The sequence below is a fragment of the Dufourea novaeangliae genome, unplaced genomic scaffold (assembly GCF_001272555.1).
Source record: "Dufourea novaeangliae isolate 0120121106 unplaced genomic scaffold, ASM127255v1 scaffold54, whole genome shotgun sequence".
Lineage (NCBI taxonomy): Eukaryota > Metazoa > Arthropoda > Insecta > Hymenoptera > Halictidae > Dufourea > Dufourea novaeangliae.
Genome location: NW_015373944.1, coordinates 2,037,190 through 2,098,137, shown reverse-complemented (window position 1 = coordinate 2,098,137; position 60,948 = coordinate 2,037,190). Strand labels below are relative to the sequence as shown.

The 60,948-nt window shown below is 37.5% G+C and overlaps 9 protein-coding genes across 12 annotated transcripts; 4 read left to right on the top strand and 5 right to left on the bottom strand.

Annotated features, from left to right (window-relative positions):
- Window positions 1-662: 662 nt before the first annotated feature.
- Window positions 663-2,320, top strand: LOC107185992 (iodotyrosine deiodinase 1). The gene is made up of 4 exons (XM_015573778.1): window positions 663-1,128; window positions 1,337-1,549; window positions 1,607-1,923; window positions 2,006-2,320. Exons 1-4 carry the CDS (start codon window positions 954-956, stop codon window positions 2,189-2,191), a joined length of 891 nt encoding a protein of 296 aa, XP_015429264.1. The 5' UTR covers window positions 663-953; the 3' UTR covers window positions 2,192-2,320.
- A 1,499-nt stretch (window positions 2,321-3,819) lies between these two features.
- LOC107186025 (zinc finger protein DPF3) lies at window positions 3,820-15,748 on the bottom strand. The gene is made up of 8 exons (XM_015573819.1): window positions 15,622-15,748; window positions 15,429-15,538; window positions 14,945-15,181; window positions 14,656-14,861; window positions 14,316-14,385; window positions 10,574-11,062; window positions 4,627-4,739; window positions 3,820-4,063 (listed from the first exon to the last, which is right to left on the bottom strand). The coding sequence occupies exons 1-8, from the start codon at window positions 15,699-15,701 to the stop codon at window positions 3,932-3,934; spliced, it is 1,437 nt and encodes a 478-aa protein (XP_015429305.1). The 5' UTR covers window positions 15,702-15,748; the 3' UTR covers window positions 3,820-3,931.
- Window positions 15,749-16,676: 928 nt separating this feature from the next.
- On the bottom strand, window positions 16,677-19,670 carry LOC107185976 (threonine--tRNA ligase, cytoplasmic). 2 transcript variants are annotated; one of them, XM_015573756.1, is made up of 5 exons: window positions 19,465-19,670; window positions 19,097-19,177; window positions 17,433-18,988; window positions 17,066-17,355; window positions 16,677-16,985 (listed from the first exon to the last, which is right to left on the bottom strand). In XM_015573756.1, the coding sequence occupies exons 1-5, from the start codon at window positions 19,534-19,536 to the stop codon at window positions 16,837-16,839; spliced, it is 2,148 nt and encodes a 715-aa protein (XP_015429242.1). In that variant the 5' UTR covers window positions 19,537-19,670; the 3' UTR covers window positions 16,677-16,836. The 2 variants fall into 2 exon arrangements, with proteins under 2 accessions (XP_015429242.1, XP_015429241.1); XM_015573755.1 differs by having other exon boundaries at window positions 19,596-19,653.
- Window positions 19,671-20,087: 417 nt separating this feature from the next.
- LOC107185933 (zinc finger protein 23-like) lies at window positions 20,088-23,043 on the bottom strand. The gene is given in 7 exon segments (XM_015573710.1): window positions 20,088-20,311; window positions 20,376-20,734; window positions 20,783-21,779; window positions 21,857-21,985; window positions 22,046-22,204; window positions 22,276-22,448; window positions 22,530-23,043. Coding segments are annotated over 7 exon segments (2,520 nt in total). The 5' UTR covers window positions 23,038-23,043; the 3' UTR covers window positions 20,088-20,116.
- Window positions 23,044-24,049: 1,006 nt separating this feature from the next.
- On the top strand, window positions 24,050-26,100 carry LOC107185998. 3 transcript variants are annotated; one of them, XM_015573786.1, is made up of 6 exons: window positions 24,050-24,126; window positions 24,300-24,527; window positions 24,649-24,750; window positions 24,836-25,762; window positions 25,823-25,978; window positions 26,082-26,100. In XM_015573786.1, the coding sequence occupies exons 2-6, from the start codon at window positions 24,333-24,335 to the stop codon at window positions 26,091-26,093; spliced, it is 1,392 nt and encodes a 463-aa protein (XP_015429272.1). In that variant the 5' UTR covers window positions 24,050-24,126; window positions 24,300-24,332; the 3' UTR covers window positions 26,094-26,100. The 3 variants fall into 3 exon arrangements, with proteins under 3 accessions (XP_015429272.1, XP_015429273.1, XP_015429271.1); XM_015573787.1 differs by having other exon boundaries at window positions 24,836-25,262; window positions 25,338-25,762; window positions 25,823-26,096; XM_015573785.1 differs by having other exon boundaries at window positions 25,823-26,096.
- A 138-nt stretch (window positions 26,101-26,238) lies between these two features.
- Window positions 26,239-27,863, bottom strand: LOC107185932 (RNA-binding protein 48). The gene is made up of 5 exons (XM_015573708.1): window positions 27,719-27,863; window positions 27,283-27,473; window positions 26,996-27,184; window positions 26,418-26,900; window positions 26,239-26,350 (listed from the first exon to the last, which is right to left on the bottom strand). Exons 1-5 carry the CDS (start codon window positions 27,821-27,823, stop codon window positions 26,239-26,241), a joined length of 1,080 nt encoding a protein of 359 aa, XP_015429194.1. The 5' UTR covers window positions 27,824-27,863.
- Window positions 27,864-28,740: 877 nt separating this feature from the next.
- LOC107185977 lies at window positions 28,741-36,463 on the top strand. Its single transcript, XM_015573757.1, has 9 exons — window positions 28,741-28,769; window positions 29,377-29,840; window positions 29,921-30,190; window positions 30,501-30,652; window positions 32,915-33,012; window positions 33,139-33,499; window positions 33,578-33,789; window positions 33,956-34,291; window positions 34,363-36,463. The coding sequence occupies exons 2-9, from the start codon at window positions 29,517-29,519 to the stop codon at window positions 35,772-35,774; spliced, it is 3,165 nt and encodes a 1,054-aa protein (XP_015429243.1). The 5' UTR covers window positions 28,741-28,769; window positions 29,377-29,516; the 3' UTR covers window positions 35,775-36,463.
- Window positions 36,464-36,695: 232 nt separating this feature from the next.
- Window positions 36,696-39,095, top strand: LOC107185967 (large subunit GTPase 1 homolog). The gene is made up of 4 exons (XM_015573744.1): window positions 36,696-36,843; window positions 36,932-38,339; window positions 38,414-38,735; window positions 38,875-39,095. The coding sequence occupies exons 1-4, from the start codon at window positions 36,742-36,744 to the stop codon at window positions 39,008-39,010; spliced, it is 1,968 nt and encodes a 655-aa protein (XP_015429230.1). The 5' UTR covers window positions 36,696-36,741; the 3' UTR covers window positions 39,011-39,095.
- Window positions 39,096-39,174: 79 nt separating this feature from the next.
- LOC107185968 (RNA polymerase II subunit A C-terminal domain phosphatase SSU72) lies at window positions 39,175-40,811 on the bottom strand. The gene is made up of 5 exons (XM_015573745.1): window positions 40,749-40,811; window positions 40,453-40,652; window positions 40,231-40,374; window positions 39,768-40,026; window positions 39,175-39,682 (listed from the first exon to the last, which is right to left on the bottom strand). Exons 2-5 carry the CDS (start codon window positions 40,533-40,535, stop codon window positions 39,581-39,583), a joined length of 588 nt encoding a protein of 195 aa, XP_015429231.1. The 5' UTR covers window positions 40,536-40,652; window positions 40,749-40,811; the 3' UTR covers window positions 39,175-39,580.
- Between the last annotated feature and the right edge of the window lie 20,137 nt (window positions 40,812-60,948).

Below are 60,948 nucleotides of genomic sequence, written 5' to 3'. Positions count from 1 at the left end.
TATGTACATATCTCGAGAAGCACTTTCCTTACCTCGTAATCCTGTCTTCGATTCGTAGATACAAGGCGGCAGCACCGATTAGCATTCAAATTGCAAATAATGAATAAAATCTTATTCGAATGAGCCGTCGAATAATGTCACAGATTTGTTATGATATTAATATTGTATATAAATCCTGAAATGTTATTCGTCATTCGAAATAAGATTTACCCGATTCTGCGCAACAACGAGATGATTTTGTTTCGTTGCTATAACGAAAAATCTTAATCATCTTTTATTATTAAATGCGATCCTTTCAGAGGAATACATGTTGAATATCTTCGCCCCAAAATGTTGATCGCAATTTAAGGCGAAGAGTGGATCACGATGTTGTTCGAAATAAATAAAATTCATTAAAAGTAAACAGTGACTTTATTTGTAATAACAAGTTTGTAACAATAGTAAGGTGTTGATAAAAGTCATTGTCTAAGCCAGCGTCAATAGATTTATAGTAATTCTTAATAGCCTGAGTTCTCTGTCGCTGAATAATTAAATCATTACCATACTGCTTAAGATGTACTTAAACGTTCTCGATAGATCGTATTCTCTTCTGTGTGAACGGAATAAGGTCCGTATGATAAGAATTATAATTATGTATTTTCTTCTTATTCGCGCTTAAAAAATTAGAAACTTGCTAGATATAATATTTAAAGACCCAAGTACGTAAGTATTTCGTTGTATCGTAAATGATCGGCAGGAATAAACTAATAAATGTCTTAGCACAAGTGATGAGATTCATTGTATTCTCGTGAGTGATTAGTTTCTTTTGTGTGAATTCCAATGGGGGAGACTCAGACATTTTAGGTCAAATGCTTCCCACCACTTTTACTACGGCTTGGTTTATACTGATAATCATTCGTATCATGTAATTGAAACAATTGAGTAGAAATACGAAACTCAACATTTCTTTTAAAATGTTCTCCGAACTTTTACCATTTTGGACGAAATACTGGTATTATGTATTGATCGGTGTTGTCTCTTGTAGTTTTTTAAAAGTATTCTACGATATCTCGAAGAAGAGTGCCACATTTATAAAAAATGATAAATATAGTACAAAATTAGTGGATAATACTATGGAGCAGATAGAAGGTAACACCCAACGTTATTGCCACCAGTCTTGAATTTGTAAAGCTGGAATTACTGAAAGCTATACGTGATTTAGAATACAAAATCAATTCAATATTATGTCAAATCCATTTCATTTTATCGTATATAGTAGTAGATAATCCCAATAATTATTTATTCAGAAGGTATGTTAACCTAATTAAAGAAATTCTTTTAAAATAATATCTTTTAGACATTGGCGAAGAAACATTAGAAGATAGCGAGGAACCTGCACTACCAAAAGACTTAAAACATATTCCATGTGTATATGCGAAACCCTCAGAAGTAGAGATACTTCATAGAGCTTCTGAGTTTTATAAAACTGTAGCAGCTAGAAGAACTATAAGATTTTTCAGTCCAGACCCTGTACCAAAAGAAGTCATACATGACATAATAAAAGCTGCAGGTACAATATTATGTAATTACATTCACAAAACTCTTTATACATCTGTATCTATTTTAGGCACTGCGCCTAGTGGTGCACACACAGAACCATGGACATTCGTAGTGGTATCAAATCAAAAGATGAAAGAGCAAATACGGTGTATTATTGAAAAAGAGGAAGAAATAAATTACAAACAAAGAATGGGAGTGAAATGGACGACAGATCTGCTTCCGCTTAGAACTGATTGGATTAAAGAGTACTTGACTATTGCTCCTTATTTGATACTTGTGTTTAAACAAGCATACGGACTTCTACCGAATGGAAAAAGAAAAGTTCATTACTACAATGAAATAAGCACATCCATCGCGTGTGGTATTCTCATTACCGCTATACAAGTATTAACATTATAATACTATAACTTCTTATACTGTGTACCTATGCATAATATGGATCTTAATACATGAACTTTAAAACTAGTATGCAGGTTTGGTAACTCTGACTTCTACTCCTTTAAATTGTGGACCTGCCATCCGCAACCTTCTTGGACGTCCTCAGAATGAAAAGCTTGTTGTACTACTGCCAGTCGGATATCCAACAAAGGATGCTACTGTGCCTGCCCTCCAACGTAAACCTCTATCTGATATTTTAGTAGAAATTGAGTGACACACATGTAATAACAAAGTTTGTTTAATACTCCATTGGAATATTAGCTGATTTGTGGAACAATATAAAATGAGTACACATAATCGTAAATTTATGCTAATTCTATTCTTTTTATAAAAAAAAAAACATATTTTCTTGAGTATTGTTTGTTACTTATGAATATCTTACATTACACTTTCGCAAATATATATTATTCATTACAATTATAGAATATAGTTCTCCTTGGTCATGACATGACTTCCAATCTTACAAAGTTATTCTAAAATATTCGAAAGGGAAGCTAATCCCTGAAATATAGCACCCAAAGAAGTTCTATCATTATTTTATTATGTATTATCTTTCTGCACTTAGAAAATTTTAATGGCACACAATAAGACTGTCTAAAGTTAATGATTTAGTTCATGTAAACTAATGTTTATTCAAATTTGCATACAGTGTGTTAAAAAATAAGCAGTATAAAATGTAAATTCACCACGTTTAATCAAATTGAACTCAAAATGTTTATAGACCAACTCTCGTGACATCTAACACACAATTCCATGTCATTAAGTGACCTTAAAATTACTAAATTAAAAAAAAACGTGAAAACAATTACATCAATGAATACCAAATATCACCACAGTATCTTAAATTAAGTACATTCGATATATAAAATATAAAAATACTGAACTAACAATAAAGGGAATATAGAATATAAATTTCTGCAGTACTGCAAGTTTTGTATGTCATAGCTATACTGCTACTAATGGCTGTGTCATTAAATGTAAAAGCTTTAGTATCATGATACGTACAGATAAATAGACAGTGTCCTATTTATCACTATTTATGAAACAGATACTATTAATATCATGTCTTCCTAGAATATCAATTTTTTCATATTTTTGCTTCTTTCATAAAACTTGATTTGGGCTAAGTCAATAGCGAGGAGCTAAGAGTTTATGAAAATTTGAGATCTCGAAATTCGTTTGAATGTAAGCAATCTTGAAACAGTAAAAAGCAACCGAACTTCGAATGTCAATGGCTAAAAGAAAAATTTGGCCTAGAACTAGGAGAGTATATCATTATATTTTCAATTCTCAAACTAACTCTAGAATTTCTACGATAGTAATATCTCTATAGATATTACGTGTCTGTCTAAAAACGAATAAAAAATATATTTTTTTCACATTTCAATGAAAATTGCGATCATACAACCGTAATCCATTGCCGGAGTCTTGGTATTAAGGGTACTACTAACAGTTTCCATGAACTTTTTAACAATGACCTTAAAGAGACTGTTCACCTGTCTTGCTTTTCATTTCCATCGAGATATTAAGACAGGACCATTAACGGTACACTTTTATACAACTATGGGTAAACGCTAGTTCGTTAAAATTATAATACGCAATTATTTATACTTTTAGTTTTCTGAGATCACCAGTGCCTGAGATAATCTAACGCAGCATATACTAGGAATACTTCGTAACGTTTCGTGTCTTATTAACTTCAACTTAAAATAACGAAAAGAAAATATAAAAAGGAAAGGATTATTAAAATCGTTTAATGCTGCCACAACTTTGTAACGAACGTTCCTTGCCAACGAGAAATATTCCATCGACAAATCGGAAGTATCACCCGCGTCTCTACGTTAATACTATAAAAGGAAAGTGAGCTTTCTGAATACTCTCCTAATTCGGGAACGGCCGGCTGCACCACAGCAAATACGTAAAAATCCGTGACTTATCTACGAGACAGAGACTTTTAATCACGGCGATGAAATTCTGCTATGCACAGACGGCAAGACCAGGAGCCCTCGGGAGGAGATGCAAGAGGTGGAGACAGACAATACATGTGGTATCCACGATCACAGTCGTCACAGAACAGCAGCTGATCCTAGTTTAGTTCGCGAAACAATTAATTAGCTTCCAACAACGTGGCCTAAAGCGTGTAGATTGTCGCGATCGGTTCTTAATGTACTTTATTGCTTTATCTTTTCTCGGACAAGAGTTTAATATCTTGGTTCCCGCTTAGTAAAATATATGAGAAACTCGCGGTAATATTGTAATCAATGGTAGGAGCTTAAACCGGAAAACCTCTATACTTAACAATAGCTCGCCGATAAGCGTAATTTCAGTACCAATTGAGGTAAAGTGTCTCACGTACAACTTGCTTCAACTAATTTGGCCCCCTTAATAATAAATAAATAAAAAAAATAATAATTATTCTGGGTGTGCTTCTGAATCGTGGCGGGGGGGACTCTTCAGCGACCCTGCGGAACCATATAACTTCGTTCCAAATGTAATAATGATATTAACAAATAAATAATACGGAAGTTAATAAAAAAAATGAAAGGATAAAAAATACTTAAGTAAATCCAAATTGTTGGAGCAACGGTACGTGAGACGTTTTGTTCTTCTGTAATTGGGTGATCCCGAAAAATAATGGTAAATACTCACATCATTGTCAGAGGTGCCACAAATGGAACAGCATTTGCATTCGATACACTGCCACCTGTACTTGCGAACAGAAACGATCATGTTCGCTGTGAATTGCAAACAAGTCGGATGCCCTATAACAAGAACGTACGCAGGTCATGGAACAAGCATATGGGGACGGAGCAGGATAGTATCTTTGGACGAGTAGAAAGGTGCTAGGACATTTATCTTGTGCCGAAGAACAGTGAACTCCAAGCTATCTCGTTTCTATTATTTTTTTTCGTCAAATTTACTATTTTTTTTTTTCGCTCGTATCAAAGTGACTCGCTTTCTGAATTAAAACGGTCATTCGTTTGGTCTTTTACTTGTTTTTTTCTTTTCAAACGCGTGCGATCAGGATTGATATTATGCATATTATGACTTTCACCCTTCCTCAGCACTAAAAACGTCCGGAATAATGATAACGTTTTGTTATGTTTCCGCACAGAATGCTTTATTTCATGATATCTGCGATTCTTTTGATGTCACCTCTTGAACATATTGTTATTTTATTTGGAATAGTAAGGTGGTAAAGTAATAGCGGTGCGTACCTTGGAATAGTTCACGTTCTTTCTTGCGCAGCACAATATAAACGTCGCGGACCAGCACACTCTCTCTCTCTCTCTATTTTAATCACACACGTGTTCATCTTTCACACATCCCGTTCACCCTCTTCATCAATCTCTCTCTTTCATCCCCTCATTTCTCCTACACATACACACAACTCATAACGTATCACATTTGATATATATATATATATAATATATATATAATATATATATTTATATATAACTAGCGTTACTTAAATACTAGATTTGTAAGCCTCATGGGTATTGCTTAATTAAAAATTGCCTAATAACAAGTCTTCGATTTTATATAACAAGGAGGAACTATTTGCATGCTTTCGTATTTTTTTCTCCTTTCTTTTCTTCTTTCTCTCGCGCTGCCCTCTTTCTTTCTCTCTCTCTCGCTTTTTGATTTTCTATACCATGTGAGTTTTCCTTACGGGTAATTATACGAGTATCGAGATATTACTCTGTCGCTACCGGGTGTGTTAAATTATAAAGAGTTATGCGGTAATAACACGAAACATTATTTCTTTCTCTTGTCGTAAAAAGAGAGGGGGGAGAGGGAGAGAGAGAGAGAGAGAGAACATAAAAAAGCAAATCGAAACGACGACTGAGGGGTACAGAATTAAAATGTAACACTAAAGGACCATATAGAAAACTGTCGGAACTGAAATAAAAATCGTCTATATCATCGCGTCACTTGTTACACGTTGGTGGGGGGGGGGGGGGAGGGGGTCGTAAAGGCAATACAACGAGGGGGAAAATTATCGAGTACGTACGAGTTACAACATCTCGTATCCATAAATCTATGATAATACGTTAACGGTTAGCAATAGAAGGAAAAAAAAAAGATGATCGGAGCAAACCGAGAAGCGAACGCGAACGTACCCCACGGAGTGAAAACAATACGATCGTTCCCTGCTACAATGCCACCAAACTCGTAAGGTATCGTTTACAAGCATTAAAAACGCTCGAATGCGCGGTTAACTCTCGTTTCCATTCTATTCGAACGATATCTTGTACGAGTATCAAAGCTTGTACAAAACTAAGCTATTGTCGATTCATCGACTAAAACGGAAGATACAAGATTATTACATCCGTCTTCCTCGACTCGGAGTCGATATCGTGGCAAACTCGAATGAAACACAATCGAAAAGAACGTCCTTCTACCGTACTCCTACAGGCTGGTCCAAAAGTCACTAGACCATTTAAAAATAGAATAACTCTTTTATGTATTAAAAATTCACATTTATGCTTTTATAAACAATAAATATACTTCTTGGAAATTATTTGTAATTAGTTTTGTAGATTTCAAATGGCCGTCATTTTGTTCTTGACAGTGACGGTGTCTTCCTAAAAAGTTATTATATTTTAAAATGGTCTAGTGAGTTTTTGGCCACCCTGTACATTGTGTGCGCGTTCCTCGCTGATCGGTTTTATATTTCTCACGTAGAGAAAATTCTCCCGTTCTCCTCTCTCTCCCTCTCTCACTTTCCCTCCCTGATCTTTCCACGTCTTGTTCCATTAAATATGCAATAAATATTATGCCGTCGTTATTCGATCAGACGATCACCAAGTAGCAAAAATTACGAACACGCTATAAATGCGACACGACGAAAACGATTAATGCCCAGAACGAAACGGAAGGTTTTAAGAGCAGCAGGTTCGGTGGAATGTGCGTAAACAGAATAACTGGATGGAAACGAACACGCGGCGAATTAATGCTTTCATCGGAATTTCAAATGAACCCCACGATCATTCGTCGAGGAACGTCGGAACACCGTACGCCGGAGAGTCGAGTCGTTTGCCGGGATGCGTTGGATTGCTGCTCGAGTTTATTGTAATAAAAAACATAATTTTCCCCGTGTTGTGAAGCCGAAAATTGGAAAATCCTTAATTACAGCGATGGCCCGTCTTAAGTTATCGTTCGTAAATCATAGTACGGAAATGTTTCGATCAATAATGGAACCGGTTTCGTTGAAATTCTCATTCACCGCGATGATGTTTCCGGTGATGTAAATGCATGGTAAGCAACGATACCATCGACACATTTTGAAAACACACACACACGGTAACATGTTAAGGACTGAGTATATCAAAGGTTTCGAAAAACGAAATTTCATTTTCCAGAATTTAGTAAAAATTTAACGTTATCTCTAAAATCAGTTGTGAAAAAAGTTAAATACTTTTTTGTTAAATGCAAGTAGGTAATACTCCTAGCAGCAACCCAATATTTTACGTTAATTTTCTTTTTTTTTAGAAGCTGCAGGATTTGTGCGAAAGATCGTATCTCACGTAAAGGGATGCCTCGATCGAGAACTCGTTCATCCACCCCGGTGTTCCGTTGTTACAGAAGACGCAGTTTACGAAAAAATATTTGTGCCTCGATCGCGAGCGTAATATGTCCCTTAAATGCAACACGTAACGGAGAAGAGAACGATGGAAGTGTGAATTACGACGAACCTGTACCGTACTGCAAAAACCGAGTCTCACTTTGCAACGAGTATCCGAACGGTAATACTTTTAGCTAGCGTTATATGTGCTGCGCTCTTAGGTGTATTGCAGATCAGTAAATAGAACGCAAGCAAGAAAGAAAATATTTACATGATTCTAGAAACGTAGAAATATAAAAAAAAAAAAAAACAAAACATGGTTCTTTCCCGCCCTACTATATATAAATATGTTGCTCTCGTTAAAACGATTCACGACTGTGCTGAATAATATAATTATAAAGTCTATATCGTATCGTTTTTGTTTAAGCTCTCTTAAAACTTCTCGATTATAGAACGATTACTTCGCGGCAAGCATCTTTCTCTTTTTCGTTTCTTTTCTTCCTTTTCTCTCCTTTCCACATTGTCTTTTTTTTTTTTGTTTTGATTTGATTTTGCAACACAACAACGTAAGAACGCGATTACACTGTAGTCAAACAGAGAATACAAACACATCTTCTTCAATATGTGCTCTAGTGATACTGTGCAACAGGAATTTCATTTTTTTTTTTTTGCGTTTAGAAAATTTACCCGGAATCTCGTGCACGTTTCTTTCCGTTCCTTCAGAATATTCATCTAACTTCGTAAATAGATAGATTGTTTATGTCGACGACGTTCGTTTCGTGTCTTGTTTCGAATGTCCGTAACGAGATTCGTGTTTCCGTGTTGAATTTGTTCTCTTTTCTTTCTTTTTTTTTTTGTACATTACTCTCTTTTTGCCCCGTAAAAATTTGTCCCCTTAAAAACTAATCACGGAATTACAATAAATCACAGTTGAGCCGTGCAGCAGCAAAGGAATTATCGAAAATTCCTATCGCTCAGATGCGACAAGTTGCACCATTGACAAACTGATGTTTTTGCTTTTTCGTGCCTTGACTAGTGTATGTAAAGCTCGTAACCATATCATTTTCTCGTCTCTCGCCTGAACCGTGCAGATCCCCTAATTATTGCACACATGAATTACCCATAACGATGGTTTCGAACGTATGTCACACAGCAACTAGGCTTATCGTCGCTATTCAACCCAAAAATAGTATTTCTTTCCTCGTTCTCGTTTTACTTATCTCCCCCTTTCCTCTTTTCGTTCCATCACGATACGTCGCGGTCGGTATGAAAAATATCTCGATGCGTTACGACGACGCCGAATCGATAACAATTCAGAAACGGAACGATCGTAGCCTCGGGCGTTCGGAACACGTGTATACACCGTTAAACGTGCCCCAACGACGAACAGTTCAACGACAACAAATCGTTAATAATAAATCACCCGTAATCTCGAGGGAACAACGAACGGGTGGGTGCCGATTGTTTCGATTCCTTACCGTATGAACACGAGCCGCGGATCGTAAAGGAGACACAGGAGTGACAAACAAAAAGCTTCTACTCTACCGACCATGTATACGAGGAGGACGGTAAATTGCAAAGATTTCCCGTATTTTCTCCTGTTTCCTGGGGGAGAGGGACTGAAGTAAGTATATACGCCAACTCGAGTGAGACAATTGTTCCAAAAGAAAATCATAGAATCTGGAAAACACAATCATTAATATTTTGCTTGTTGATCATGTTGCTGACGATTCGTTTATTTCAACAAAAGAACTCCACGTGGAGGAGTTAAAAAATTAACAGATAAGAAGAGAGGGGTCAAGCGAGCAAGAAAATGCAATTAACTGGATATGGAAGAGCAATGGATAAATATGTTCTGATTAAACGGATCAAAACTTGAGACTCATTCCTGGGAAGGCAACATCTTCGTCGGTTTCAATCGGGAAAGTATAGCAATACCTCTTTACTAGACCGCCTTCTGGAATTTCTCCAAACTGGTACTATGCATGCATTAGCAAAATGGAGAGAGGGTCTAGTGTCTTGATAAATCCTGTGCATATAATACATGGAAAATCTACAATGATTAAACTGAATAAACGATAAGATACGTTTTATACATGGAAGCAATTACAATTTTAGAAAGACAATCACCTAACACGGAAATGGTGGAATAGCAGGGGATATTGAAAACGGCGATACGGCCCTCTACGTATGTTAACCAATTCATCGGGAAAACAATCCACTAACTATCCTCTAACACTAATTGAACGAATCTCCGAAAATAAGGACATTAGCACAGGATCCGTCAAAGAATGCAATTCTGTGGGAGAAAGTTCTAGCAAATACACGTCAGTAGGTACACGTTTCCTTATAAAGTTATTGTTAAATAATTTTATGTACGATACATTTTACCTGGAAGGTTAAGATATCCAGAAACGTATATCCGTTACACATAGAAATTTCCGAAAAACAACACAATAAGGAAGCCCACTCATCTACTTGAACTTTATTCCAGAGTCCCATTCTCGACAACAAGCACGACCAACAACTGGTTGCTCACTCGTCCAAGAGCACGAGCCTTGTGATGGGTTAATCTGTAAATATCTCCTATGGATCAAACTCACTATTAAACTACGTCAGTCGAACGTGCCTGCGCCTTCGGATCTCGAGCTAATGTACCCTCCTATTCGGAGGCATATTATGGAATACAACGCGCAAAGGATGGAAGAAGTGAATCGTGGTACTTACATCAGTCCCAATACAGCGACAAACAAAAGTAAACGAGCACAGAGAGCAGTGATTTCCAAATTGTGGGAAACCATGTCCATCGAATTCGTACAGAGGTTGTCCCCGTATACATGGCCGGCGATACACATACAGACCACACCGGAAGTAAGGAAGCAATCCCTCCGACTCGGAGAATTCGAGTCGACGAACGAGACACGCGGATTACCCGATTATATATCGGCGGATATACACACACCACCCTGCATTAATTGTGATTCGTTCTTCGTGTATACTTGCGCTTGATCTTTTCCTCTGGCTTACCTGAGCGACCGCAATCACTGCACGAGACCAACTCCTCGGAGCCGCCGGTCTTTTTATTTTCCCTAGCGTCGCCCAGACAGAAGTCGCAGTACGGGGAGGGTTGCGCGGACTTGCCAGCTTTTTTTTCGTTAGTCCCGGGGGTAGGTGGGCCCTCCGTTCTCACCGAGGAGGGCGAGGGCACAGCGGTCCCAGGGGACGATACAGCCGGCAGGTGTTCCTCCTTCGTCGATGGTATCGTTGGCGATGAGGGCGCGGTCGTCGTCTGAGCAGCAGGTATTGGTGGTTGTTGTTGCTGTGGTTGCGGCTGCTGCTGTTGCTGCTGGGACGGCTGTTGCGGTTGTGCCTGCTGCGCCGCCGGTTGCTGGGACGGCTGGGAGGACTGCGGCTGCGGCTGCGTGGACGCTCCCGCAGCAGACGCGGTAGGTGCTGCGGGAGAGGGGCTCGAAGTACTCGATGAGCTTGCATTCTGACGACCCCGACGTGTACCACCTGATCACAAACCGACCACATACCCAGTTGCGCTTTGCGTCACAAGCTATTGACCATGCACACTGGCTTAGAGACAATGAATTTTAGAGTTCAATACTGTGACGATGCCCAGCAATAATCGATTCGGTTATATCTCGAGGCAGGAAACGGAGACCGCCAACCTCGACATTCTTCGACAGTTTCTATAGCGTTTAAGAATGTTACGATTGCATAGAGATTATACTTATTGGATCGTTTAACCTTCACAAACTTGGTTCCCCGCGAAACGGACACACCTATCATGAATCTCAGCGGGGTAGGTAATACCATCCCGGTAGCCAATTGATTCTGTAACTACAGAAAATGAAACAGGTTAAAGAATTTCTAGGTGATGTCGAAGAATTTATCGAGGAGGTGATCACTTACCCGTATTCGCAAGATTCTAGGCCTAACCGGAATCGATTATTCGAAACGTCACAGTTTTTTGTTTTTTTTTTTTACAAAAAAGAAAGAAACTGGCACAACAATCAGGAAAGAAAAGTCAAATAATATGTATATATATAAATGTATATGTATATAACTATATGTAGAATCGTAACAAGGTGCACAAATTACGTCAATCGATGCATTCCATCACCAAGAGCAATTCCAACGATACAACGTCGATGTATCCGTTCCAAGATCAGACAGGACAGCGGCGCAAACGCGAGAACACTACTTTTGCGGCACTACGAAGAACAATTTTCGGCATATGGGTATCTTTAGTGAAGCTGCAGGCGCTCATCGAGAGAAACAAACGAAGCCAAAATCGCTCTAGGATGTTCAAAGCGTAAAAAAAAGAACGAGCAAACGGAAAAAAAAAGATGCTGCCAACGCCTTTAGAGTACACATTTTTTAAAAATAATCAGATCAAACTCGTCATGCTGCAAAAAGGATATTGAATAACCATTATCAAAAAATACACACACATACCAAACACTCGGAAGAGGCTGCGCCCAAGAACTCTAGCGTTCGAAATTGCTCGAACGGGATCACGCCTCTTGTGAACATACGATAAAACACTCTCAAGACGCGATTGCAGAAGCATGCTATTGCAAAACATTCGAAATAATTGCCGCGTTTCTCCTTTCGTCGAAATCAGTCTTATATAAGTATGTATCGAAAAAAAATAAAGATTGAAATTTAGAGCACAAGATATCTTCTGGGTATAGGTAGTACACACACACTAATATAACAGAACCGTATCATACTGGCTTAATAATGCTTTCTCCGTATGATACTCGCAGTATAAAAGTTGTGCAATAGAATCTAATAGATAGAAAAGGAACACGGACAAAGTGAACACAAAATATCACGCTACGTTTATTTGCAATGCATGCATTTGCAACACATTTAAAGAAAATATACTTAGTTCCATCAAGTTTTGGAGAAAAATGGTCTGGATGAACACAGTTGCATGAATGGAAGTGTCGGAACAATGATGAGGATACCAGGTGAAAATAGGGCGGAATAACTGGAAAATCGACGGTTGCGACGGGCATAAAGGAACGTGAGAAAACTGAGCTGAGTTTGGCTCCAACCTGGCTGGTTCGAAGCAGCGGTGTCTGCAACGCTCCTAGGTTCAACTTCGGCAGGACTGGGACTTAGTTCCTTAGCAGGATCACCGGAGGAAGTAGAGTGGGAATGACCGTAATGGTAGACCAGACCAGGTCTGGTTTTATACCGTGCGCTGCATACTGCAAAAGTGCAAATACTGTTTTCCCACAAACCATCCAATGCAACGTCCATGATGAGAGAAATCTTGGTTGACGAGTTCGTTGGACGATTGGGAGGGTGTAGCCCGTCTAACCGCCATGTCAAAACTAAATGTCCCGTGAAATCTCGTATAATGTTTCGTCGAAAGCGCAAACAAGTCTGCTTTCATACACGCCAAATGCTAAACGTCTACTGGATCTACTTTGAAGAACATGGCGGTTAAAGGATTCCAGGAGAGAAGCTTATGGGTCGAGGACAGCATTTGCACACCTTCCGTACCAGTACATATCCCTATCCACCTACGAATCTATATGTGGACAAGCAGTGAAGGAGTTCCAGCCCAAGAAGCAAAACTAATACGATGCAAGGCTTGATGCTTGTATACTCCTACAGAATGAGCTCGCTACAGTGTGAGCCAGTACATTCTTGCTCTGTTATTGGCAGGTAGTATATGTCCGAAGATATTTGGCCGATCTTGCAAGCCTGATCGTGAACCGATTGTGATATGTAAGTATTACGTTTAGAATCAAGGCCTACTAGTCGTGACCAAATACCTTTAGATTTTCTGCTAATCTAACAGGAGTGGTTTCAAGAAGTAAACAGATTGCAGGCACATTCGAGTTAATTTTTTTTTACAGACTTCTTGTCGGAAAATGTACGATCAAATTAGTAATGACTATTATACTCCTTCAAGGTTTGAGCAAACGCGAATCTATCTATTTCTGTGAGTAGAATTTTACGTATTGTAGCAAGTGAAGTACTGCGCGACTAAACACAGGGAACAGTTCTCTCGGATGTAATACAATAAGCGAATAACGGTACACGAGAATTTAATCTATGTAAGAATGTAATTATCGTCGTGTAAAACGATACAGTATACAATTTTATAAGACCTAATTAACGTTTACACGCACTGCATACTCTTTTTGCGCGCAACTTTTGGAGTACTGAAATACGCGTGATTAATCTTATCCTTTCATTCAGAACCATGTCATGTCTATTCATACCTCAATAAATAGGAAAAAAGAAATGGAGCACAAGGTTTGACACAAACACAAATTATATGACAAGGATTGGAGTATCCTATAATGTACTGCAATTCATTAACTTGAAGGAAAACAGCAGTCAATACAGATACTGATCAATTTTACTGAGCAGAGAGTATTAAGTCAATATGAAATTACTATTACGTCTAGAGGACACCTTTCCCCGTTATAAAGTTCATTACGAGTTCAGTCACCATCCCCAGTGTAAAATTATGCGGTAACCAAGACTAGTCTTCAATAATTTATTTCGTGCTTTCATATTATTTTATATTATATAGTAACCGTTACGTATCTCGTGAAATAATACGTAGGCATCATAAAAATATAGTTATTTAATGAAATTAACAAATCTTCTAACGCAATGCACTTGTTCACTTATTCGAAATAACAACTGATAGAACTAATAATAATATTCATAGTGAAACTAGTAACAGGAAGTGGTCATTTGTAGTTGTATCTATGATTAAACTTACGGTCACAAACGAATGGCTTATCAGTGTCAACAGCGTCATAGTTGCTTTTTTTGCGCCCACGTCCCCCACCCTATTTAATAAATGTTTATAACAAACTTTAGTCAAAGAACTAAACTGAAAAATATGCAAATTAATCCTCGGAAGGTGGTCGTGTCTACGACTACGCAACCAGCAATACCTGGGTCCACCTATGCTACACTAACTGAGGAAGAAGGCAAAGCTTTTGAAAACTGGGATCAACATAGACCCAGGCACCGCCGTCCGAGACTTAAATCAAATGTTTCGTATTATTTCTGTTCTTGTATAATTTTCAAATATTCTTATAAAATACATTAGTTACCTTTGTACGTTTGGTCCCTGGACTATCTGTGGAAGGTGGGTGATTTCGTGCAGGATGATGACCACCTCCACGAGGTTTTCTTCGTTTCCTTTTACTGCTGTAACTTTCTTCATAATCATAGTCACTTTCAGGATCAGGTTCCTCGTATGTGTCCATATCTAACATGTCCTGTTCATCATAGTACCAAGCATCTTTACTGTGTTCCTCTGTAACAAGTTATTATTACATTAAATATAATGTATACAACTTTATTTGTTAACATACATATATAAACAATAAATCTACCTACCTTTAAGAGCAACAGATTCTTTGCTATCATCATTTACATGTGTTATAGTTTCTACACCTTCTACACCATCTTCTGGATCTCCCCGTGGACCTCTCTTTGGATGCAAATAATGCATTAAATACTGGCGCCGTTTTTTCCTCCATCTTTTGCTAGGATATGTATATATTTGACCGTGTAACAAGCCTGGCAATCTTTCTCTTGCCGACATAAACAGTGCTGAATGATTTTGTGCTACACCTGTAATTTCACGCTAATATTAACTATCGATTTTTAGACAATTGATTGTTTACAGAAGCGTTCACAACAATAAATTTCAGTCGACAGCTCAACAGTGTGTTAACACATGAACCACAAACTTGCCTGGTACGAATAGCAAAAAGTTACTGTTGATGTGCAAACCAAAAAGATATGCTAATTACAGTATTATACAACATAACGATCACACCCTACGAAGGTGCTGTACAAGAATCCTAATAAAGGATACCTGTCTGTGAATCGAGGAAAGGCATACGTAGCCGTCGTTCCCTGCATAATCGGCTATTATAAGTGGAAGCATTTTCAATGGATTCCCTGTACGCGGTGTCATTGAGGTAGCTGCAAAAAATCGATAGTAGCTATGTCAATGCTCTAAGCCTAATGAGTAAAAATTTACAAAATATCGTGACTCCAACACGTACCTCTCAATTTTACACAAATTACTTTCGTTTATAACTTGAATAATACCATGGGAAGCTGGTGAAATTGTAATGGCTGTCATTTTATAACAACCAAACAGTACACGTCCAACTCCTGCTTACCGCTCACTCGTCTTCCCGGAAAAGATCAGAAAACCGACGCATGCGTACCTTATCGGACAAAGCATGCCCGGCAACGAATATGTATTCTCTATTAGTATGTATTTCAGTAAGGAAAAGAATATTTGATCCTATTTAATTATAAATTAAATGGCGTACTTTACGAACTGATTAAATATATTATAACGTTACGATATGTAAAATAAGAAATGTTAAAACAGACAATTATACAACCGTTACTGGCGTTGCCGTTTGCGCAAGCGCGCGAAATTGAATTTAACACTAATTAAATTTGTTAAAACTTGTTTATTCGTCTATGAAAACTGACTGTTATGTAAATTAGTAATGCAGTCGTGTAAGAGTAAATTATTTTGCCAATTTGGAACGAATCGAAGGCTATTTCATCAGAACATCCTGTTTTATTGTAACGGTTGCTAGACAAAATTCAGAAGGCAAACATTTCTGTTCGCGCAATTGTAGTAGGTATAATTTGTAACAACAGTTTATTCTGAAAGGATATTAAACGCAGATACAGGCAACATGCATATTACCAGTATCTGCAATAAATTATGGAGCACAGCCGTTCAGATGAACATTTCAAGTTACAATATACATTCAATGTTTCTATTACAAAGAGATGGACGTAATTCATGGAAGTAGCAATTACAGATAAGCCTTTTGAAAAAAATGTTTAGGAAAAAAATGTAAAATACACTATGTCTACTATGCAGCATTTTTATATTCCATTATTGTATAATGAAATACAACACATCTGTATATATAAATGCATAATTTTATAAACTGCAATGTAAAAATGATTTCTGAGCTCGTATCTCTATTTTTTATTGTATAGCAAATTCCTCAAAAAGGGATTAAATGCAAAATGTTACATAAAAGAGCTACCCTACTTTTTTTTTATGATTTCATTAGACACAGGATTTCCGTAGCGTGACATTATTATTTTAATGGTTCGTGTGCATTATTTTAATATATTGGCAAAATGTTATTTTATATTTGATCGGTTTTGTGCTATAACTAGAAACGTCGGAATTATTGCCTACAAAATAAATAAATATTTCCTTTGTTTGGAGAATTTGTCTAAAACTTTTCCTCACAATTTTTATCCTTTCTTTCTTTGAATAATTTGAATTTTTGAATTAAATCGGTTACGGCGACTTCTCCATGTACCACATTGTCCCTGGTTCTAACATTAACCGTGCCAGCTTTCACTTCTTTTTCCCCGACAACTAAAAACACATTTTCGTATAAGCTACATATTCTGTTGTTTTGTTACATAATATATCAAATTTATTATGCTTTTCATTACCAAGGATGAAGTTGAACTGTGCAAGTTGGGCGTTTCGTACTTTTTTATTCAAAGTATCACTTGCATCTGTATCAACTTCCACCATGAATCCAGCATCCCAAAGTTTATCTTTTACTTGGAAGGCATACTCATCAAATTGAGAAGCTACTGGAATGACCATTGCTTGTCGCGGAGATAACCAGAATGGCCATTTTCCAGCATAGGATTCAGTTAAAATTGCAATCATTCTTTCTACAGAGCCTAAAATAGCTCTGTGTATGATTACAGGTCTTGTTTTCTCTCCAGTTTCGCTGAAATTTCACGATGTTTAATCATTAGTTTAAACTTGATTTCGAAATAATACAATATTTAATCTCTCTTCACTTACTTAACATAAGACAAATTAAATCTAATTGGTAACTGGAAGTCCAACTGAATGGTTGCACATTGGTGTGGTCTCTTCAATGCATCCATAATTGTGATATCAATTTTTGGACCATAAAATGCCCCATCTTCGGGATTAAGTGTCCATGGTTCTCCAAATGCATCTAAACTTTCTGCCAACGCTTTTTCGGCCTGATCCCACATAGCTAAGTCACCTAAATATTTTTCAGGTCTCGTAGACAAACATAAATTGAATGTGAAGCCAAAAACGGAATATACGTGGCGTAAGAAATCCAATGCACCGATCATTTCATCTTTAATTTGATCTGCTGAACAAAATATATGCGCATCATCCTGTTGGAAACGCCTGACTCGGGTCAATCCAGTTAATGCGCCAGATAATTCATTTCTATGTAACACGCCAAAATCAGCCATTCTTAACGGCAATTCACGCCAAGATCTGTTACGAACGTCGAAGATCAAGCAATGACCAGGACAATTCATTGGTTTAAGTGCAAAAGTTTCTTTTTCAACATCAAAGGAAAACATGTGCTCAGCATAATGCATCCAGTGCCCAGACGTTTGCCATAATTTACTGTTATAAATATTAGGTGTAACAACTTCTTGAAAACCCCTCTTTCTGTATTCAGAACGAATGAACTCAACCAAAGTGTTATAAATATGTGCCCCGCGTGGTTGAAAGAAACATGATCCTGGAGAAAGTTCATGAAAGAAATATAGTTCCTGTTCTCTTCCTACTTTTCTATGATCTCGTTTAGCAGCTTCTTCTTGAAACTTCTCCCATTCTTTCAGCTGTTTTGTATCTGGAAAACTGATACCGTAAACTCTCTGTAGAGATTCTGCATTAGCATTTCCTTCCCAATAAGTGGAAGAATTTTTCGTGACTTTAATAGCTTTCACTTTTCCAGTGTGTCTAATATGCGGTCCTCTACATAAATCAATCAATGGCCCACACCTGTATACTGTAGTGGTAGGCGTATTTATTTTTTCATTGATAATACGAACTTTAAATTCATTGTATTTAAACATCTCCAAAAGATCTTCCTTTGTCATTTCTAATCTCTCAAACGACTGTTTCTCTTTAACTATAGTTTTGTAAAGACTCTCCAAGAATGGAAAGTCTAGATTTGATATTCCTTTATCCCTTAAATACATATCATAATAGAATCCATTCTCAATAGGTGGACCATAGCATAAACAACCACCATATATTCTTTCCATAGCTTCACCCAAAATATGTGCACTAGAATGCCAAAACACTTGTTGACCATCTGGATGGTCAAATTTAAGAAGTTCAAGTTTGCAATCAGACTCCAAGGGTCTATCCAAATCCCACAGTTCATTATTAACTTTTGCAATAACAGTATTATCAGCTAGACCCTGACTAATGTTCCTTGCAATTTCATATGGTGTTGTGCGCCAAGATTGACCAATAACTTCTTTTCCATCAGGAAGAGTTATTTTAATATCAGTAACTGGCTTTGTAGCTAACTGTGCTTCATAATCTGCTTTCAGTTTATCCCATAATGCAATACGGTCCTAAAAATATGTGTTATCGTTCAGAAAAAAAAAGAATAAATAATAAACATGAAATTTGTTTTTTCCTAACTAATTCACATATTATTTAATACAAACAGCATGATATACCTGTATGTAATTAGGCCAAGGATTTAATTCCGAAACTGTTTTTTCATCAATAATAGTATTCTTCTTTTTTTTCGGTTTCGCCTAAATTTGAAAGAAAAAAAAACCGCATATTAAAAATTTCCACGACATTCCTGTTCTTATACAATGCTAAGTTAACACATTAAACGATGTGATAACATTAATCAGAAACAAAATGTTCAGATTACATCAGATTATTGATTCTGCCAGTATAGAGCGGTTATTTTTATAGCATAAGTTAAATCATATGATTTTATAACATTTTTTCAACAGACAGATAAACAAAAAACTTTGTCATAAGATATTGTGAAAAAGTGTACGAGTGACAATACACTAAATATATAACCAACCCAAGAAGCATGTGGCCGCTTAGAAACATTATACAAGTTTCTAGAACTGCAAATACGAAAATTCGCCATCATATTTAGAATGTAAAAATAAAAATGATAAAAGTTGTATCAAATTAAAACCGTTTTCGTGCCTTTTCTTCCTTCAAATTCAAGTTTTGTACGTTATTCACCACGTCGTCACACATGCTGTCGACCATATTGAAGCCTAGGACTTACTGCCAAGTGCCATCATACTGCTATGCTGTAATACTTATCTATAGTACCACTCTTGCCCGTTCATCGATGCACTATAGTAATTTGTAATGGAAAACAGGGAAATTTAACATAGTTTTATCATTTATTGCTTCTTTTTATTAAAAAATAATAATTCGCTAAAAAAAATATTCAGGAAAAATTATTTATCATATAAATTACATTATAATGTTTAGCATATACTACAGGGTGTAGAGCTAATAACGAACTAATTAATTTCTGCTGTAGATGAAGTCATTAATTTTTAAAACAGAATTAATGAAAATCATTACTGTATAAAAAAATAGAACTTTTAATCCATTTAGTTTTACACTCTGTACAATGTAAACTCATAATGCTTTCATTTATAAATATTCTTCACTTGTCTTCTAAAACCTCGAGGGAACAATATGTCATTTTCTTAAAAATGTATACGTTCGTGGCGTATTATATGACTTCGGTGATGAAATCTTTTTCCACAGGCACGACAGACATACGGCCTTTCATTTGTATGAATTCTATTATGTATTTTTAAGTCATACTTTTTAAAAAACGATTTACCACAATGAGAACACACATGATTCCTCTGTTTTAGGTGATCACGTTTTACATGTTCCTATAGGAACAAAAATTTGTTTAGGAACAAATTTAAAAATATCCTCAAGAGTTAGTATACTTACATTTACTTGTGAGGAAGTATTGTAAATTTTCTGACACATATCGCATGCAAACTTCTGTGGACCATCTGGTCTATGGTTACTAGCAATGTGTTTATTTAATGTTGACTTCCAAGCAAAGGACATGTTACATTCTTTACAGTGAAACTTCTGCTGATCTGCAAAATGTGTGCCTATGTGTTGTTTGTAGTTGTAACTGGTTGAAAATGATTTCTCACATACTGTGCATTGAAATTTTAATAAATATGCTTTCGAATTCTTTGAATCTTCTTGTGGACCCTCTTTTTTATCATTATTGATAGTATTCTCAACTTGCACCTGTCTTTCATCTTCATTAACAATTTGATTATTATTTGTATTAACTTCACAGTGTGTATCTTCATTTAGAGGAGTTAAAAGAATCTGTTCACTGTCATTAATTGCGTCATTCTTTTTATTTTCTTGCATAGAATCAATTTGATTGAAACTTTGAAATTGTAAAAGTTGGTCACCCTCTTTACATTCCAAAAGTTCTGAATTTTGATTTTCAATTTCTGCATTTTCCACAAACTCAAGAAATCTCTCCGAGCTATCATCGTAATTTAATCTTCCAAAGACTTCAAAATTTGTTTCAACGTATTTATCGAAATCAGTCTGTGAATCCAACAAAATCTGATTTGGAACAAAATGTTTTTCTTCGCCTTGTAACTCATATTGTGTATAATTCAGGTGATTTTCTATATCATCTCTTATATTCTGTTCGCGTTGAATGTCTTCATTAACGTTTTTATCATTTAAACATGTATTTGTTGTATTCTCAGAAATGTTTGTACTTTCATCTTTATTCTCAGAAGTTTTTACGAGCTGTATGTTTGGTAATTTTTCTACTAAATTGTTAATTAGAAATTCATAAAATTGTTCCCCTGTTTCCATCTGTACTAAACGTAACATTGGTTCTTCCTGATTTGTAGTATTATTTACATCGTCCGAATCTTCTTCAACTTTTTCATTTTGTACTGAATTTATTTCTTGATTATTTTGAATATTCAAATCAAGCTTACCATGCTCGTTAATAGGTGACTCCGATAAATCTATTTTTTGGAACATATCGGTAACGTTTACAGAAAAATTCGTCAGAGTGTTATAATTCGACACTACCTCTGACTTCTGTACATCTGATTCAAATGTTTGTGCACATGACAAATACTCATGACTATTCAAGTATTTGGTGCTCAGTCTGTTTTTCAAAACAGATTCATTCATTTGGCACACATACAATATATTTTGAGTTGCTTCATTAGCAGGTACTTGTTTCTCAGAAACATTCAACTGATCAATTAATGGGATTTTTTCATTTGTGTCACATAAATGCTCTTGTGAAATATGATTCTTAGTATTTTCAATATTCTCTAGATTGATTTTCTTCAACTGTACACAAAAGCAAACTAAATGTAAAAATTCAATTCATTTTAAAATCATGGAATTATAATTACTAGATTACTTACCTGTTCCGATGTGATATAAATGATTGTTTCCAATGGTAATGTCCGTTTTATATTTTCCTCATTTTCAAGGAAATCAAGATTATTATCAGGATTTTTATGCTCCTCGAGTTCTGAGTTTTTCTAAAAATTCTAAATGATAAAAACGATCATGGACAAAATTTCTACAAATATTATTCTTATAATCTTTACCATCTCATTATTCTTGCATTCCAAAATGTTTGCATTCTTTGAATGAGACTTCTCATGGTCTCTCAAATGCAAAATAAGACTATAACTTTCACCACATGTTTTACAATAGTGCTGTCTCTTAACAGCTTTATACTGAACAGGTGCATTACCTTCAACAGACTATTGTACATTGCCAATGAAATACACATTGGTATTTACAAATATTATACAATACAATGTTCTTTAATCACCTCATTCTTGTTTACTACATGGTCCTGGTTCTCGCTATTGATACTGACACAATTATCTTGTGCTTTATACGCAGTATTTTTCTTTAGCCTTTCATGAATACGTTTGTGCCTTGCAAGGGAACTGATTTGAGTAAAATGTTTACCACAAATACAGCAAGGATATGGTTTCACCCCTATAAATTTAATGTCAAACAATTTCTTTACTATACATTACACTTTATCTATGTAATTTTATATGTAAATAACATAATTACCAGCATGCATTCTACTATGCCTAATCAAATTGGATATGTGATTGAACTTTCTCCCACAAATTTCACAGATACAAATATTTGTGCCTAAATGAATGTTTAAATGTGTTCGTAGATCTGCTTTCCTAAAGAAACCTTTGCCACAGATTTCACAGAGCTGTGATTTTTCACCTAAATGTATACTTCTATAATGGTAATCATATTGAGAGGCTCTATCAAATGCTATATTACATTTTTGGCACTTGAAAGGTCTTGCCACATTTTCCTGTGAATTATCATGGTACTTTTCTTTGCTAAGATATTCTGGTTCTACTTGCAGTTCATTGTTTATATCCTTCTTTAAAAGCTGTATATGCTTTAACAAACCATCTTCAACATGATTATGTAAATGATCATAAAATTCTTTCTTATTTATAATTACAAGGTCACAGGTTGGACAAACAAGATTCATAGATTGCATTTGAGTTGTATCATTTCTGTGGTTTTCTTGTAAATTTGTACAGATTGACATATTTGTATGTTTAAGCACACTTTTTTCTATAAGCAATTTTATTGACCTTGTGTACAATTAATACGAATAATGCAAATGCCTATGCAATATAACAAACTTTATCAATGTCATCTTATTTAGGATTTATTGACATTTCCTTTATATTTTCCATTTCAATCCGCAATATTAATTGAGCTTTATAAAGTAGAAATTATTTAAGTTGTTTTACGTCGTAGTAGACATGTCACATTAACTATCGTTAGTTTGACATAGTTTAAGTTCATTATAATTATTATAGTTAAGTTGATAGAAAATGTAATGTCCTGCTGATTTATGTTGTTACATATTTTAAGTTCATTTAGAAACAATGTGATACCGGACACGCATCATATTTTTACATGTCGAACTGCATATCGTACATACAACCAAAACAATACATAAAGCTGCGGAAAGTTCAATAGTGGGCCTTATTCTTACTTAAATAGTTTGTGTGGAACTATTTATGTACCTTGCATTTTTTTAATATGTTGAACTAACTTTGTTGATAGTTACTGAATTAATATTATGCATTAACAATCGTCTGATATGGAGTTTTTAAGTAATATTCCATTCTTTTCCATGTAATAGAAAAATTAGTCGAAACAACCCATGGCGACATCTAAGGAAAAAACTTAAGCTATTAGTCAATTAGTACTGCTTTCTTGATTTTAGATGGCTCTAATTGTTTAGTCCTGCTAGTAGTAATTTACTAGAAGCTTGAGAATTTTTGTTATCTATAACTCTATGCTTTTTCTATTATATATAAAAGAATTAAATATTAATTGAAAACTTTACATCCGATAATTGCGAATGCATCATATTACTCCAGTAGTTGTCAACAAATAATCTGATATCATTACAATAATACAAAGTTTACATACTATTGTAGTAGGGAATTCGCATTCTTTGGTTTTACGTTGGGAACATTTAATCATTCGGTCGGTTTAATTTTCAAAGTTCATTTTCAAAGTCAATTCTGGGCAAGTCACAGTTCAAACACAGTGTTAAGTGTGAAGCGGTGTTAATTGCTTTCTCGTTTTACTTGTGAAATTTCACGAGTTTTTGATTAAGGTAAATTTAATTCTAAAGCTCCGTACGATGTCAAATTAATACACAATCTGAAATAACCGTCTAGAACAATTTTTATTGTTGAAAAACATCCGTGTCCGTTATGTGTTTACGTCCAAATACACAATGCCCTTCATACTAATTAATTTACTAGTGTACTATAATTGATTTTATAGTGTACTGAAAGATCCAAGGAAGGAACACCAATAATGGGAAATTACGTTAATAAATTTTTTCTTCATGATACTGAGACTGTAAACGAAGAAACAAAAATACAATCACCTTCTACAGATGAGGAAACTATAGAAGAAACTACACACACACCTGTAATTCAAAAGAGATTACCTATTGATCCCAGATCAGTAACTAGTGGCATAGATAGAACACCAATTGAAGGAACTTATGTAAGATAATATTGCAAATAAATTTTTATGGTTTTGTATATTGCACTGGTAAATGCATAAAATCATATCGATAGGTCAATTCCACACCTGTTGGGATAAACAGAAATATGTTTATTTACAGGCAAAAAGATATTTAGAAACAGACCTGGATAAAATAATACCACCTTTGACACCAAGGAAATGTGTGCCAAAAGTAGAAAATGAAAACTTATATTTGCATGTGGTAAATTTTCTAAATCTATTTTGTAAGAAAGAGTTAATACCTCTCTAATCAAGAAGTATTTGTAAATTTAAGTAATTTATTTTAGGATAGTAGAAATGCAGAAACGAACAGGCAGTTAACACCAACAATAGATAAAGTAATCTATAAAAGGGTGTTTACACCAATAGAAAAAGAACGCTATAATGTTTTGGGACTTGATCCTAGGTCACCAGCTGCAGATTTTGATAGAACACCAATATTAATACCAAAATCCATTGCTCTACTAAAAGCAAGGGTCCAAGAAAGTTTGCACAGACGTGGTAGTTATAACACAGACGTGCTTACTCCGAAATTTTCATACTGTGAAACTTCATCTGAGTTCAGTATCCCTGAAATACAAGCTTTGCCAGATTTAGCTATGTGCAAAATAAGATCATTAAATTTGGTCACTGATGAGTTTGATAATAAATTAAATAAATCTGACTCATCTTGTTCCAGTGATTCATCTATGACTGATACAAATTCAGAAATTGGTGAGGATATTACTTTTATTGTATCTTTTCAGTTCAATTCTAGTAGAATTGGCACTAATATAAATGATACAATAGGAGAAAAGCAATTGGAGAGTGAGGATGCAGGTACAACTTCAGATCACGATACCTACAACAATGTACACATTACAAAAGATGTACAGCATAATGGGAACCATGGTAGTGATAGTGATGCAATAAAAATATGGAAATTTTCATTAATACAGGATAAGCCTAAATCAGAATTAGCTGAATCACATGATGTGCAAGATATTGAAGATAAAATGTCACAATTGCCAAAGGAAGAAGTAATTATAGCATTTGATGATGATAGTACTGCGAAAGATACATTATCACTGAAATTGGCTAAATGTGATATCAATAAGAAGAAGACAGATGTAACTGCAAAAAGAAGGAAAGTCTTCAAATCAGAAACCAAAACTGTATTGGATGAAAAGAAAATGTTCAATTCTGATAATAAATATAGGAATGAACCTACAAAGGTACATAAATATATTACTAATTGTATTTTTGAAAAATCATACAATTATTCTTGCTTTCAGATTCGAACACCTCTTGGAAATTGTTCAAATAATGCACAGATGCAAAAAAACTTAGCAACAAACTCTCCACAACAGATATTCAAAAGTAAGGGTATAAAGACTAAAATGTTACAAGAAAATACACCACCGCACAAAAAACATATAGCAAGATCTAAGGTAAATGGCGTACAGTGGGATCCAGACTCAACTGTTATTATTTAATTATTTTTAGAATTATTCGTTCATGATAGAGTTTATATGTAATTCATGTTTTTTATAGGAATTTTTTTAAGTACGGCAGATCTTCAAATTAATGTAAAAATAAATGATTATGTCTGTAAATGTAAATGTAAGTCCACTGGAATTAATGTATTTATTTTAACATAAGAATCGACTGTTTTCATTACAAAATACTTTTTTTTTTTAATTATTTCACTTTATTGCAATGATTTCTCCAAATTATTTACGTGCATTGCTGCACGTATCTGAGATTTGGCTTCTTGAATGGAAACTTGAAGGTCTTTGCTTGGTTGTATTAATTGTGACACACTAAAAAAAATATGTAATCGTAATAGCTGAATGAGATCATGAAAGTTATACATTAGATATATCATACCTTGGATCCTTTATTACAATTCTCTTCTTATCATTATCACTTTTCGAAATTAATTTAATAGTTATATTACTATCAACTTTTTTAGGATTACTAAAAACTTTTCTCTCAGAAGTATCCCACTTTACTATGGTGCTTGTGTTTACTATTTGGGGTCTTACTATTTTGAATTTTACATTATTATCAACAGATTGTCCTTTATAATTTCTTTTTTTGCCTCTTGCAGTATCAAACTTTGGTATTGTTTCTTTGAGGATAGCTTCACTTGGATGATACGGAGCTTGAGGTATGGCAGGTGCATTTGATTTACTATTTTGAGAACTGTATGAGGTTGAAGGTAAACTAGGTTCAGACACTGGCCTCGGGTCTATGTTTTGTGGAATACCATTATAAATAGAAGTCAATGTTTCTCCAGGGTATTGTTTAATTAAACGTTCCTTTGTCAGAGGTAAAGCTGGTGTTCTCTTTCTTCTGTGATACTGTTCTCTGAAATTTGTTATTGAAGACAATTTAAAATACAATTTAATATTTGACAGATATGTATTTATAGGTTTTTATAAAGAACTAGTTTCACAACATACTTGAGTACAAATTTGTCTGTACTCGGATTCAAAGCATCTTGCTGATTTTTCTTTATGCGTATAGTGACTTCTTTACTACGTTGAGTGAGTTTAGCTTCAGTTTCTGCTACAGATTCCAGTTCAGGTACATAAAATATATGTAGCGAGCCCCCATAAAAATTTTTACCATCAATAAAACGCTTTGCTATTCTGTATGACAACATTATTTAAAGATATAGGATACAATAACATGTTTTTTAATAAACATTAAATTAGATGCCAATATTAAAATGCAAGAAATTATAGACCTTGCACTTTGTATACGACCATATTGTATGTAATATGCATCTGTAAATTCTTCTGTAGGATAATCAGGTACTACATGAATTTTTCTTACATCTCCATAAGGTTTAACTAGCTTCTTTATCTCTTCACCTAATTGGAGCTTTGGTACTCCACATATCATCAAATGCTTCGATTCATCATTTATTGTATAAACCTGTTACACAGAGCTAGTGTGTCAAGGAAATATTGTAAAATGCAAAAATAAACTGTTTAGATCATATTATAAACTGCCATTAGACAACTGCAAAAGTCTAGATAAAGTCAATGTTTTAGATCAGAATATTTATAGACGTAGCAACAGTCAAAATTGCTTATTAAGACTAAAAAATTATAAAAGTGCTTAAGACAAAGGTAAAATTGTTATTTCATATTTAATAGGATACAAGTCCACAATGCTACCTTCACGGATGTCAACTTTTTCCCTTGTCTATAAGGTGGTCTTGTATGACAAAGTTTCTGTTGCAGATGGTGAGGAAGTTTTGTTATCTTGGATTTATCACTCATGATTTATAATTAAAATAATAGCAACATGGAGATACGTAACTCCTGGTACATATTACACTTCATGTACTATTTCTTTATGTATCAGACAACCAATTTTCTGAAATATTTTGAGGTCTTTAATCATCTGATTTGTGCTGTCTGATGTTTGACTATTAACAATGAATATTTGTTTATATCATTACAAATATTTCCTTTCTGCACTAAAGAATACCTCAATAAACACGAGATGAAAGAATTTTAAGTAACTTCGCATTTGCTTTCAGAGAGACACGAAGTTCGGATCAATTTCAGTGACTTAACAGGTGTTTTTTCTTAATAAAAAAATATCTTGTCTTCGTTGTTATAACAGTGGTTGGGTACAGTATAGGTGACATCTGTATAAAGATTTATTTTAAATCATGTATACATGTGTATACCTTTTGAAATAATAAATCAGAGAGGAACGAAGAATCTTGTATATAAGTGAAACGCAAAACTTCTAGCTACTTCTAGCATGGTGAATCTTAAAAATCCCTATTGCCTTTCAATCTGTTCTACATTTGTTCTTTAAAAACACATTAATTCATTATATTTCTGATAATCTATGTATGCAATGATTATTTCTAATGAATAATATTGATTTAAAAACGTGTATCGTAATAATTCCCTAAAACCACCGACGGAAGTGGAAACGTATAAAACGGATGTCATCGTCCAGACGAGTAATGGCGTTTATAGCGGACACACAATTTCCTTACTGTTTGCCCGTTGCGTTTAAATTCTCATATTAGAAGTAGAACGTTCTGGTTATCGGTACTATTGTCAAGTAACGTTTTCATTAATCTTTATATTTCGATTATCGTTTCAAAAACGTTTTCACATTTGGTGTGAATAAGTGGTTGTGTACATTTCAAGGGTTTTACAGTGGAACAGCATCAGAGAAAATTTGTTCGCAATTAATGAGCAGGTTGTTTATTCAGTTTTTGTAAATGTGTTTCACTATTCATTGCAAGAAATTCTGAATTTCTAGAAAATTTATGTCCGTCGAATTGCTTTTCCTTTTTTAAGAATCTACAGTCTAACCTTCGCTAGCGTTCTAATTTCGGTGGAAGCAGGTATCACTAATCGTTTACGAGTTGCGAATACGTAATTGTATGATACTAAATCAATTAAAGAGAACAATTTTTGAAACTTGCTTTCATTCAGGTTAAATAGAGTGTAGAGTATTTTCATCAATAGGAAGTCAATATTTTACTTTCACATATTGTGAAAGTGCATTTTCTGTCTTCTTGTGTTTGGATGTGTAGATCCACATTCGAATGCAACGTTTTTCTATTAAAGCAACGACTGTACAATTGAAATTAACATTTCACTTTTTCTTTAATAAATTCATTCATGTTTACAAATATTTTAGTCTTCATTTAATTTATTTTTCACTCATTACTTGATCTGGAAATGTACTGCATGGCATATGTGAATTTGATACCAATAATTTGACGAATGTATTCATGAAATTAAGTACAGTTACTTAATAAAATGCTAATAAAATATGTATTTTATGTTTCTTTTTCCAGAATTAGTAAATGCAATGGATTCAGCATAGCAACATTAGACAATATTAAACAACGAATATGTTTGTCCCTTATTATCCCTTTAGATTATATTTCCTTTTGTATATTTAAATTATTTGTAATATCCTATAAATTATTTCATTATGTCTGCAAATGCTCAATTCGCAAATCCTCCACCAGCTATAAGTTTACCTAATATGTCAGTGCCACCACCTGCCACTCCAAATTTGTCAGCTCCGCCTCCTAATTTAACTACCATAAACACATCTGGAAGCTACCAACATCGGTACACTAATCACAGAGATGGGGCCCGTGGTTTCTTTAAGCCATTCAGGCCTTATCATGCTCCAAAAATTGTTGCTGCTGGCCAGGATAGTTTGCAAGATGAATTCGATGGGAAAAGACTTAGGAAATCTGTTATGAGAAAAACTGTTGATTATAATTCTGCTATCATAAAGAGCTTAGAGGTAGGATTCTTGATTTGCCTTATAAAATTATATCGAGTCAATAGCATATAGTACTAACATTATGAATCTTGTATTTATAGAATCGAGTATGGCAAAGGGACTATAGAGACAGACGTGCTCTTCAGCCGGATGTAATGTATTATCCTGACTTACTCCCACCACCCAGTTATGTTGACAATCCAATAAATGCAGTCACAACAAGATTCGTGAAGACAGCAACAAATAAAATGCGATGTCCTATCTTCTGTATGGCTTGGACACCAGAGGGTAGACGTTTAGTCACTGGTGCATCTAGTGGAGAGTTTACCCTCTGGAATGGCCTTACCTTTAATTTTGAAACTATTTTACAGGTACATTTTGTACTTAATTATGATTTATATTACATAATGTATAGTAAAATATTGTTTCAAACAGCATTCTTAAAATATTTATGCACTAGAATCATTAGAGCTGCTTATTGATCTGAGCATTTGCCCCCTAACGAGCACTGAATAAGCGCTGATTCGCTCGTGCGATCCTCGTTCGGAGCAAATACTCAAAGAAATATGTAGTATTAGGAACTTCGACATTTCCGAAGTATAAACGTAAAAAATAGTCCTTCTATAAAGGGTATGCATCTTTTGCAAATATATTAATAAGAATTTAATCTTTTCTGTGCAGGCACATGATAGTCCAGTGAGAACAATGGTGTGGTCGCACAATGAGAGCTGGATGGTTACAGGAGATCATGCAGGCTACGTCAAGTATTGGCAGAGCAACATGAACAATGTCAAGATGTTTCAGGCTCACAAAGAAGCGATTAGAGGACTCAGGTATACCATCCACCACACTAGTCCTTACGTCTCTTGCGCCACTGTTATCGATGATCCGTCCATCCTTGCTGTAGTTAAGATACTGGACATAACTCTCATTCTCTTCCTTTTCTGGTTTTATGACACTTCTGCTATGATAATAGTGATTCTTCTATGGGTACACAGGTGATTTCCAAAGTTTTTGATAGATAGCAGGTAAAGATTTTTGGGTATCAGGCGCGAGGGAAATATGCTAATAGTCAACTCCATGAAGAGTTCTATGATAAAAATGAATTTTTATACTACACAGTATCTTTATTCGCATTATTGAAGACCATTGTAAAAATGACTATTTTTATATATATATATATACATACATACATATATATGAAGTTTTATATCAGATATAACTTTTTAGAAATATATACTTCGAAGAGGGATATTTTATATAAATTAATAAAATGTGATATAATTACATTCAAAAACGATAAGTGATATACATCTACAAGTAGCTCAATAAATATATTGGTCCCTTTTGATTAAATTGAGTATGCGGTAGATTTTCAGTATTATGATAAATTTTTTTTAAATTCTCTGTATTTTCACGGATCATAATGATATTCAAATTTGACATGCAAGGATAGTGTAAACTTCTCTGTCAACTATGTTGTACGTGTGTTGATATGGAACATATCATTTGTACTCCTAGAGTCTTAGGGACCTAAGTTGATGTACAAAGTTCTCTAGGTGATGGTAGTAAGAACTTATTATTACTTTACATTGCTGTGCGTAAAAGGTGTAAAGAAGAAGGTACAATAAACCACTGGAAAATAAAATTAGGTCCTTATGGCTCTTGGTCCGAGGAGTTTATATAGTCAGATTGTTGGGTCAAGATGTGTAATTTACAATGACTAATAAACAAGAAAGAAATATATACAGCAATACCTAGTCGAGACTCCCATTGAACTATAATAAAAATAAATATCCTGTGTCCTTACATCGTCCACGTTTCAATAAAGTTGAATAAAGACATTGCAGTATTGCATGGCTCTGATAATAAAGTATTTTTTCTTCGATTTGTGTCACTTGTGCCCTTTTGCAGATGAGAGAGAGAGAGAGAGTAGCAGAGATATATAAAATAAAATTCATGTACACTTCGGACATTTTTTTTGTGCAATAAATGTTAAACTTTTAAAAAAATATTACTCTTGGTATATCACTCGGTGGTCATGTGGCATCAAAGAGAGATTATTCTAATTTCACTTCAATGAAACAGTTTGTTGCTTAACGGGCAATAAATTTTGTTTGAGTGCCAGATATGACTGTCGAAGATGGTTTTTTGTTTATTTACAATATTCACACATAGATCTTCCTTTTATTACTGATGTCTGTCTGTTCCTTAACGTGCACTTATCGCAGGTTCCACTGTGCTCATCACACAGAATATTGTGCATTTCTATAATTGATCCGGTAGTAACGTTTGTTTACACATTTCTTGTGTTACAAGTTGCGTTTTCCGTGTATAAATTACTTATAAACTTGTAGGAAAAATATTATAAAAAATTTATCAGTGGTCATAAAACAACAGTTTGTTATACATTCACCTTCTTAAAATTTTTTTCAAAACTGTAACCTTTCATGAATTCGTGAAATAATCTATATAAACTTTTACATAAACCTTTATTTTGGATTCAATAAGGATGCATGTGGAGATGTGAAAATGTATAAGTAAATTCCTTAGCAGGTAGCATGGAGATGAAGGCAAAATACAATATTCTCTACTTACTTCGTACATAGATGAACATTGCATGCGGTAATATTTATTTAATAAGCAGAATGACGAATCAGTAATAAATGTAAGCCATTATATACTTCGAGTTTAATTTGTAGTAACTATGTCCTGAAGTTGTGTTACAATAATGTCCGTAAGGTGTATCACATATCCTATTGAGTTCAATAAATATTTCACATGGTTTGCTACCTTCCACTTTAAACTTATTGCACTTGTAAACAGATTAATTTAAATAAAAGTTAATAAAGTTCAGTGTGCAGTCAATTTTTCATTGTGTTGTGTGATTCTCTTAGCACTCACTACTTTAAGTATTTGAATAACTTGTATCTGTATAAGACAATCGGATTAAGAGATGTGCTACACACCACATCTTATTATAACATTTATTTCATTGAATACCTTTCATTGGCAGAATTTACAAATAAAGATATTTTTCAGAAACATGTAATAGCATATTGTTTAAATATAACTCTTGTTTTTTGGGCGGGTAGTTTCAGTCCAACGGATCATAAACTGGCAACATGCAGTGATGATGGAACTGTCAGAATTTGGGACTTTCTTCGGTGTCATGAAGAACGAATTTTGAGGGGTATATATCATATTTTTTTTTTATGCTATAATTATGTTCGTCGATATAATCGGTGTTAAATAAGTTATCCTTATGGAGGTAGTGTAATTAGAGGCAGGAAAAAACGTTCATACAACACTTGTTTAGGTCATGGAGCTGATGTGAAGTGTGTACATTGGCATCCTCAAAAAAGTCTAGTCATCTCAGGAAGCAAAGATAACCAGCAACCGGTCAAACTATGGGACCCAAAGACTGGGCAGTCTCTTGCAACTTTACATGCGCACAAGTCGACTGTGATGGATGTTAAGTGGAATGAGAACGGAAATTGGTTGGTGACTGCATCGCGGGATCACTTGCTCAAGCTGTTCGACCTTAGGAACTTAAGCCAAGAAGTTCAAACGTTTCGTGGTCACAAGAAAGAAGCTTCCAGCGTCGCGTGGCATCCGAGTCATGAAGGCCTGTTCTGTAGTGGTGGCAGCGACGGAGCTATTTTATTCTGGCATGTTGGGTATGCTTCTGGATGCTTTTTTAGTTTACGACTTTGTGGTTTTTCTTAAATACTTCACACATTACAATTTATCTTTAGAGCGGATAAGGAAGTGGGTGCAATAGAACAAGCTCACGACAGTATAGTCTGGACATTAGCTTGGCATCCATTGGGACACATTCTCTGTTCCGGTAGTAACGATCACACTTCAAAGTTCTGGACACGAAACAGGCCTGGCGACTTGATGAGAGATAAATATAATCTCAACACATTACCTGCAGGATCCGCTGGAGTTGATGATCACGAAATAGGTAAGCAACAAATTATATCAGCGCTGGCCAATGTAAGTAAGCCAATTGTTCTTTCGCGCCGTGTGCCTTCGTAGAGACAAAGAGGCTCAGACTCTTGTCTCTGTTACTACGCTAAATTATGTAGCTCAAAGAAGTGTTACTATTATCCATTTTATGAATTTCATAGCTGACGAGGCAGCTGTAATTCCTGGTATGGGACCAGAAGACAGGATCAACGCCGACGGTGAACCAGAAGATAAAAGCGGTGGAATTCCTGGGTTGGACTTGGATCACGCTGTCGACGAAGGGAAAAAGTTTGCGAACAAAAAAGTTCCATACAGCAAACCAATCCCAAGGAATTTCCAAGCTCAATGGAATGAAATGGAGGCAGAAGATATGGAGCAAGTGGAGGCTTTGAATGCATTTGTGAATCAGTTAATTGAAACTACTCCAGGAGCAGTACCTCTGAATGATGTCACACCTAATGGTATTATATTATATGGAAAAATGATTCCCGTTGAACGTAAGTACTGTTTACCATTCACTCGTGTCGCAAAATATAGCAGCAGGTATATAACGTTGTGAATATTGCAGCTGGTTCCAAGTTAGCAGAGGCAATTAGTAAAGGAAATGACGCCATAAATAAATTAGTATTCTCTGGAGAGATAGAAGAGCTGCGCGATGTTGTTGGCCCGCCAGACAACGTGGACGAGGCCGAGGAATTTTTGCAGGATGACGGCGAAATAGATTATTCGAAAGTTCCCGACATCGAACTTCCTCCACCTTTACCTAGTTCTAAGTTCGCACAAAACCCGGAATTGCTTAAAGCCCTGAATCGCGGTGGGAAACGGAAATTCGACCAGCTGATCGGTTGGAGCGACGGTGGAGCTAGCGATCGAACGTCCAAGATTCATCAGCCAGTATTCGGCGGGGTGATGACGGAGGATTCACAATCCAGCGATACCGACTTAAGATACACTGGAAGCAAAACGAACCAACATTCGAACGAAAATAATTCTTTCCATACCGGACAAGATGAGGATCTCAGGAAACTTCCTCACGGTGATATGGCAAGAAATATGAATCGTGGTGACGAAGATTTACGATTTAACATATCCAGTGGACCCGGTAGGCCTAGTTCGCGTTCTGATTATGATGTCAGAAGTAATTATGCAGACAAAGACTTCAGGAGTTCGCATGGATTTCCCTTAAAGAAGCCTTTGGACAATGACATTTACGACGACAGAGATCGGGATGGTGGTTCGCGATGGGACGATGAAAAATCGATGAACGATGGCCCTCGGAAAGGGGACAGTAGTTTCTCTAGTAGTTTCGACAAACGCGATAATATGCCGATGGGTATGGGCCCCGGCATGAGTAATAATATGCCCCACTTAAGCAACAGCATATCTCACATGTCCAGTCATCACAATATGCAAAATATTAATCCGAATATGCCTCCTCCTATTCCAAGTTTAGTGTCACATTCAAATATGTCTCAGCATCCTATGCAGAATAAACCTTTACATCCTGGTATGCAAGGAATCGATGGTCCCATGCACATGATGCATCATCCCAATATGCACCCTGGTTTTGGTCCGAACGGACCACCCCCTGGAAACTTTGGTCCCAATTTCAGACCACCGAATGGCAATTTCGGTCCGAATCAACACTTCAGGCCCAGTCCGTTACCTCTGTTCGGATCGAATCCAGGACCATTCGGTAACAGTTTTCAAGGTTTACCGAACTTTAGAGGACCGAACTCTGGACCACCGAATTTCGACAGACCCGGCTTCGGTCCAGGTTTCCGGGGTCAGAATCCCGGCCAGAACGCACCAAATAATTTTAATACGAACTTTGGTAACTTCGGAAATAAGCTTGGACCTAATCGTGGCATGAATCGGGGTCCTAACGACAATAATATGGGCAGAAGTGGGTACAGCAACCGTGGTAGAGGACGTGATGGTGATCAATCGCGTGGTATCAGAGGAAGAGATAACTATTGAAACGAATGAAGTATCTTTATGGTGTTGTTGCCAGACTGCCGTTTGCACTGTTATGAACCAATGTTTTGTGCAGGTTGTACAGTTGTCGGTGAAGAACGGCGGTATTCTGTGAAAGCATCGCAGTGTAAGATGAGGACCGACGTTGGATACGGTGCGAGCCACTTTGCACTTTCTGTTAGGAAACTGAGCGTTGCGTGCTTGAATGAAAGTATATTTTTTTTTGGAGTAACTTTATTTGGGAGAGCTGATCTTTTCCGAAGAAGTGACTGATTATCCATTACTAGACGGCTAGATTTCTAAATACGAGATTCACCTCGTCGAAGTAAGCGCGATCTCTCCGCGTCTTATAACACTTTCGCGCAGAATATACGAATGTTTACGGGTCGTGCTAGACCGCAAGAATTGTAATATAATATATAACCGATGACACCAATATTATTTCAAAGAAAAAAACTGTTCACAAGCTGCCTTGCGAAAGAACTTTCTTGTTCCAATTTGAGAATTGATTGGTGCGCGAGGAAAACGAAGGAAGGAAAGAAGCATGTGGAGCATGTTGAACGTTTCATAATTGTTGCTGGTCGTCAAGAAACTGTGAACCAGAACAGTTTACCTATCAGTTATTAATAAAACGGAGTAAGATGCAGAATAATTTGAATTGAAGATCTGTCCCAGATTTAATTTATAGATGTTATACGATAGGTATAGGTTTAATTCGCTATATATATATAGTTCAGATGTAAGATGCATAAATATATATTTTAATTCTACTCTGAATATACCACCCCATACATCGAATTTAATTAAATATAATTTTTTTCAAATGCATTATGATTGTTAGGTATATGTTATATCATGCTTTGACATTTCGTTTGTATCAACTTCATTACTTCCGACGTTGCATGGTTGTGTTGTTTGGTAAAAGTTAACCTCGTGTTATGTTTCCTTGAATAAGATAAATTTGTACAAAATGGGTAAAAAGGAAAAGGCAGGAAGTGGAAACTTAGGAAAAGCATTAATTAGAAATCGTTTTGGTTCTACAAAACGTAAAAAACATGATGATATGACTATGGTAAGGTAATGACTTTGTCCATAACCTTTTACAGTCCGGTACATGTGGTAAAAACGTTTCATTATTTGGAAATTGTACATTCAAATAGATCCATACTATGTCGTTAAATGATGGTTACGACTGGGGACGTCTTAATCTTCAATCTGTTACGGAAGAAAGTTCTTTCCAAGAATTTCTATCGACTGCCGAGTTAGCGGGTACAGAGTTTCAGGCGGAGAAATTGAACATCAAGTTTGTTAATCCAAAAAGCGGAATCGGACTACTTTCGAAAGATGAGAAAGAAAAGATTTTGGAAACGCAACAGAAAAATAAAGCTTTGCTTAAAATACCAAGAAGGCCACAATGGGACAGCTCCACTACAGCTCAAGAATTACAAGCTAAAGAAAGAGAACATTTCTTAGAATGGAGACGTACTCTGTCCCTGCTTCAAGAAGCGGAAGGATTAATGTTAACACCTTATGAAAAGAATCTGGAGTTTTGGAGACAACTGTGGAGAGTAGTGGAACGCAGTGATGTTATTGTGCAAATTGTCGATGCACGGAATCCTTTGCTTTTTAGATGTGAGGATTTAGAGAGTTATGTCAAAGAGGTAAATCCTGAGAAGATGAATACAATATTGGTTAATAAGGCAGACTTCTTAACTGAGCAACAACGAAAGGAATGGGCAAAGTATTTTTCGGATATTAATGTAAGAGTTGCATTTTTTTCTGCTACATTAGCAGCTGAAAGGCAGAAGGTTCAAGAAACAATACAGGAAGAAAATTCGGAAAGTGAAGAAGGTAGTGAAGTAGAAACTGATACAGAGGATGAAGATGATGATGAATCATTGTACAATTCAGGAGCTTCCTCGGAAAGCATATATGAGAGTGCAGATGATAATATGGGGATTATAGATGACTCAGAATGTATAAATAAAAATTCTGAAGTAGAAAATGGAGAACACATAGAACCTAAGGACAACAAGTGTGATTTGCATGCACTGAAAACTTCAATAGAAGAAGTAAGTCAAGACAATGCAAGAATAGAAAACTCATCAGAGTTATTAACTAGGGATCAGTTAGTGTCATTTTTCAAAAGAATTTACAAAGGTAAAACATGTACTGAAGGCATTACAACAATTGGTTTGGTAGGATATCCAAATGTAGGTAAAAGTTCCACAATTAATGCTTTGTTGATGGACAAAAAAGTATCAGTATCTGCCACACCAGGCAAGACAAAACATTTTCAGACACTTTTCTTGGATACGGACCTATTGCTCTGTGATTGTCCTGGATTAGTAATGCCAAGTTTTATCTGCACTAAAGCGGAAATGATTTTAAACGGCATATTACCAATTGATCAAATGAGGGATCATGTTCCACCAATCACGTTATTGGGAACTTTAATACCAAGACATATTATGGAAGATCTCTATGGTATCATGTTACCTCTACCTATAGAAGGAGAAGATCCTGACCGTCCTCCAACAGCAGAAGAAATGTTAAATGCATATGGATGTATGTAAACGAATTTATTATATTACATATATTAAATGCAATAATTTCATATAAGACGGCATTTTTTGCTTTAGATAATAGAGGTTTTATGACGCAAAACGGACAACCGGACAATCCACGATCAGCACGTTATGTTTTAAAAGATTTTGTGAATGGTAAACTTTTATACTGCGTTGCACCACCGACAGTAGAGCAAGAGAAATTTCACATATTCCCCCCACAAAGAAGAACTATTCCTGTAAATAAACATTTGCCAGCTAGGACAATACGTGCGAGTAAAGGGAGTAAGACTAGCTCTGAAGATGTGGATAAAGTATTCTTCCAAAGCAATGTTTCAAGTGTACATACAAAAGGAATGATTGGAAAAATGCGTGGTACATGCCGGATCGGTTCTAGGTATGTAACATTATTGTATATTTATTATTCAATAAAGTCATTCGTGTATAATCATTGACAATAATCATTCATATATAATAGTAATGGAGCGTTTATACGAATGTCCTCGATAATATTCGACAATTATTGTAATTTTCAGCGATACAGGATCAGTAGTTAATTCCACTCAGAGCTTGTTACTCGAAGAAAAACCATGGAAAAAGATAAATAAACATTCAAATAAAAAGAAACGTGAGAAAACGAGAAGATTGTACGCTCATCTCGATCAACATTGATTCGGTGGACATATTAGTACTGTATCGTTTTTTGAACTATTTGAGTTGAAGGCCTTTTCGCTATATAACAGCGGTTCGTATCATGCAATATACAAATCTCTGAGTTTACAGGAATTATCAGAGATTCATATCGATCCTAAATACCACAAGTACATTCTAACGATAAAATACATACACATATAAGAATAATTTACTATTGTACTTATATGCGTATATATTATAAAATTAAAATATTTCATAACTTATGTCCGTCGCGTCTCGCTTTTCTATCCTCTCTGACAACTAGCGTTCGGACATCGCTGAACGAACGCGGCTGCGATCTTGCTTTTACATCTTGCCGACTGCAGGTGTAATGTAAACGCAAATAGCAGATCTCTGAAACATATCCCGTGGAAAGTAATGATTTATTAAATAGGAAGCACGGATCAAATTCCTACTTGTTTACAGTGGAATTCGTTTCACATAATCCGAGTCAGAAAATGTGGCGGTATGCTTTGTAAGAGATATTTTAGTTCCTTTCATAAGTTAAGTTGTTGACAAACACCAGGTTTCAGACATCTGATAGGGTTCTTAATAAAACAGCACAGTGTGTAGAATCGTTCTCGCAAACTTTGATTCAAATTCATGAAGCAGTTCGTCTATGTCATTGTCTAGATCTTCGCTACTGGCCAACTGTAACACCATAGTTTAGTTATTATGAAAGACATGTTATTACATCGTAGGAGTTTACAAAAAGAATTATCAATTTTAAGAGTACCACAGTGACTAATTCGCAAATGAGGAAGGATCCAACTGTAGCTTCTTCATGATTATCTTGGATATCAATATTAATTAGGTGCACTGGTTGATTGTCCTCCTGAGTCCTGGATTCCATACATTCAATCACTTGGTCGTATACCCGTTCTTCGCAAGTAATTAGAATATCAAATTTGTCCTTAGACAATTGAAATCGTTCTGGCTTGGGTTTGATTCTACGATTTCTTTCCAACATGTGCAATAACCCATTTTGTGTATAGCTAATATTACTGTTAAGGAACTCTAATTATTTTCGTTTATTCTATAGACTTATACTAGAACAACAGATATATTCATTTTTGATAGTTTATTATCATTACTATAAATGTAAATAAACAGAGAAGCGTATTTCATTAAAAGTAATAGTATTTTGTGCTTCTTGCCTGAAAAAGAAAAATAAATTGTTTATCAAATAGTTAGGATACTATTGCTTGTCTTTTGATAAAAGGTCATTGTAGATTTCATCATAAGAGGTTCCAAAGTCATAGATATTTGGGCGATCTGGAGCATTTCCAGGAAGTTTAACTTTATCCCCTGTTCCAAAGCTTTTTACATTGAAACCTTTCTTGCTAAAAAAAAGAATGAATTCAAAGTACAGAAAATCCAAACATAATGTCTGTGACATGACTGTCAGCAGGTTTAATTACCTCAAAAAGGCATGGGCTTCCATGCTTCGATTCATATTACTAGAACATATTACGGCCACGCTAATAGAATTCGGCGCCGGCATATTATTCGATTCGTCCACCAGTCAGAAACAAAAGTCGTGGTACTTAAAAAAGAAAATAATAAGGGCAATGTCACTTAACCTCAAGAATCGTTATGCTGTCTGTCACATCCGGTATATCTATTGACGTTACATAAAATGCGATACAGTTATGTATTTCGCTAAGATAATTAATTGGGGCTTGTATGCTCTTACGAATAAAAAATATTAGGGAACCTAATGAATGAAAAGTAATCCCTGCCCTCCACTTTATAGATTTTTCATAGTAATATTCGTAACCATTCGTAACGAAAAGCCTTTAAACAACATGCACCGAAATGAGAGCTCTTTCTTATATCGTGATATTCAATGGTATAAAATGTATTTTGAAAAATTCAAGAACTATCCCCAAATTGCAATTAAGTACATTTGGTAGTGGTATCAGATTGTTGGCTGAATTTCATTGAATTGACATTGTACATAAATACTTGTAGGTTTTAGCATTTCTAGATAATATTATATATTTTAATACATAATTATAATAGCGATAAAAAAACAGATGCCATCTACGACAAAAAGCCCAAGCTACTAGCAAATTGGTACCATATTCATGTCGTCAGGTGGCGTTACAAGGTACTGGAGGCCACGTACTCCAATATAGACGAGATTACTCGGTGCTTTTGGCCACAAGCACAGACGAGATATAAGAATTATTTATTTAATCTTATTCATATCTCATCTGTGCCACAAGAGTGTGGCGACATAATTTCACACTGAATTGGTAACGTTTGGTATTGACACTGAAATGTTACGGGGATTCTGGAGCCCTCGAAGCAGGGGAGAGAACATTACATTGCATGTTAGGTCTATTCTATATTTCGTCTGCGCTTCAGTACAAAATTATGTATTAATGAAAATGCTAAAAGTTGTAATGGATATCATGGAATTCGAGCTCAGCTAACCAAATTTTCACAGTACTGCCAAGTTTAAGTTTTCTTTATTTTCTCAATGGAGAAATTAAAATTTCTCAGATATTTTATAAACATTGGCACCACTGTTCAATTGGCGGGAAATGTTCTCCGCAGATGGCGCTCAGGAAAGCATTGGAGGATTTAAAACTTCGAGGAATGGGGAGCAAAAATATCAGAAGACATCGTATATTAATGTTTTTCATCTAAAACGAATTGGAATTACAAATTTCCGAGGATGGTACAGGGTATGTATATAGTTAAATTCCTTTCTCAATTGTAGAGCAAATTGTTCTACGAGTTTTCAAAAATTGGTTAACTAGAGAGACAAAACATACGGGTTAGAATTGTTTGCAAACAAGGGACATCCGTGTAATTAAATTTCTGTGAAATCGTCCTTGTGCCTTTGTTTTCCGTTTTATGAGAGTTATTACCTGCAGAGCTAATCTCGGGTAAACATGTACAAAATGTTCCTTACCTATCCGTCAACCAATTACGATCGCCCTAAGATAGCCGAATCAACGGTCGTGACCAGTCAAAAGTAGCATAAGGGTCATTCGTCTCGAGGAAGTTGCAGTGATAAGACTTACAAGGAGTTTGCTCGTGTTAAGGTACGTGATATTTACCATTTACGTATATTCATTTACACTAATTGTTTGTTCTAACACTTTCATGAGCTCTTCATGGCTACATTCCTTTAATATATATCCACTTTCCACTAAACTATCTTAAGTTAATTCGATATCGCGGGAGAGGGTAAACCGGTCTCCGCAGTTTCCGTTGTTCATCTTCTATCAATTATGTTGGATTTACATAGGTTTTGTTTAAATTACAACCTTTGGCGACACTTCTCGAGTCAATAATTGTTTATTTGTGCCTCATGTGTGCTAATGTAGTGTAATAACTTAGAATTAACCTTTATTTTCAGTTTCAGTGTTACGGTTGGAAAGAATGCGCTATCGACGCCATGACTGTTGAATTTCCTTTCGTCGGACGCAATTCGGCGGGAAATCGGTGAATTCTGGTAATACATTATAGTAAATATCGAACATTTCACTATATATTTTCATTTTATCGCGTTTTTATATATTGTTTTTGACCGTAAGCACGATCGACATTTCTTGATTTATTGTGCTAAGATCGACCGAAAATTCTTCGAGAAATATTTTGAATTTAAATGCGTAGTTGCAACATACATGGCTTCCTTTACCGTTAGAAAATTTAAACGACAATACTTCCATACATTCAAATTGGCATTTGCAATTTACAGTAGTCCGATCGTGAAATTGTTTTCATTTGAATAATTTTACGTGTCTGTCATTATAAAGATAATTCTATTTACGCAGAAGCTGTGTTATTTATCATTTATTTTGTTTTTATAAATCGCAAGTTGGTACCTCCATTAATTTTCTGAATATTTATAAAAATCAGAATATGGTTTAGACAGAAAAACGAAAACGCTTACAGTTCTAACAACGAATGTCATTAATATAATATATTAGTAGTAAATATACAGATATGAATAATCTATTCATAAACTGAGGAATTAATCTATATGACTTCAGAGTTATTGTACATGAATCTTGTTTCTTTTTTTCACTTTTGACACGTTGTATAATTGTACAATGAAGCAAATGTCTTTGTGTAAATCTTTGTCACCAAAGATTGTGAATAACTTTATATATTATTATTTACATGTTTGAATTGAACAACTTGAATTTTGAGAAGAATAACGAATATTGTTTCTTTTTTTCAGATTTTTCATACCCTGCATCATTGAACAATGAAGATAATGTCGTGTCCCTACTTTTTTTTCGGTGAATTTGGTGGCCGCGCGCAATGCGGTCGAGTAGAGTCAGTGTTTAAATCGTAGAAATTTTTGTGTTTTTCCGGAGCGAACTGGCTCTGAGTAGAATGTTACTGGAAATGTTAGGTCCTCGCGAAAGTAGAGTCAGTGTTTATTGCTCATTATCAATTACTTTCAAAGTGTCAGACACATTCTTTGCTTTTTGAATTGCGAAAGTAGAGTTTTTTGTTGGCTGACTGGAATTATCGGTAGCGATTAATAGTCTTTTACTTTTCTTTTCTCTTTTTATATTTAAAAATGTCCGTTCGCGTTATTAGATTCAGTGCATCATTAAAGGGAGGATGTTTTTGGGCGAAACTCTATCAACAGAAATTGTAAGTATATTTATATTTCATTAGTTACATTATTCAATTGAAGCTGCTAGAAATTTACAAAGAGATAATAATCCAGATAGCATATGATGCCTTGAAGACGTCCATTTTACGGCTATTTTAGGTCTAAGGCGCCTTTAAGCCGTCTTCAAGGCATTATTGGACGTCATGTGCTATCTGGGAATGCGTTTTGTTGCTTTTTTTTGTTCGTAACAATTTGTTACTTCGATTGATTACTTTCAAAAGATGAGAAAGAAAAGATTTTGGAAACGCAACAAAAAAATAAGCTCCACTACAGCTGAAGAATTACAAGCTAAAGAAAGAGAACACTTTTTAGAATAGAGACGTACTCTATCGTATTCTTTTTTCTCGACGTTTTACTAATACATGGTATGATAATATTTACTGTTATAGGATTCAATTCTTTCTTGTTAATGTTTGATACCAGGGAAGTAATTATATTGCAGAAAGGAAACTGTGTATGTATGCTATTGTTAAGGACTGGTTAGTTCCATTATTTCACCGCTAGGTGGTTGCAGTCTTTTCATTTCTCTGTTGCTTGTTTCATTGGTAGATGGCGTCAGTATTCGCTTTTTTGCACTTCATTTGTTATTTATTGAAATATTCGGACAGTGTACAGTTTCAGGCGAATTTTATTCTTAAAAGCAATTACAGATGATACAATAAATTCATTTCAGTTTTGTACGTTCTTTATTTTCGCGCAACAATCGTCATTGTTCTTCAAAAGCGGGGTACTGAAAAAGAAATTAATTTCCCACGGTGTCCCGTCAAAGTTTAAATTTGATAAGCACTTAAATTAAAGTATTAAGATTGTAATTAATAAGAATTACGAAAACGAATTTAAAATCGCGACCGATCATTATGGTTACCGTGTGTTATGATTGAATTATCGTGAATCGATCAATATTTTCATGGTTTCTCGTATAGATTTTTATTTTCCAAGCCATTAAATTAAAGCATTACAATGGTAGATTATGTCTCAGTTACAGGCAATTAAGTCGTGAAGTGAATTTCAAATCGGAATTTGAAAGTCTGTTCATTGTATTCTGTTTCTACTTATTGCCAGCACGGATACACGTTTAAAACGGACACTCACTTAAAACACGTGTTTTAAGTGAGTCTTCAAAATAGGATTACGCCTTGAAAACTTAAGCCTGTGATGAACAAACGTTTATTCCACACTGTTAATTTAATTTTGCATAAAGAATTATCTCCTGCTCGTTTGTTCCATCCTTTCAGTCGTAGCCTGTATATAATCTATCGCAGTAACACGATACGTAATATAACAATGGGACAAATGGCTGCATTAATATTGAATTATTTGTTGTTAAGTGTATCAATAAGTAAATCCATTATCTCTTGACGGCAACCAGTATTTATGTTTATTAAGGATTTCCACACTGTTTCATTTATGTTCAGAATAATTATGGAAAAAATCTGCACCATTTTCCTCGACGAAAGGCGGGAAACTGGGGCGTCAATAGACGATGAAGAAGAAACATTCTCGTATAGTGATATGAGGGGTGAAAGTGATTGTAGTGAAGCAGACAATGACTCAAATAGTGTTGATAGTGATGAGGAAACAATTTATTATTTACTATTACCATTTCCTACTTATTATTTTCATTGGTATCTCTTGTTTACGTATTGTTTGTTGCGTTTCACGAATGTACATCCGTAGCTAAACGGTTCAAAATATACATCGGGTAACTTCATCAGTAAATTCAAATACATGGTGTATATTCCGAGTTGGCGAGAGAATGTGACCACGCGACGGACTAATAATATCAATAAATAACACTCGTTATATGTAAAGATCCTTTCGCAAGAGAATTAATTCCAATAAATACAACGCTACAAAATAAATCAAATCCAAACAAATCGACAACCTACACACGCGTTTAATTTGTAATCGATATTCCGGCTTTCCACAGAAAGTCTTCGAACACTTGTGTCCGAAAACCAATAACCGACCAAAATCTCTCGAAGACTAGAACGGAGAACCAATCCAAAAACCATATACCCCCTTCTGGACAAATCACCAACCGACAAATATCATATTTCACCAATTGCAAAAAGAAGGAAACGACATAACAATCGATCGCAATGTTTACAGCGCCTCTGGTCGACCTGTGGAACCAAAAAAAAAAAAAAAAAAAAAAAAAAAGAGAGAGAAAACGAAAAAAGGGAGAAAAAAGATCGCCAGATGACGCGGAACGATATGTACACAACACACAATTGTGCCGAAAAAGCACATTCGGTCGTCGTCTCGCGCAGGCGCTCGCTCTATTGGAATCGAAGGGGTTGATGAATGGTTTACCGGAAACGCCACTCGACGGCGCGGCGATCGTTCTTCGAACGTTTGGTATAGAGTGGAAAGGGATGGGTTGGCAAAGGAGAAGGTAGGGGAAAGGGGGGGTGTAGTTCCCTTTTTCCTCCCCCTCTTTTTCTTATCCTCTTGGTCGTGGGTGGCTGCCGGTGGTGAGGGGCGGGTATGGCCCGTGGTTGTCACGACGGAGCCGTATCAGTGTGAGGCCGGCTATCAGCCGCCTAACATCGAGGTCGGGGTTACGCTTGTACACGTAACACGACTGCCGCAGGCACCCATACACGTATATACACACATAATACACCTATATATATATATACACGCACATACACATTCACGCGTTCTGTAGACACAAAAACATACACAACCACAAACACACATAAAGACGATCGCGCGGGCCCGCGTCTAGTCGTGCACACGGAATTTTCTCCGCGGATAAATTCTCTCTTTGCAACCATTGGGGGAGGGGGAGGGAGGATGAGGATCTAAGGGTATCGCGAGAAGGGATCAATCTATCCCGCGGACTGTTCCACGCGGGCTTTATCCTTTTCCGGGCATCCAGGACGGGTGGGCAGCCTTTCTTCATGCAGTATGCGTCGTAATCGATAAGGACGAGAGAGAGAGAGAGAGAGAGAGGGGCAGCGTGTGTATGGGATTGTCGTAAAGGAAACGTGTCCGCGCCCTTCGACTATGTCGGAAATGAATGAAAGAACATTCCGCGAGAGTGTCATGCGGCGGGGAACGATAGAGACGTATAGACAGTCTGTGTGTGTGTATGTGCATGCGTGGAATCTTGCGTGTGCCTACATGTGAGATCGAGCGTGTGATGGGTAGAGGTGAGCCGTGAAATAGAAGGAAAAGGAACGACAGGGAGAGGAAGCCGGGGTGAAGGTGTCGTGGAGGTGGGTCGAAGAACGGGAAGGAGGATCGCGTGTTTTTGTGCGAGTGTGTCTGAGCGGAAGGATAAAACGAAAAAAAAAAAAAATTGGAGGGGGTGTTGTGGAGGTGGAGTACTTGGTGGGACAGCTGATTTGGTCATCGTGGTTGTGTTTTCTCCATGTTCGACATGCTCCTGGAGTGTCGACGCTTATCCACATGGTTTTGGTATCAGGGAACGGACGCTGGTTATATGGATACATAGCGCAGGATCACGAGGATGCTCTCTAGTGTCGTTTGTGTGAATAGAAAAAAAAAAGAAACTCGTGGGTGGGAAAGGGTGCGGAGAACGTGTTTGATCGGGGTGTCTCGTGCTACCGGAGGAAGTATCGGGATCCCCATTGGCGGCGTGAGTACGGTATATCGGGTCTAATTACCCTGTCGCGAGATCACTCGGTAATAATGGCTGGTCACGATTGACCGTGAGTGAGAGAGAAAGAGAGAACGAGAGGGAGAGAGAGAGAGAGAGAGAGCGTGTGCGCGACCGAGTAAACTGGCTACATCTATCCAAGACAGCGAAAAGACGATGGAGAACGAACAATTGTTGGAGAAGGACCGCGACCATAGAGGAATAAACTGGATCTTGGATCTGTGATCGAAGGAAATCAGATGTCCTTAGACTGGCCGTTCGTAGCAACCGGAACGGATATGTCGTTATCGTGGGAGGAACGAGACGACGCTTCAGTGGGATCGTTCGAACGAACTGACTCGATTTTGCTGCTTCTTGAACGTGGCTACTTTTAGATTTTCTCTATCTTTCTCTCATTTTCTCTTTCTTCACCGTTAGTACACACAGGGATTCTCATCGATGGGTTCGTGGGATGGTAACGAGGATAGGGGGCGGGAGAAAGACTTCTGTTTGATCCGCGTTGAAACGTGCGCGAATCAGTGAAGAACGGTTCACTGGATGATTTTCGATCGATTTCTGGCGAACCTACACACACGCACACACAGAGAGAGACATACATACACATATACACGTTCCACGACCATTCTCGCCACCGAGATAGAGAGAGAGAAAGAGCAAATGTTACGTTTGCCCATAGCCTGCCATGCCGTCGAACCGTCGTCGTGGGATGCCCGTGGACCTCCCCACTGATCACCAGGACACTCGAGCTCTCTAAATTTTGTGCCATACCCACCGATAGGGTATCATCCGTGGTGGGCGAAACTGTGAAGAAGGACACTTGGTTTGTCCCGACGACGACATCTGGATACCTTGGTGAAGGATGTGTGCACTGATCAACTGAACGGTGAAAAGATGAGAGACACACACGGTGATCAACAGTGAGACTACAGAGAGAGAAAGAGAAAGAAAGAGACAAAGGCGCAACGGAAGTGGACCGCCGGCGTAGAGTGGGAAGAGGAGGGGAGAGGGAAAGGAAGATGGGAGAGGATGGCACCTGGTGGACACTTGGTTGCGTGCGTCTGCCAGACGAACGCGGAGGATCGCGTCGTCGCGAGGACGGTACCCGTGGCATCCAGCAAGAACGCGAGACGACGACCAGTTTACGGCGACAGGAAATAATCGTTTTCCGCTCCGTGTTCCCGTCTTTCTGCTCCTGAGTGAGATAGACAGATAGAGAGAAAGAGAGAGAGAGAGAGAGAGAGAGAGAGAACAGTTTTCCCCGATGCATACCTCGGCGCGATACGAGGGAGGAGGATTCGGCACATTGCCCGTCGGCCGCGCACGTGCGCATTGATGGTCGATAGTGAAACTCCTTTCTAGCTAGAGAGAGAGAGAGTGTGTGATATATACATATATATTTATATATATATATATATAAAGCGGAATCGGATCGCCGCTCGAGCTTCCCTCTTGCGAGTTCTTGGCTCGCGAAACAGGTGAAACGGGATAGACACAGAACAGACCAGAGACACACACACGCGGTGCTCCACGACGCGTGCTGGTCATCGAAGAAGAGAATCACACACACACACACATACACATATATCTTCGCGTGAGCGCGCAAAATCCGTCCCTAGGAGCAAGAGGATTCGTGGCGGACCGCCCCCAGTGGGTCCGTTTCAAAATAGACCCCGAAGAAGAAGTTCGTCGTGTGTCCGTGTGTGTCCTGTGTGTGTGTGTGTGTGTGCGTCTGCACCCATGGTAGAGAGAGGAATCGACGGCGAACCAGTCGTGTACCAATCGTGAGTGCGGATAGATTGGACAAGGGGCGGAGGGAGGGGCGGGGATATACATGCCCTGGGTGCACGAGGGGAGGGGGCGGCCGGTGTGTGTTGCGAGAGCGTTTTCTACTTTCTTGTTTTTTTTTCTTTCCTTTCTTTCGAGCGGGCACAGAGCAGCGACAGCGGCAGCGGCACACGCCGTCTACGTGGGTAAGGTGTCTGTCGTCGTCTCCGAACCGTATCAATTCGCGACTGTGATCTTCTAAGCTTAAGGTTCGAACGATTAATCCAACAATAAACGGAGGATACGTGTTACGATTCGGGGGTGCGCGGAGAGCCGGTCTGGTGCACGTGAACGGTACACCGACCCGCGAGATTTAAACGGAATCGACGGATCTCACTCCACCCCCCCCCCCCCCCCCCCCCGCCGTTTCCAATTTGTGATACCAAGATATTGTAATATTAAACGGAGGAATTGTTAAATGTGACAAGGAATAAAGGAAAACACGTGCTCGTTGGCCGGAGGAGATCGGTCTGTAAATGGAAGGGGGAGATGCACAAGTGCGACAGGATAATATTATGCGAGTGGAATTAATCTGGGAAACGACGTGTCGTTCGAAGAGGCATAAGTGCCGGATCTATGAACTGTGATACACTGATTAATACATGATACACATCGTGGAGCCCTGGTGCTCGATCACTGACGTCGAAACTACGTGTCCTAACAACCCGATCGAGGAACAAACTGGGGGATGAATCGCTGTTTCGGGAGCCTGTTCTCGTGATACGTTTTCGAGGTTTGTTTGTCTCTCATTAACAGGATCTCGTTTTGGAATTTCTGTACTTTATCGTTTTTTTTTTTTTGGTCGTGAGGTTTATCGCCTTTTTTTCGTTCGAGATCTACGTTTAAGATTGAACGATTCAGCTACGACGATTGTCACTCGAAATTGTCCACTACTCCCTATTTTCTACGAATTTTTTTGGAAACATCGATTTACTCATCGATAAAAGGGAATAGAATTACGATTCTAATTGAAACGAGGCAGTTTTTCGTTACACCTAATTTGTACCACTGGCCAAAAGTTTCGGACGATTTTGTCTCTCGTTGTTGTCAAGATGGCGTTAAGTATTCTTTCTTTTTTACTTTACTAGTTTCTGTATTTTGTTCTTTGAAAATCGGTGTTCTATTCTTGAAAACTTTTGTCCGTACTTCGGTGTCGACGTCGTTTCAGAATGTCGAAGTTTGTAACCGGTCGATGGTTGTAAAATTCTACATTTGTTTCACTTCCCTCGATTTAATTTGCATTTTTTGTTTTCCGTGAAAAGAAATTGGGGATACGAGAAATCGGAATAAAATATTTTCACGCAGTAGTGTGATTTTTTTGCTTTGATCGAGAAGAAAATATCTTATTCCGTCGAACAAGTGGCACAGAAAAGACGAACTCGCCCGTGGGGGTCGGAGAGCATGTGGCGGCAATGCTGCGCATCGGACACACCGTTGTCCCAATCGAGTGCGCGTGCACTGGACCGATCTTTTTCGAGACGTTCCTCCCTGAAAAACGGGAAACTTCATACGAGAAAAATTTGTCGCTGATATTTGTCACCTTAATAACAATCATCATCTATGTTTTTGTCAAAAACTCACGCGTTTTTCATTCGCATCTGAATCTTCGGGCGATCTGTACGATTCGCTAACGAACATCCACGTGTATTCATGGGTGATTATATCAAATTGTACGGAAAGTAGTTGTAACGTTTTTAAAGGTATGGAAGACCAAGGACAGACGTGACAGTTTATCTTTTTGGGTCAGTAACTTTTAAATTTCATACAATGTTGAGAAAGTTCGTGCACTAATAAACTATAATGTACCAGAGAAATGTTTTCCGTGGTATTGTTTCTTTAGACCGGTGTCTCTACTTATAAATACGAAATTCACTTTTTTATTAGTCATTCAATGTACTGAAAATGTCGAAAGTTGTAGTGATTTCAATTGAAAAACGTTCGGTGTGTGTGTGATATTGCAAATAAAGTAAAGATATCCGGTAGTGTAATGAAGCAAAAGTTCTTTCTGTTGATGTTCTAATTGTAGTGCTTACAAGTAAAAAATCACACTGATGTCGAAATATTTTTGTGACCGACTGTACACCTACTTGTCACGCGGTTCTGTAGGATCCCTGAAGATCGTCAAAGTGAATCGCGTGAAAAGCGACGGTGAACGGAAACCTCGATTGGCTTGATACTTTTCATTATTCCATCGGTACGTCCTTGACTTTGTTTCCGCGTTATCGTTGCAAATCAGTTCGATACCATCGAATCGACGCGACACCGTTCGCACCTTGACGCGTTCGACGAAACGATAAAAAGAAATCGAAGAAGAATAAGAAGATAAGAGTTAATTAGGTTATTAACATAAGCAAATGTTTAAATATTGCGTGTTTTCTCAATTCCTTGTTTTATAGTCAAACAATTTGTCGTTTGTCATTGGTTAGAGCTGTTCATTATTTACTTAATACTGTTTACTCACTAGTGGAATCTATTTTTTCTCTTTAACCCTTTAACGCCCGGACCTTTAAATCATTTTTTCAAAATTATCAGACTGATACGTATGTTGTATCTTGTTATTTCGAAGTCGATAATATTGATATTCAACTGACTTATTTTTTTTGTATCCTTTATTTATTTTTGGAGGGAAACACTTTAATTTTTCGACCAAAAACGCCGGGATATCTATTTTACTATCAGTGAAATTATGAATCCTTGATGACAAAAGTTAGATATTAACCGGCGACAGAATTCGACGCACTTTTAAAATGATTGTTGTATTGCTTCAACATTGGGCGTAGAACGGTTAATTTAATTTATTGTATGTTTCCCATTTTTCGAATTGAAATCTATACGTTTTAAAAAGGTATAGATGAATATTAAGGAATCGAAATTTCATGCGCCAAATATTTATTAATATCATTATCATTTAAAATTCCTTTTGAATGTTACTGAACAAACATACGACCCTTTTGGAAACGGAGAAAAGTGTGGACACGGCCTGTGATCGCGTGCACGCGATCCGTGAAAAAAACGTTGAAGTTTCTTAATAAGTCTCGTGACCTCCATTATTATTGAAATCGCTTGTGATAATTACGACTAAAAGGAAACGCCTGATATTTTGGAAAAAGTGTTTTACAATTTTCTGTTTAAAATTTTCAAAATTTTGTTAATCAGAAATTGAGAATAATATTTAGTACGCTTCAAAGTAAATGTTTGAATATTTAATATTCTGTCCAGTAGCCTACTTCCTCGAGAGAAAGACCTTCAACCCCAAGTCGTTTCGATCTTTTGGCCGGTAGTGTACACCGAATTCACCTGAAACTCCGGGATTCAGCGAATTTCACTTAGCCGTTAACATCGTATAATGTCTTGAAAATAAAATTCTGGAAATATTATTCCATTCAGATCGATACCCACGAGGATAAAAAAACAAAATTTGATTTTTGTCACGTGTATAAAAAGGAATTATAATGGCACTTCTATCCCCTGGCACTTCTAGCCTCGACTACTTTATACGTACTCAAAAGTTCAAGTAAATCTGTTAACTCATTATCGAGAAATCGTGTGGTAGCCAGTTTGGAAGACCACGGTTTTCGTGCGAAACGCGGTTAAAAATTTTCTGTGCATTCAATCGATCATTTATTCCTGTTGATGCTAACAAACGCGTCTATAATTTCCGCAGTGAACGGACATTAAGAGTCATTCTTCCCCACCAAGAAGACAACACCCAAAAAACCTTTTCGAGTGTCCCCGCACGGAATTTCGGTGACACCAGAAAGATAACCAAGAGAAGGCCCCTAAGAGAAGTGGGGACGGAAAGATCGATGAAAGGGGGACGTCGACTGTAGCCACAGGGGAGAGCAGCCCGGTTGTGTGATCGTAACACACGGAATACTGGATCGTCGACCTGTCGATAATCCGGAGAACGAGAAATACGTGGCGACGAGAGGCGGAGAAATCGAGATAGGAACGAAGTGGATAGCACGTGAGAGAGGTTGAAACATCGGTTAACGGGGCCCAGTCGGCAGCCAGTGGTGTGCCACCCCCTGGCCACGGGGGGTGGGACAGAAATACCGTCAGCGTGGGTGCCGGTGCTGTTGGGGCGCGACTGGCCCGTCGGCTCGCCCGTCGATTGGCACGCCGACTAGCGGCTGGCTCGGGCCCGTTCCGCGGCCTGGCGACTTCGGGGGGCCTTACGTCGGCGGCGGTGGTCGTGGCGGCCACGGGGGAGCAGTCCGCTCCCCCAGCAGCTGCCCAGCCACGCCATACAACGTCGTACGTGAGCACCGGCGGCGGAGGAGGAGGAGGAGGAGGTTCGAACTCGGGCTCGAATCGCAAGAGCAGAGCCATGTCCATGAGGAGCCTCCATCGGCGCGTCTCCCATCCGTAAGTGTTACTTCTTTTCTTGTTTTTTTTTTGTTTCTTTTTGTTTTTGTGTTCGTTTGTTCGTGTCTTCGCGTTTCGACTTTGTAGATATACTCTTAAGGTAGCCGTCCACGTGAGAGTATCTCGCGCGAGGTTGCTCTTGAGAGTATTGTAACGATTTTATAATTAACATACAGTTGACTCAGACGAGTATCCACTCGCGACAGTTTTACTCTCAAATGGACGGTTACTTTTACAGGTATTATGCAGAGCCTGGAAAGAAGTCCAGTGGAATCACACAATAGGCTCCACCCGTTTTTTTAAAGGGCATCTTAGATATTTTTAAAACTTCACTCCACATAGGTTCTGGGATAAGTGCCGTGCGGTAAATCACAGTTCTTTTAACAAAAGTTATCGCTCTTTGCCCACTCCGTGGCCAGATCCTCTAGGAACATGTTCTTATTCTTAAGGCAACGCAATGTTGGGTTGCTTGCCATTCCTAACTTTCACTCGTCTGTTTCACATAAATAATCCTCTACGTCGCCGATAGTCGAAGGACCCAGCGTGATCTTGCGCCACCAAAAATCAGTGTCATACCTGAGGACCCTTTCTTGTCAGTACCGAGGAGCCTTCGAACACTCATCGAGGATTTACTATACCCCTCTTACAATGTGCTGTGTCCCGTTGGGCTTCTTTCCAGCTCTGCATAATCCACGCATGTGGATGGGATCGAGATTCTTTGTGGTTCATTGTATTCCCGTTCCTGGTACCAGTTTCTAGGTAAACCCCCGAACCAACGCGAAATATTCGCGAGGTGGAGGGCAAACGGCAACGAAATATTCGCAGGCCGCAGCGAAATTCCAATGTTTGTTCAAACCGTAGAAAAAAAAAGAGAATAATATTTTTACCACAAAATGGACACTCCAACTCGATTGAAAGCCGAATTTGATATGTGACAATTTTTATGATCTCGTAGGCAATGCCCTCGAACCATAAACGTATAATACCTAGACCGCGCGTTCTGAATATCTCCTATAGGCCGTGTCAAAAATTAAAAAGAGTTAACTGCTCTATGGTCCCGAACCTGTCTTTTTCTAACGACGTGTGATACGATAGAGAAATGTTCGTTGCCTGGGAAACAGAGAAGTTGAGGGACTGAAAAGGCACGAATGTCAGACAAAATGTAGTCAGTAATCATGTAGCAACAAATTGCAATCGAAAAAATGAACAAAAAAGTATTTTATTTAATAAAAAGTTAAATTCACCTGACTTTTTTTCAGTGAAATTACATTTTCTATTCATCAATCAATGCATCTGTGTATTCTCTTTAAAAAAGTACTAGAGATTTTAAGTTGAAAATGGATTAGTTTAGAAGCTATAAATTTTGTCCCGAACGCTCATATACTCGACACACTATGCGTTGATCTGCTTTTATCGTCACAAATCAATCAGTTTTGCTAAATTGTTTCTTCTTTGCACGGGATCGCGGTCGAAACTGTAGCCGTTCGTTATATCCGCGCAACCACGATAGAAAACGGGCTCTTCGCTCCGTTTTTTTTTTTAATCGGAATGGCGGCTGAAAACGGGGCGCTCTTCGTCGTCGCTAGAGAACGAAATTGTAGCCCCAGGGGTCGTCGGGCCTCCTCTCTGGCACTTGCTTCCTGTCATCGGGGACGCTTTGTTCGCCGGTTGATCTGCTTTATCGCGTGCCTATGCAAATATCCTTGCGTTAAATGACGCGTCAAATCCGCGTCGAGCTGCTCCATTAACGCGACCAAGAACCACCCTCCGTTTTCCTTCCCCCTATGCCGCGTACCCATCTGAGCATGCAGGCTGCATGAGCACCGAACGTGCGCGCGACGTGCTCGGCCGATGCTCGGGGACGCACAGGCCGAAAACCCCGTACTAATCTGAGCATGCGGCCCGAATGAGCAAGGGATAATTGGCGGACGCACGCCGAAGAAGCGACCGTGTGCTGAAGTGTATGGCAAAGCGAACAAAAACACCATTCGGCCGAACTGTTCGCCCGATCCATTCGTTGTCGGTACATCAAAGTGAGCACGCCACAGAATGTTTTAAGTCTGTGAAGGTAGCACCCCCAAATGCAAAATTTTATGAAAAACAAACAGTATTCATTTGTTCACGATTTGTCCACCCCAAATTTTCGTTTGACCACCTAGCAGAATTGAATTATTAACAAAAAAGAAAAGAACATAAATAATGAGATATGATCGCTCTGAGCATTTCTTATTGCATTTTCTTTAAAGTACGCGTTTGGGACGTTTGTCCACCCCAACAAAATTTTGGTTGGACAAATGTGGACAAATCGTGGACAAACGAAAACTGTTTGTTTTTCATAAAGTTTTGCATTTGGGGATGCTAACTTCACAGACCTGAATGTTCTGGCTTCCAAAGAACAGAAGCCATGGGTAGAGATATTGTACTTACAAGGGAAGGACCCCAATCGTACCACTTCGATTTTATCGATATTTTGTAGGATGGTAGAATAGGGTAAACCAACTAGTGAATGACCGAATTGTTGCATTTATGGACGTTTGAGATTAATACTTAAATGTATTTAATTATAACAACAAAACAAGTGTTGAAATTGCAATTACATAGATTTTTCTTGAAATTTTTATAAAAATAATTACTTATTCTTATAGTAATTTTTTTAATCGCTTCGCCGTCCACACCCGAACACGTTCGCTTCTTCGGCGTGCGTCAGCCACTTATCCCGTGCTCATACGGCCCGTATGCTTAGATGGCTATGTGACGAAAAATCGTGTGTCCCGTTTTGGAGAAGAAATGGAATTGATAGCGTTACAATGTCGCCTCGGGAGATTGCTTTCTTTTGAGTGTCGTCACATTGTCGGTTTTATCGATATTATAATTAAATAAGGTTGGTAAAGATGAATAAAATCCATGATTGTGGTATAACAGAAAATTTTCGGTCATCCTTCCGATCGGACGAAAAATTGAAAAAGGTCGAATTTGGAGTGCAACAACTTCAATAGTGGTTAAGAACATTATATTCCCGACGATCAGCATATTTTGTTTCTGCGCGTTGTTCATCGTTTAATCGGACAATTTATTTTTTCGAGTCATAATCTAATGAACAATGTAATTGTAGGGTTTTATGGGGCTAAAGTCACGAGCACGACATTTCTAAATCCTTTTTTTTTAAATTGCTGAATATTGGTGAGAATTGTCGGTTACCGCGTGACCGGCGAAGAATTCAATTGTATTTTCAAAATAATGGTCCCGTGAGCGACAATGCATGCGTTCCGTGGATTCCACGGCTGGAACTGATGCCCGAAATTCCATTACAGGAAGATAAAATACCGGAACAATGGTACTGCAATGTCGAGTTGCGTGGAATTTTTTAAACAAAACACTTTCATTCGCTCCACCTGTTCTGGTTGTTGAACCAAGATGGACGCAATATTTTGAACCATTTCGATCGACTTTACCATCATTTTCTTCGTTCCTAATTCTCGATAATAAAAAAAAAATTATATTCATGTTTGCCACCAACATTTACGAGCATTTCGTACAGTAGTCCGAGATCGGTATCTATATTTCTTATATTGTTTGTTCTTTGACATGTTTTCATGGTTTTGTGAAATAAATTCTTAATTAAGCTTTAATTAGCATTCTGCTGCGTTACCAAATTTGTCGTTCAGAAAATTTTAATTATATTACAACTTACCCCGTGTTACAACCTGCCCCGGTCTCTCCTCTATTATATTTCTTTCATTTTTATGTAAATCGGCGTCCTAATTTAATAATAAAATTTTTCGTACACAATTCTACATACGCTACGTTTTTATTAAGTAAAATACATAAAGTGGTAATATTAGGGACACTGGCAGTAATTGGTACCACTGTGCGCCCTCGAGATCGTCTCGGATCTTTCTACTCGGTCTCTACGGCCGCGCGATAACTCGCGAGGCGATTACGCGGGTGGATGGTTAAGTGATTTGCATAATCCGCGGGTGATTTACATAACGTCAATATATACACATCGGTGATTAATTTCCGCGTGGCCCCGGAATGGGTGGGACGTGCACACTGTGTTGGTGTGCGAGCGGTCGCGAAATACTGGACCGTGCGCGTGGCGTTGACAAATCGCGTTTCCCTTTGCCCAGCACACGGTATCTTCAATTTTTGCAACGTGAAATGGTCTCATTATAATACCTTTACCGTCTTCTTTGGTAAATACTTACAATAAAGGAGCCAGCTTTGATTTCGATGATTTTTTAATACGTTGTCACGGTCATCACCCTGAGCAATATCGTGAAGGTTTTAGTTGGGAGTCGCTGTTTGTAAAAAAGTTAGTATGAAAACAAAAGTTTAGTATCGTATTTTGGTAGTATTGATAAGTAAAATGACCTTCCAAATATATTGTCAAGGTCACCCCCTTGAGTGACCTTCAAAAAGCTTCAGTTATCAAATGTTGTTTATTAGAAAATTATTGAGAGAAAAATGATGTCTTTTTTTTTTAACTGTTTGCAACGAACTTTCAAGCTAAAATACTCGAACAGTATATAAGGGTTACAATTGAATTAGTATTTCATTTATTGTTTTTTACGGTATATTTTTAACAAAATCTGTACTAAACGAACTGTCACAGAGAAAAGACTCGGAGTCGTAGAGTTTAAAAAATGACGAACAATTTACTGAAACACAACGAGACAGTTGAAACATAAAAGGGGGCGGAGTTACTTTGTTTGTATCGTTTTTCATTTGTAGCCGACCCAAACGGGGGTGAAAAAAAGAGATACTCAGAAGTGGAGGAATCACGAACACTGGGTTCATCCGTGCTCGATCCTCTCTGAATTAACACCGACAACGTGTATTACCCCGTTCTCTCTGTATTTCACGTCAAGTGCAATACAGAATACACATAATAGATAATTATATACGGTACACGGAGACACTCTGGGACCACTGAAATTTCCATTAGAAATTTGATTCGACCAGTTTTATCGTCCAGAAAACTCGCAATCATCCGAGAAGCTCGTATGAAAAGAGAATATACAGTCGGTTATTTTGTAATGGTAATTACTTTTTAAGCCAGTTAAGCTATTGAAAATTCACCGTAGCTATAACAAATCGATTTCGTAACTTTTCAAAGTTTCAAAGGAGTGCATTGAACAGACGTGTCAACCAAGTTTTATTAAGTTGCACGGGGGGTGTTCAGCAGATTTTCAAATTTGCTTTTCTTGAAAACGAAGTCTCGAATGAAAACAATTTTATTCTATATATGTCCTATTATCTTTTATGAAGAATCACTTCGTGCCCGTTTGTACATAAGCCCCGTAAACTGTTCCTATAGATGTCATTGATGTAGATAAATTCACTTGTGGCTATACAAGACGTATAAATCTCCCCTCCCCCATACCTCAATGGCAGGCATTTGATTGAAAAGTCCTGGCCCATATAGTTACCAAGTGGCTACGAGATTCGTTCATATTGGGAACAACAGTTCCCACCCGTACCGAAAGTGTTAATAAACGAAATGAATGTGTAACTTAATTTCAGTTCGATAAATGAATCTACAGTAAATACTGACATTTTCACAATGATCCACCGCAGTGTCTAATAACGTGGATCCTCCAAATAGCGCCCCAGAAAATCCGTCTCCTTATTCCTCTCATCTCTAATCGGGTCCATCGAAAGAGTCCAGGGCCAGTAAATCCTTGCCCTGTGCGCTCGTTCGTGGGTGCGAAGCAGACCATAATTGCCCCCCCTATCCCCTTGCCATGGTAAATTCCATAAACACCCCGGTGGGCCAAGAGGGACAACGTTATCGAGAGATTGCGCGTGGATGGGTGGGCACGACGATCTTCTAATAACGTTTGCATGCCAATAAAGAGGAGCCCACGGATGTTCCACGAGGGTGGTAAGTGGCGGTTGCGTTTCGGAATCTAAGATAACAAGATAGAAACTGGCGGAGGTGTATAGTAGGTGTTACAGAGAAAGCGAGTGAGAGAGAGAGAGAGGGGGGGGGGGTCGACCAGGGAGCAATCAATAACTGACCTATATTGTAGTCCTCGTTCTACTCTCTCTCTCTTCCCTTCTCTTCTTCTCTATCTATCTATCTAAACCTCCATCCTTCTCTCTTCCTTCCTTCTTTGCGACCCCCGTACGTTCGTCCCCCTCGACCTCACTCCCACCCCTCCCTACAGCCCTCAACCGCCTGTTTTCTCGCCCTCCGTTCGTTCGAACGTGTTTCGCGACGTTTCGTTCCCGGTCGATCTTTTTGCACCGGTTTCGCAAAAATTTCGCGAAGTCAGCGAGCGAGCCTCACCCCGTTCCACACGCGGAAAATCTCGCTCGAGTCCTCTCCCCGTCGTGGAGAAGGGGGGTTCGATGCTAATCGGGGCGATACGCGAACCCCTTTGGTTCACGCTGAGTAAAAGTCGGGTTTTCACGGGCGATGAGGGAGGCCACGGTCGCCCACAGTGGTCGATTATTCGAAAAAGTTGGAGAAGAATCAGTGTTATTTTGAAAATTTACTTTGTTGGTGAATAATAGAATTAAATGTAACGTCTTAATGATAATCAAAATGACTTATCGGTATCGTTGAGCGTGACAGCTTCTTTTTTTAATGAAAGTTCCATGAAAGATATGATTACGGGGTTCGACGTAATACAAAACATATGAAACAAGATTTCCATGTTTTGTTGAAGAGATCACAATGTGCAGACGTGTGTCTAAGAAATCCCTGTGGTGGCCAGACAAAGAAAAAAAAAAAGAAAGAAATTACGTGGAAAAGCTGCCAACACAATTTCCACTTGAAATTATTTTTCCCGGTCGAGAAGCCAGGTATATATTCCATAATTCCCGAAATCAATCACCAATTCCCCGAAACCGTCGCCCCGCCCACGAGATATTTTTTTAATATCGAATCGTCCTTGGACCGCTATCGCCGTATTAAGAACACCCCAAATCCATGCGCTAGATACAACAATCCACCTCCTATCAAGAGCGTTTCCAGGTCCTGACCGCGTGTCGTCCCTGAAAAATCCATCGTTCCTGAACAAAATCACGTTTCTCCGTTTGCTTGTCACTGTCAGGCTCTGGGGGACGTCTATCGCTTTTAAATTGATCACGCACACACACACACACACATACACACAAATTCACGGTCCTCCTCTGATGATGGTTGGGGAGGAGGGCCTAGTCCACACTGTAGGCTAAAAGATAGTTACCTGGCCGAGTAGAGAGGGACGATCAAAGTCTTTCAACCGAATCTCTGTCGCAGATCGGATTTTCCTGCTGGTAAAGATAGACTTTAGTCTTTTTGCGTAGTTTTTAACGAGAGGCCGCAGTGGATCAGAGGATCTCGAGTATCAGTCGTTTGTCTCTGTCGTTTGGCATATGTTCAATGTTGAATCATTCGCGTCATAAGTTGGCGGAACCTTGGCAAAGAGAGGGACGAGGAAGAGGGTGGTG

Coding starts and splice junctions, on each gene's coding strand:
- LOC107185992 (XM_015573778.1), top strand. CDS start 954: ATGTTCTCCGAACTTTTACCATTTTGGACGAAATACTGGTATTATGTA. Junction 1,550..1,606: donor TGACATAATAAAAGCTGCAG/GTACAATATTAT, acceptor TATCTATTTTAG/GCACTGCGCCTAGTGGTGCA. Junction 1,924..2,005: donor TTCTCATTACCGCTATACAA/GTATTAACATTA, acceptor CTTTAAAACTAG/TATGCAGGTTTGGTAACTCT.
- LOC107186025 (XM_015573819.1), bottom strand. CDS start 15,701: ATGACAGCCATTACAATTTCACCAGCTTCCCATGGTATTATTCAAGTT. Junction 14,862..14,944: donor AGAATCTGTTGCTCTTAAAG/GTAGGTAGATTT, acceptor AACTTGTTACAG/AGGAACACAGTAAAGATGCT. Junction 11,063..14,315: donor TAAGCCATTCGTTTGTGACC/GTAAGTTTAATC, acceptor GTTTGTGATCAG/GTGGTACACGTCGGGGTCGT.
- LOC107185976 (XM_015573756.1), bottom strand. CDS start 19,536: ATGATGGCGAATTTTCGTATTTGCAGTTCTAGAAACTTGTATAATGTT. Junction 17,356..17,432: donor TTTAATTTGTCTTATGTTAA/GTAAGTGAAGAG, acceptor GTGAAATTTCAG/CGAAACTGGAGAGAAAACAA. Junction 16,986..17,065: donor ACAGTTCAACTTCATCCTTG/GTAATGAAAAGC, acceptor ATGTGTTTTTAG/TTGTCGGGGAAAAAGAAGTG.
- LOC107185998 (XM_015573785.1), top strand. CDS start 24,333: ATGGGAAATTACGTTAATAAATTTTTTCTTCATGATACTGAGACTGTA. Junction 24,751..24,835: donor AAAACTTATATTTGCATGTG/GTAAATTTTCTA, acceptor AATTTATTTTAG/GATAGTAGAAATGCAGAAAC. Junction 25,763..25,822: donor ATAGGAATGAACCTACAAAG/GTACATAAATAT, acceptor TCTTGCTTTCAG/ATTCGAACACCTCTTGGAAA.
- LOC107185932 (XM_015573708.1), bottom strand. CDS start 27,823: ATGAGTGATAAATCCAAGATAACAAAACTTCCTCACCATCTGCAACAG. Junction 27,474..27,718: donor AAAAGTTGACATCCGTGAAG/GTAGCATTGTGG, acceptor TCTGTGTAACAG/GTTTATACAATAAATGATGA. Junction 27,185..27,282: donor GGTCGTATACAAAGTGCAAG/GTCTATAATTTC, acceptor GTTGTCATACAG/AATAGCAAAGCGTTTTATTG.
- LOC107185977 (XM_015573757.1), top strand. CDS start 29,517: ATGTCTGCAAATGCTCAATTCGCAAATCCTCCACCAGCTATAAGTTTA. Junction 30,191..30,500: donor ATTTTGAAACTATTTTACAG/GTACATTTTGTA, acceptor TTTTCTGTGCAG/GCACATGATAGTCCAGTGAG. Junction 33,500..33,577: donor ATTTTATTCTGGCATGTTGG/GTATGCTTCTGG, acceptor ATTTATCTTTAG/AGCGGATAAGGAAGTGGGTG.
- LOC107185967 (XM_015573744.1), top strand. CDS start 36,742: ATGGGTAAAAAGGAAAAGGCAGGAAGTGGAAACTTAGGAAAAGCATTA. Junction 36,844..36,931: donor AACATGATGATATGACTATG/GTAAGGTAATGA, acceptor ACATTCAAATAG/ATCCATACTATGTCGTTAAA. Junction 38,736..38,874: donor ACATGCCGGATCGGTTCTAG/GTATGTAACATT, acceptor TGTAATTTTCAG/CGATACAGGATCAGTAGTTA.
- LOC107185968 (XM_015573745.1), bottom strand. CDS start 40,535: ATGCCGGCGCCGAATTCTATTAGCGTGGCCGTAATATGTTCTAGTAAT. Junction 40,027..40,230: donor TTATCAAAAGACAAGCAATA/GTATCCTAACTA, acceptor CAGTAATATTAG/CTATACACAAAATGGGTTAT. Junction 39,683..39,767: donor TTTGCGAATTAGTCACTGTG/GTACTCTTAAAA, acceptor ATGGTGTTACAG/TTGGCCAGTAGCGAAGATCT.